At 54.5% G+C, this 60,948-nt stretch overlaps 1 protein-coding gene and 1 long non-coding RNA gene across 4 annotated transcripts; one reads left to right on the top strand and one right to left on the bottom strand.

The window, feature by feature from the left end:
- The first annotated feature begins 17,527 nt into the window (after positions 1-17,527).
- Positions 17,528-45,473, top strand: CYTH4 (cytohesin 4). 3 transcript variants are annotated; one of them, XM_060188918.1, is made up of 14 exons: positions 17,528-17,831; positions 25,443-25,615; positions 26,100-26,164; positions 27,309-27,375; positions 28,645-28,763; positions 29,765-29,845; positions 32,429-32,541; positions 34,301-34,449; positions 39,237-39,348; positions 40,540-40,616; positions 40,965-41,036; positions 41,415-41,569; positions 43,813-43,908; positions 44,330-45,473. In XM_060188918.1, the coding sequence occupies exons 1-13, from the start codon at positions 17,714-17,716 to the stop codon at positions 43,883-43,885; spliced, it is 1,374 nt and encodes a 457-aa protein (XP_060044901.1). In that variant the 5' UTR covers positions 17,528-17,713; the 3' UTR covers positions 43,886-43,908; positions 44,330-45,473. The 3 variants fall into 3 exon arrangements, with proteins under 3 accessions (XP_060044901.1, XP_007519407.2, XP_060044903.1); XM_007519345.3 differs by having other exon boundaries at positions 17,531-17,831; positions 25,443-25,525; XM_060188920.1 differs by lacking the exons at positions 17,528-17,831; positions 25,443-25,615; positions 26,100-26,164; positions 27,309-27,375 and adding an exon at positions 27,591-27,609.
- A 14,002-nt stretch (positions 45,474-59,475) lies between these two features.
- Positions 59,476-60,214, bottom strand: LOC132538258 (uncharacterized). The gene is made up of 2 exons (XR_009549660.1): positions 60,060-60,214; positions 59,476-59,701 (listed from the first exon to the last, which is right to left on the bottom strand). It is a non-coding gene; the product is annotated as an uncharacterized LOC132538258 (long non-coding RNA).
- Between the last annotated feature and the right edge of the window lie 734 nt (positions 60,215-60,948).

A 60,948-nucleotide genomic window follows, 5' to 3' on the forward strand; every position in this document is an offset into this window, starting at 1 on the left:
TCTTCTTCTTCTTCTTTCTCTCTCTCTCTTCTCTCTCTCTCTCTCTCTCTCCCTATCTCTGCCTCTCACCATCTAGCAAAAATAAAACAAAAATAAATATTAGAAGAAGCTTTAAAAATACAGTTGGTGATTTCTGAAAGAAAACCAGATAGCTATTTAATGCACGGGATTCCTCTCTCTCTAAATTATTGTTCAGCTGGAAAACCAAAAGCTGTGTCACTGGGAATCTTAAGTTAAAACTGAGCCTGAACACACACACACACACACACACACACACACACTCACGCACGCCTCTGTGTAAAACCCATATCAGGAGCACAGTGTCTCTGTGTCCATGGAAACCTGCCAGCAAAGTTAAAGGAGGGGTCCTGGCAACCCAGCGTGGAGGAAGCCATTGTAGTCTCCTTCGAGGTTAACAGCCCAACATAAGACAGAAACAAACAAACAAACAAACAAAATTTAGCAAGGCTATTTACCATGCAGATTATCTCTTTATTATTCTCTCCCATCTGCAAGCTTGATAAAGAGAATATTTGGGGCTGGCAAAATAGCTCACTTGGATAGTATGCTGAGCGGTCATGTGTACAACCGGGATTGACTCTGGCCTCCACTGCACTGAGGAAGCTTCAGTGCTGTGATTTCTCTCTCCCCACCTCCACCCACCCCACCCCACCCCTGTCTCTTTCTACCTGAGTCAGTCCAGAAACGACAAAAAACTGAAAGGCAAATATAATATTGTACTACAAATAAAAACTTTATTTTTCACTAGTCTTGAGTGTTTGCCATTAATGAGTATGGAGACGCGTACCGTTATTCAAACGGCATGCCCTTGGATGTCCTCAAATGACTTCTTCTACAGGGAGGATCTTCAAAACTTAAGCATCAGTTCCGATCTGATAGAAGAGAAGGTTTGAGTCTGAGAAACAGTATTGCATCTGCACTGTCTGGTGGTCTGCAGGAAGCACACAGGAGAGGCATTTTCACTCGCCTCTCATCTGAGCGGCTGTACGAGAAGTGCTAGGCCTCCTTTGCCTAACACCTGACTAGAGAGGATGTTTGAAACTTGTATTTCTGAAGCCAGCACTCCTCAAAGGCTTCTTGTGCAGTTAATGTTTGACAGTCTCCTTTTGGTTTTTTTGTTTGTTTTGTATCATTCTGGCCCAAGGAGAAATGTTGGCCTCAGCATCTGATTTTTTCTGGGTGTTTCCGCTGACCAGCAGCATGAAGCCTGCCCATGTGTCCTGCAGGGGGTGACAGTTCCCCCTCAGGCACCTTCCCACCTTGGTGCTTCAGGGCTCCAGAGTTTGTTCCTCTGATATTGCTTCTGGTCTTTATTCCTTGTGGTTCGCAGCCTATGACACAGAGTCAGCCTGTGTCCCCAGGGAAGCAGAAATGTCTCAGAGTCAGCACTGGGAGTCAGGCTGACAGCTTTCCAGAAATTACATGAGACCCCAGACTGGGGAGACAGCATAATGGTTCTGCAAAAAAAAACTTTCATGCCTGAGGCTCTGAGGTCCCATGTTCTAGCCCTAGTAGCACCATCAGACAGAGTTGGGCAGTGTTCTGGTTATTATCTATCTATCTTTCCATCTCTCTCTTTTACTGAAATAAAAAACAAATTGAAAGGAAACTGAGATTCTGGTGCCCCTCTGATGAGGCTTCCACTGTCTGGCTGCCCCCTTAGTCCACTCCTCTGCCCCTATCAGCTCCCACCTCACCCTGGGGTGCTGCACGTGCCATGCCTGGACCTGAGTCACCCACCTTTCTCTGCACCCACCTCCCTTTGCTGCCTTGCCAGACCCTACTTCTCACCTCCAAGAACTAGCAGTGGAGCCCTCACTGAGTGGCTAGCAGTCCCATCCCTTCTTAGCCCGTCTGATCATGGGAAGAAGGGAAAGCAAGTTCCCCCAACCCAGGCTGCCTGGCAGCGTACAGACCACACGCAGCTGGACAAGGTGCGGCTGTGCCTCCTCTGGGTGGGCGGAGACTAGCGGGCAGGGCAGCTTTCAGGCCCACCCTGTGTCCAGCCATCACTCCCAAAAGGCAGTTCTGGGATTGGGATCCATCCCCCACCAGCTCCACCACTAAACCCCTCTACTTCTGCCTCTCTCCTGGGCCTAAGCTGGGTATCGGTTCCTCTGCTTTGTGGGATTCTAGTGGGATGGGATGGGCATCTCTTCTGATGCTGAGCAGAGGGGGAAGGCACATGGGGGTGTGGCACCCTGCCAGCAAGTCCCCTTTGCAATGTCATGTATCAAGCACCAATCAATACTGGATTGCACGTATGTATAGGTGAGGCCAGCCTTTGAAATAATAAAAAAAAAGATTAATAGATTTGATGAGAAGTCAAAACTCCCACATTCTGCACCCCAATAATTTTGATCCATACCCCCAATAGGGGAGAAATGACAGGGAGAAGATGACCAGAGGGTCTGAACTCCAATTCCATCAGGAACTAGAGAAGAGGGAAAAGGGAGGGACGTTTGGATATAGTACCAGTTTATGTGTGACTTGGAGAGAAAGAGCAGACGGAAGCTTTAAAAAGGGGGGACAAGGGAGTCGGGCAGTAGTGCAGCAGTTTAAGCACAGACAACGACTGCCACCTCTCCAGATTCAAAGGAGGTCTCGAAACTTTACACCAGGCTCAACCTGACGCTGTTGACTGGCTATGGAAGAAGGGCAAACACTAGAAGAAGAAGGAGGAGGAGGAGGAGGAGGAGGAGGAGGAGGAGGAGGAGGAGGAGGAGGAGGAGGAGGAGGAGGAGGAGGAGAAGAAGAAGAAGAAGAAGAAGAAGAAGAAGAAGAAGAAGAAGAAGAAGAAGAAGAAGCAGAAGCAGCACAGGCAGCACGAAGCGCAAGGACTGACTCAAGGATCCCGGTTCGAGCCCCGTCCCCTCACCTGCAGGGGAGTCGCTTCGAAAGCAGTGAAGCAGGTCTGCAGGTGTCTATATTTCTCTCCCCCTCTCTGTCTTCCCCTCCTGTCTCTATTTATCTCCATCCTAACTAACAACAATAACATCAGTAACAACAATAATAACTACAACAACAATAAACATACAACAAGGGCAATAAAAGGGAAAATAAAAAAAATTAAAAATTAAAAAAAGAAGAAAAGGGGGGAGAAATCTATACAAATATAGACAGATAGGTGTAGAAATAATAGTTAACCCATATATGTGACCTTGGGAGAACTGCTGTAGCCTCCAATGGCGGGTCTGGGGATCCAGAACTCTGGTGGTGGGAATGGTATAGCATGTATCCCTGTTATCTTGCAATTTTGTAAATCAATATTAAATCACTAGAGAGAAAGAAAGAAAGAAAGAAGGAAAGAAAGAAAGAAAGACTCATGTTACAATGCGCAAGGACCCAGGTTCAATCCCCTGGTTTCTACCTGCAGGGGGAAAGCTTCACAAGTGGTGAAGCAGGGCTGCAGGTGTCTCTCTGTCTCCCTCCCTCCCTATCATCCCCTTACCTCTCGATTTCTACTTGTCTCTATCCAATAAATAAATAAAGATAATTTTAAAAAGTAAAAATAAAAAAGAAAGGAAGGAATGGAGAAAGAAAGAAAGAGAAAGAGAGGAAGGAAGAAAGAAAAAAGAAAGAAAGAAAGAAAGAAAGAAAGAAAGAAAGAAAGAAAGAGGAAAGAGTCCAGAGTACCTTTCACTCTGGCCACAAGCAGTATGGGGGATTGAACCTAGAGCCTGAGACTTACAAAACATGCACTTTAGTCACTAAGCTGCCCCACTCCCACTCCCACCAGCACAGATTTAGCAAGTGCTCTGAATGCAAAGCCCCAGAGAAATGGCAGAGGACAGAACAAAGCCCCGCCCCAACCCAGGGAGCCAAATCCGGGTGCGGACACAAATAACTGGCAAAGAAATAAATGTCAGGACAATACAGATGGTAAGCAGGCAAAGGGTAGAGAGACTTAACTCTAAGCCCCATGAAGAAGAGGCGCTGCAGGCCTACACAGCGCCCTCTGGTGGCCGCAATGGGGCAAGTGAAAAGCAGAGGAGATGGGGGTGATAGAGGTTTGGGCATTTGGACCTGGGAGGTGACCAAAGGGGCCTGAGAAGCGGCCATATCCATTTTGAGGAGTCTACAGGATTTGCTGATGGAGTCAAGGATGGTGCTGGTTCCAGTCTGAGCGACCAGGCAGATGGAGGCGCTAGTGAGCCAGCTGTGGAGGGTTTGCAGGGTCAGGATTCTGAGCTTCCCCTGGGCACTTCGGCTGAGAAGCCTGGGGGACACGGGGATGGCAGGTGTGTGGTAAGGTGATGACAAAGCAGCATCTAATTCAACAGGAACCTCCCTTTATGCCCCCAAACTCATGTCCCTTTTCAGCCAGGCTGCCTCCTCCCGGAAGCTCCTTCCTTTTGCCAGCATCTCCATAGCAGTCCTGAGAGGACAAGAGACAGGATCTCTCCTCTCTATGCCAGAGACAAATGCATCATAATACCAGGGCTTCCTCCGGCACTGTGGCAGTCTCACGTGGTGTGCATGGCATGGGGGATGTCCCACCCAGTGAACTACCTCCACCCCAGTAATTTTAAAACGTTAAACTACATCAAAAGGAATGTGTGGAAGGGAGGAGGCACTTACTTGCTTTAGGCATGGAATCTAAGGGGAAACCAAAATTCACTCATCCAGGAATCTTCATTCAAATATATATAGCAAATATCAGACATCTGCATCAAGAGCAAATCTGATCTAGCACTCAGCCTCCCAGAACCTCACCACCCACCGTCACCCCTAGTCCACCACCCCAACCCCAGCAGCCACAAAGAGCCAGGGCGGGATGGGTGAAGAAGAGAGGGAAGACAGACAGAGAGGGCTGCCATGCTCTTCTAGGAGCCAGACCTCTGCTACAGTCCCCCAGGCCCCTGGAAGTTGGGGAGAAGGACCTGAAAGGGAACCTCAGATTATAGCTCTCCAAGTGGCATTCACATGGCCACCACAAGGGGGAGCCAGTGAGCCCTCATTGATCTCAGGAGACGGAAGAGGAGGGAGAGAAAGAGGGAGTCAGACCCACCTTGCTTGGAGCCCATAGACCCAGACCCAGGCCTCCCACTGGTGGGAGGGGTCTGAGCCCCTCTGGTGGCCTTACCTGGATTCCTTCACTAGCCCCTCACCCTTTACCTGTAGGGGACGCCATCACTACCCCTAGGTCACAGGAAACAGGCTCAGAGAGGGAAGTGTCTGTTGGTGGCTTACTGATGGTGGGCCTGTAAGACAGCCGACCCACCTCCTCCTCTCGAGCCAGCTAACACTTCAGCTGCACCCTGACACCCTCCCACAATGTGCTGACCTCTACCATCCTGGAGAGCTGGATGGGTTTGTCAGAGAAACTGATGAGCACACAGCCTCACTTGGCAGGGCTGGACTCCCAGGTCCACCAACTCACCTGGAAGGACTGAGCCAGTGGCTGGAGCTGGTTCTGCTGAGTGCCTCTTCGGTGCCCCCAGGTGCCCTCAGCCCAGCCCTGTGGCAGGCACCCCTGGCCCACACACTCAGACAGGGAAATTAGAGCAAGTATGAGTCAGGAGTCCTTTGTCCTTCCCCCTGCTTGGAGTCACGTCTTCCTCTACATCAGCACAGTCTCAGGCCCCTGGGAACTGAGGATGGGAGAAGCCATGGGGCTGAGGAGACAGCTTGGTGGCCTTGCAAAAGGCTTTCATACACAAGGCTCTGAGGTCCCAGGTTCAGTTCCCGGCACCACCGTATTCCAGAGCTGACCAATCTGCTCTGCAAGGAGAGTAAGAGACACTGCTGAGCCTAGTTTGCCAGCACACAGCCCAGGTTCAAGCTCAGTCTGCAGATGAGGACCAGGGGCTTCAACCTGCGTCCTTGCGCATTGTAGCATGTGCAGTTAGTTGAGTGCACTACCACCTGGCCCCCAGATTTATGTATTTGTTTTTCTAAGAAAGAGAGACCAGAGCACTGCTCAGCTCTGGCTTATGATGGTACAGGGGATTGACCCCGGGGCCTCTGACATGCAAGTTCCATGCTGTAACACTGAGATGTTTCCTCAGACCCACCATCCTGTGTGTGTGTGTGTGTGTGTGTGTGTGTGTGTGTGTGTCTTTCTCTTTTTGTCACTAGGGTTTCACTGCTCTAGGCTGACATTTTTTTTCAAACAGATAAAAAAAATAGAGGGGTTGGGCAGTAGCGCAGTAGGTTAAGCGCACATGGCCAAAGCGCAAGAACCGGTGTAAGGATCCCAGTTGAAGCCCCCAGCTCCCCACCTGCAGGGGGGTCGCTTCACAGGCGGTGAAGCAGGTCTGCAGGTGTCTGTCTTTCTCTCCCTCTCTCTGTCTTCCCTTCCTCTCTCAGTTTTTCTCTGTCCTATCAAACAACAATGACATCAATAACAATAACAATAATAACAACAATGACGATAAAACAACAAGGACAACAAAAGGGAAAATAAATAAATATTTTAAAAAACAGAGACAGAGGAAAAGAAGACGCCACAGCAGCAAAGCTTCCTCCAGTGCAGTGGGGCCGGGCTCAAACTTTTTCAGTCCCACATAAGCCACAGGCTGCCCAGCTGGCCCTGGATGCTCCACACAGAGTTTATAGCCCAGGGACAAATGCAAGTGCTGAGCTGCACATTACTGGAGGGGGCCTGGGGACCCAGAGGCAGTCAGCCTGGGAAAACACAGAAGGAGCCAAGACAGACAGATACCCAGCTTAGGGTTGCCCGGAGGAGGTGAGGACTGTCTGGCAGGCAGATGGAAGGAACTGTGTGTGCAAAGTGTGCAAAGAGCCTGGGTCCTGGGAGAAGGAGGGTGCTGGGCAGGTGGCCAACCAAATGGGAGCTAGGAGACCCCATAGGGGCCCTGAGGCTGCGGGGGGGGGGCAGGGCAGAGTGTGCTCAGATTCATGCCTGAGAAAGTGCGCTGTGGACCCCGTGAGGGGAAAAAGCTGGAGCAGGGCAGGGCCAACTGACAAACACCAAAGCTGACAACCCGTGGCTGTCATTAGACGAATCTGATGAGGTCCGAGGGGGCGTGGCCATGAGGTGCCGAGCTTGGCATGGCTCCTACAAATGCTGGGAACATCGGAATCTTGGAGACAATGATGGGGGGCAGGGGGTGGGCAGGATCGTGCCTCATCTGGCCAGGTGTTGGATGCTAAGCTGAAAGGTGGAGGAGGGGAGATGGTGGTGGGTGGGGGCTGCAGGGGTGACATAGTCTGGGCTGACAGAGCTGAGTGTCTCTGGGACTCTGAGCTGTGGCTCAGAAAGGAACTTGGAAATGAGGACAGGAAGCAGAGGGGAGCAGTGGGCAAAGGGCAAGGATTTGGGGGTGTCAGGCAGTGATGAGGGGCTTGAGTGGTAAAGAGGTTGTGTAACAGGCCCTGAGGGACCCTGACATCCCACACTCATCATCAGGTCTGTGTCCCCAGGGCCTGGCAGTTTGGTTGATATGAAGTAGAGTGACAGGTGGCATTTCCCAAGGTGGTGGCAACAGATCTCCTTTTATTTTATTATTTTTAATCACATATCTCTCTTTCTTGATGTGTATTTATTTATTATTGGATAGAGACAGAGAGAAACTGAGATGGGAGGGGAAGATAGAGAGGGAAAGAGGCAGAGAGACACCCGCAGCCCTACTTCACCATTCATGAAGCTTCCCCCTACCAGTGGGGACCAGGCGCCTGAATCTGGTCCCTGTATCATGTGTGCAATTAACCAGGTGCGCCACTGTGTGACCTCACACCAGATCTTCTTACCACTTGACCCTGCAAGACTTCCAAGGTCGAGCATGGAAAGCAACAGTGTCCATTTGTGTCCCCAGCCCACCCCCAACATCCAGGGCTGCTGGCTACCCCCAGATGCCATGCTAGAGGAGCCAGGTGGAGAGTCCTTGGATCCCCATAGAGAGATAGCTGGGGAGCTGCAGCTGCCGTGGGCCCCAGTTTAAAGTCCAGTCACTAAGCCAATGAGAGAGCCAGTCTCTGGCTAGTCTAGGCCCAGCCTTGAGGCATCCCAGCTACCAAGAGTGAAAGAGAGGACTCAGTGTCCACCGAGCCCAGCCCAGACAGAGCCAAGTATGTGTGGGTAAGGCCTACCAAGGACTTCCTGTGGTTGATTACACAGTAGGATGGGCAGGCACGTCATAAACAGATATTGTGTGGCTAAAGAGAGGGACATATCAGGACAGACAAAAAAGGGGAGCCTGCAGCCTGGAAGTAACTGCTCAGGAGGTGGGAGGGGATCAGAGAGTGTGAGTAAGTGGCCCCAGGGGGCACAGCAGGCTGGGGCCAAAGCTGTTAGTCTTAATGTCCAGGGTACACTGTGTACATTTAGCTGGGATTATTTAGTCTTTCTCCCTCCTTTCCACCTCCTTCCTTCCCTTTCTTCTTTTCTTACATATTGAGAATCCTGGATGGCCCAAACCCTCAGCTAGGAATCTGAAAGTAGCGAATTCAGACCAAGGAGGAAAGAAGGAGGCAAATTCTCACAGCATGATGGGCTGGGACAGCTGGGCTTCCATTTGCCTGAGTCTCCTAGCAGCTGAGGGAAAAGGGAGCAGGGCAAGTTAGCCAGTTCTCTTTACTGGAAAAGAGGAAGCACGGGGTTCAGAGTGAGCTGGCTTTTCCTAGTGCCGCACTAAGTGAGGGGTGTCACTGATGCCATGACTTCAAAAGCGGACACAGAGCTGGATTCCCCCTTTCTTACAACCACCCCTTCTGGGTGGCACCCCAGATTCCACCTTGACATCCCTGTGGAGATGGGGGCCAGAGGTGGGGGCCAGGCGGTGGCACACCCGGTTCAATGCATATATTTCCGAGCACCCCTGTTCCCCACTTGTAAGGGTCCATTTCATGAGCTGTGAAACACATCTTCAGGTGTTTCTATCTTTCTCTCTCTATCTCTATCCTTATCCTCCCTCAATTTCTCTCTGTCCTGTCTAATAAAAGTCAGAAAGAAAGAAAAAAAATGGAAAACATGGCCACTGGGAGCAGTTGTCTCCGTGTCAGGAACAAGCCCCAGTAATAGCCTTGATGGCAATAAGAAAGGGGGGAGGGGAAGAGGCCCTTCTGTTGAAACCACAGCTATGGAAGAAATGAAAAAGCAGTGGTTCTAGACTCCATCAGGGCTGCACTCTGAGGCTGGCATCCTCTGAGCAGAGTCCCCAGGTACTGCAGGTGCCAGTGTGGACCCCCTGCCTAAGACCATCTTTCCAGATCTTGGGGAATCAAACAATAAAGCCTGGAGCCCGGGAGCTCTTTGAAAGCCAGATAGAGGAGTGTCTGCCAAGGGGTAGGTGGCCACACCTGCCCCCCTCCAGCCACTCCCTTGCCAACATCACAAGCCGGAGAGGTGGCCTGCAGCACCCCCATTCTACAGGGGAGAATGCCAAGCCAGGGGGGCACAGCTTGAGAGAGACCCCTTCAGAACCACTGAAACAGGCCAGCCCAGGGGAGGATGTGGTGGGGGCTCCAGCAGTCATGCACCAACTCTTCACACACTCCCAGAGGAGAGGAAGCAGGTGACGTCACTCCGTTTATGTATGGAGCACCTGCTGGTGCCTGGCGTGTGGGCTGCAGCCTGGAGCCATAGCTGCCTGGCAAGGGCCCTCCCTCTGGCTGTGCGTAGCTCCATTTTCTCAGTTTCCGGACCTGCAGTTCCCAGAAGCTGGGGCCTTACTGCTGGCGGGGAGGGGGGGGGAGTGGAGGGGGGCACTGCCCCTCCTAGGCTGAGCAGATGCCCACAGATGATTTGCCTTGCTCCGCGCCTGCCACACTCGAACCCACCAGTCCAGGTCCTCACCCACACTGGGCCTCTGTAAATCTGTGAGTCACGAGATCTAGTCCCTGAAGGTCACTCCCAGTCAACACACTGGGTAGCCAGAAACCCTGAGGCCCAACTGCTCAGCTGCTGCCTGAGCCTGGTCTGCCCTCCCTGAAAATCAGCGTGGGGCTGGGAGACAGAGTGCCTGGCCGAGCTCAAGTCCCATCACGGGAGCAGTGGGGGAGCTTCAGTGCTCAGCGTCTTCCCGACCTCTAGCTAGCCAGCTAGAAAGGGGCTTTAATTGCCGCCAGAGTTATCACTGGAGCTCAGAACCTGCACCCAAATGCATCATTCCCAGGGGTCTTTTTTCTTCTTCATTTTTTTTCCCCTTTATTTGACAGGACAGAAAGAGTTTGAGAGGGAAGGGGAAGACAGTGAGATAGAGAGAGACATCTGCAGCACTGCTTCCCCCTCATGAAGCTTCCTTTTCCCTCAGATCCCCCGCAGGTGGGGACCCGTGTCCCAAACCCTGGTTCTTCCACTTATTAGCATGTACACTCAACCAGGTGCACCACTACCCAGCCACCAATTTTGTTTTGCCTCCACGGCTATCACTGGGACTAAGTGCCTGCACTACAAAACCCACTGCTCCTGGAGGTCACTTTCCCCATTTTGTTGCCCTTGTTGTCATTATTGTTATTGTTGCCATTGATGTTGTTGTTGGATAGGACAGAGAGGAACCAAGAAAGGAAGGGAAACAGAGAAGGGTAGAGAAAGATACACACTTACACCTACAGTCCCCCCTTCAGGTGGGGAGCCAGGGGCTCAAACTGGGATCCTTACTCCAGTCCTTGCGCTTTGTGCAACGTGCACTTAATCCACTGTGCTACCGCCTGACTCCTCCCCCAAAAAATACTTTTAAAAGAATGAAAGCATTGGCCTGGGAGTGCAGAAGTCATTCATGCCTGAAGGTCCCTCAAAAGAAAGAAAGAAGTAAAGAAAGAAAGAAAGAGAGCATGCCCCAGGGCCAGGAGGCGGCTCACTGGGCAGAGGGAACACTGTATTACGTGTGAGGAGCCAGGTTTGACCCCTCACTCTGGCCACCCAGGGAGCATCATGCAAAGAAAAACAGTGCTGAGCTGCCTCTCCTCTCTCTGTTTCTCTCTCCCTCTATCTCGCACTTTCTATCTGAAAAAATAATTAATAAGGGCGATACATAGAGTCTATTGGAAGCAATGGAATCACATAAGCATGAAGCCCCAGAGAGAGAAGCACAGTGCAGTCTCTCATCCAAGCTCTTCCCTCTCTCCTCTCTGCCTCTTGACTGTCCCTGAGCCTCCCCGAGTCACTCTGCGGAGCCATCCTGCCCTGTGACCTCCTCTTGGGCTGTGACTGGACCTCACTGCTCTCGGGGGACATGGACAATGGGAGTCGAGATACCCAGCACAGAAGCATTCTCCATGAGATGCACCAGACTTGACCTTGGGTCTTAAGCCCCTGACAGGGCAGGCGCATTCCCAGGTGAGCTAGGTGCCTAAGTAACCTTTGAAACCCCCCCAGCCCTGGGCCCAGGGAGTTGACTCAGCAGTAGAGGGCCCCTGATCTCAATAAGAGCAACAGGGAGATAGCTCTGTGGATGAGGGAGCAGTGCTTGTTCTCACAGGCCTCTCAATAGCTCTCTCTCTCTCTCTCTCTCTCTAAAACAGAGAAAAATAGGGAAAAGCCCAGGGCCAAGAGGTCTCTCAGTGGTCACACACATGCATGAGAACCTGGATTCAACCTCGGACATCACATTAAAAAAAAGTAATAATAATGAATGAATAAAGTACTAGCCCTGCTCTTACCACCCACAGACATAGTTCCACTGAAAAAGCACTAAGGACAGACTGTGGGGCAAAGAGGAGGCGCCCCAGTCACCTCGCCCGCACTGTTGAAGAATGAAGAAATAAGATGGGCTGGGCTGCCTGGGGCGGGAGGTGTGTGAGGGGGCAGGGAGGGCTTATGATGATATGGAGCTCAGGAAGGTGACTCAGCCCCAACCACATCACAACTGGCCTAGGCTAGAACCCTAACTGGTTGGTAGAAGCTGTCAGTGCCCTGGGGTAACCCCTGAGCTCCTGCTTCCTGACCTGAGGAAGGGGCTGGGTAGGCAGCAAGCTCCTCTGGCTTCATCCTATTGGTTTGCCCCTCCACTCTGGGTCCTCCTCTCCTGTCCTAGGTGATCACAAAGGCCCTGGGGCTTTCCCAGCTTGATCTGTACAAACCTCCTCCCCTCCACCACCAATTCATCCCCAAGGAGGATGCCTCTGCCCGCTACCCCCCCACCCACTGCCCCACTTCCTCACTTTCCTACCCACTTTCAGCTCACCACCTACCAGCACAGCTGTGCCCACCCTGCTGGGGCCACTGAAGGCCCTCCAGCCCCACCCCCTTACCCCCGTACCAGGGACCTCCTGCTCTAGGCTGACTGTTCCAGATAGAAAGAGAGAGAGAGAGAAGAGGAAAGAAACCACAGCACCACAAACTCCCCAGTGCAGGACTCGAACACAGAAGCAGACGCTCTCCCAGGTGCCCTATCCTGCGGCCCTGCTCTCTGGGTCTCAAGTGTGTCTGGGTCCCCACCTATCTCCCTGGCTGCTTCCTCCCAATGCCCATGGTGCCATGTCCCCCAGCACCGCCCCCTCATTCCCAAGGGCAGCCCCTCTCCTTGCCACCTCCTGCTTGGGCAGAGTGTCCCAGGAGGGTCCCTTGCATGAGGTGTGAGCTGGCAGCTGTCTGCAGTGTAGGAAGGGGGATCTGTCTCCCAGACACCAGGGAGTGGGGTCCAGGAAGCCACTGCCTCTGCCAGGCCCAGGCCTCAGCCCCGTCCCACCCACCACATGGCCACTGCCTGCACCCACTGGGGACCGACCTGCTTCCTCCTAGCACCTGGTCTGAGGGCCTGGGAGGGGCTGTCAGCTCCTCTGTACGTGAACTCCTGCTCGGAGACACTGGACCTGGGCTGGACATGGGAAGCAAGATCTGGGGAGCCCCTGGTAGAGTGTGCAACCCCAGAAAGGGAGTGGCAGGGCGAGGGGAGAGAGAGCAGACAGAAAGGAAACCACAGAACTGATTCCTCCCTCTCCCCATCCTCAGCCTTCCACCCTTTGTTCCAGCTGATCCTTCTATCTGGGACTGCCTCTCCCTCCACCTTCTCTGAAGCTGAAAGCCCTGCTTGGCTTCCAATCTATTCTTATTTTTCTCTTTCTTCTCCTTTTTTCTTTTAGTAATTTGTTTATTGTTGCATTATCCATCACAGCCAAAGAGTAGAAGCAGCCTAAATATCCATCAACAGATGACTAGTTAAAGAAGTTATGGAAGGGGCTGGGTGGTGGCACACCCGGTTGAATGCACATGTTACAGTGCACAAAGACCTGGGTTCGAGCCCCCGGCACCCACCTGCAGGGGGAAAGCTTCACAAGTGGTGGAGAAGGCTGCTGCAGGTGTCTCTGTCTCTCTCCCTCTCTATCACCCCCTCCCTCTTGATTTCTGGCTGTCTCTATCCAAAGAAAGAAAGGAAGGAAGGAAGGAAGGAAGGAAGGAAGGAAGGAAGGGAAAGAAAGAAGAAAAAAGAGAGAAAGAAAGAAAGAGGGAGAAAGAGAGAGAGAGAGAGAAGGAAAAGAAGTTATGGAATATATACTCCATGAAATACTATTCTGTGGTTAAAAAAGAAAAGTCATATTAAGTCCATTGGGACAAAGTGGGTAGAACTGGAGGTGACTATGCTGAGTGAAATAAGTAGAGAGATGAAAGACAACTGCCAGGTGATTTCATTCATATGTGAGATCTGCAGAACTAGAATACATGAGCCTGGGGAAAATGTTGGTGGCAGGTGTGGTATGAGACGATAACCAGTAAGCTACAACCTCATAACTTACTATAAATCACAAAGATAAGTAAATAAATAAATAAATAATAAATCTTACCTATTCATTTAGTGCTTAGAAGCAGGAAAAATGAGGGAAGGGGGAAATAGAGAGAAAGAGAGACACCTGCAACAGTGCTTCACCACTCATGAAGCCTCCCCTCTGCAGGTAGGAACAGAAAGCTTGAACCCAGGTCCTTGCACACGGCGACATGTGCTTTCTACCAGCGTGTCACCGCCTGGCCTCCAGATTCACCTCCTTCATGTATTTTACGTATTCCCTGTGAGAGACAGCCTCACACGAGACTGAGAGAAGCCAGAGCCCCACTCCCGGGTGCAAGCGGTGCCAGGAATTGAACCTGGGGCCTTGGGCACCCGGGTCAGATACTCTTATGGTGGAGTGATTTTCCAGACTGCAGGACTCTTTCTTTCCCTGTGCAAACATCTGGGACTCCAGGCAGACGCTCCGCTCAGCACCATCAGTGCTCCATCCCCCAGGGATTGTCAGCACTGCTCAGTCCCCACCCCAGGCTGGGCAGTGTAGACTCAGGGCTGCCCCTCCCGGGAGCCCTGCCACCTGGGCCCATGCTAATCAGAGAGCAGCTGGGGCCCCAGAGCCGTCATATCTTCATGGTGGCAGCACTGGCTGGCACACAGGCCCAGCTCGGTGCTGTATTGATTGCTTCTTTTACTCTAATGAGATTAAACAGAGAGAGACCAGGCACTGCTCAGCCACTCATAATGTTCATCCCTCCCTTTTTTTCTTAAAAACTTAATTTTGGGCTGGAGGAATGGCTCGCAAGGTAGGGCACCTGCTTTGCCATAAACATGACCCAAGTTCAAGCCCCCCAGTTACACCACATGGAAGCACTGGGAGAGAGATCACTACTGTGCTGCCTCTCCCTCTGTCTCAGTCTGTCTACCTTAAAAAATAGGCCAGAGCAGCCAGACCCTCATAATTGGGAAGGAAGGAAGGAAGGAAGGAAGGAAGGAAGGAAGGAAGGAAGGAAGGAAGGTAGGAAGGAAGGAAAGAAGGTAGGAAGGGAGGGAGCTGGGGGGAATAGCAGCACAGTGTTTCATGCAACAGACTCCCATGTTTTTTTTGAAGAAGCATCTGCTCCTCACCCCATCCCTGCCTTTGACCCCCTCCACCACCACCACCCAACTTCATCTTCCTTATGTCCTCTGCACTCCCTGCTCCCCATGAGTCGGCAGCCAAGCCCAGGCAAAGAATGACAAATCCCAGAGAACTAGACACATTTGGAGAGTCCCTGGGTTTCTGAAGCCACACCCACAGCAAGGGCCTCCAGGGCAGCCTTGGGATACAGAGGCTGTCTGCAGTCCCAAGTCAGAAGGAAAAATGAAATCTCAGAGACAAGGAAGTGGAGTGACCTCAGAGATAATTCTTCTCCCCATCCCATCCCATCCCACCCCCCCACACACACACACACACACACTCTGCCCACCACTTAGCACAAGCCACCTAGCCCGGCTTATCCAGGCTCATCCTTTTAAGAAAATGTATCTTATGGTCCAGGAGGTGGCACAGTGGCTAGAGCATTGGACTCTCAAGCTTGAGGTCTTGAGTTCAGTCCCCGGCAGCACATGCACCAGAGTGATGTCTGGTTCTTTCTCTTTCCTTCTATCCTTCTCATTAATAAACAAGTAAATAAATAAATATATGTTTAAAAGATATCTCATTTTATTTATTTATTTAGGATAGAGACAGAGCGAAATTGAGAGTGAAGGGGGAGATAGAGAGAGAGAAAGAGAGAGATACCTGCAACACTGCTTCACTGCTCATGAACCTTCTCCCCCTGCAGGTGGGGACTGGGGGACTTGAACCCAGGTCTTTGAGCATGGTAACATGTGAGCTCAGCCAGGTGTGCCACCACCTGGCCCCCAATACATGCACTTTCAAGTCAAGGATACTTGAAAATCTGTGTCAATGTCAGCACATGCACACAGTAGACCTTCTAAACAACTGGATGGATGCATGGACAATGGATGGATGGATGGATGGATGGATGGATGGATGGATGGATGGATGGATGGATGGATGGAACATTCTGTCTCCAATGTACAAAATTCCAGGATCCCAAAAACAATTCAAGTGTTCAACAGAAAAACCAGTGATCGCACCGATTACTCACTTTTATCAGGTGATGAAGTTTCCAGATGCCAGCAGAAGGCCAAAGTACAAGCAAGCCTTTCAAAGGACAGTCTCAGTCCTGCTACTTTGGCACTTTTCCAGTAAGAGAGAGTTATACCTTTCTTCTCATTTCTATTTTTGAAGTCTTCCAAGAATTGGTTCTTTTGTTCCTTAGGCCCTTGTTCCAGGTTATTGAGCAAGATCTAGCTTACTATGGAGATCATGGCAACAGATTTCCTAGAAAATAACTTGGAGTTGTGCAAGAAAGGGGGATAGACTAGGGTAGAGGTTCCAGGAGTTTCACATGCACAAGACAGAGTAAACAGGCCTGGCTTCTAGTCCAGAACTGACCCCTAACTCAAGTCCCAGCTCAGACATGTCCTAGCAACCTTCTTTTCAAGGAATGAAAACAGTGAGGTTCATTTTTACCTGTGAACTCTAGCCACACTACCGAGGAAGGTGACTTAACACACGAAGCATTCCCTATCTCCCACCATTCTGTGGGGCAGAGATTTGGGTTGGGCTCAGCTTAGTGGTTCTTCTGTGGTTGCCCAGACTTCCATATGAGGCAGCAGTGGGATGACAGCCAGGACAGCTGGGCCTTTCCTTTTCTGTGCAGTCCCCTACACTCCAGTCAGCTGACCCAAGGTGGGTCTCTTGGCAAGGGCCCAGGGACAGAAGAGACTGCTACAAGGTTGTAACCCCATTTATACCCTATTCAAGTAGTCAAAGAATTATATGAGTCCACCCCAGATTTAGGGGGGAAAAACAGATCCCATCCCTGATGGAGAGGCAGCATCACACTGCAAAGGAGCATGGGTATAGAGAGAGTGGAATTGTAACCAACTAACCAAGTTTTGCACCAACTGTATTGCATTTCCCAGGTCTCATTCATTCATTCATTCATTTCATAGTGAGTAACCAGAATTTACCAGATTTAGGGATACAGAAGTGATCTTATCCTCATGACATCACCACAACCCACCCCTGTGGAGTGGGGGGTAGGGAAGCCGACGAATAAAGCGATATGGGCCACACAGTGATAGCTATGTTTTCACACCACACTCTTTCCCATACATTATTTGAAGTAACCTGCCGGAGGAGGCACACAAAATAAAAGCATGTTTTGTTTTTTTAACCAAAGAGGAATGTTGAAAACAAAAGGGGGAAAAAAGATGGTGTTTACTGAGCACACCCAAAGCCCCAGGTATGTCATCTCCATTTTTCTGATGTGTGGTATTTTTATTCCTCTCTTATCAGTAAGCAAACTGATGTTCACTGCAGCTAATGGACTCAACCTAGCTCATACAAGATCCTGAGTGGCACAGCTGAGCATCACCTGGCTAAGTTTGACCTCAAGGTCCAAACACTATAATGTAACAATTATAGAGGGGCTTCAGACTTGGCTGACTTCCCCAGCAGCCTGGGGGAAAAGGGAAACTCAACCTACTACTCAATTGGTCATTGCTGGGGGGAAAGACTTTTCTTTGAAGGGAGGCAAAGTCCTTCCTAGCACTGAATTATATTTTCTTTTCTCAGGAGAGAGCTGAAGAGCTCATGGGGTGGTTTACTTAGGGGTCCAGTTTGGTCTGCCCAAGATGGGTGACTCTTCACAGTTTCAGTGAGGAGGTTTCTGAGTAAATGTCACTGTACCCTGGAGGAAGTTCTCTCCCTGGGTGACCCTCTTCCTCTTTATGTGTTTCTGTTTCACTCTCTCGTTTGATCCTACCCCTCTACCTTCTCTGTGGTCCTCTCTCTTACCCTAACCTGCGTTGCGCTCACACCCAGAATGTAGAGTCCCAGGACTTCAAACAATGCTGGTTATTAGGAAGCCCTGTGTCAGAAGCCTGAACACCAGCCCTGGCAGGACAGGACTTCCTCCCTGCAGGGGGCAGGGCGGGGCGGGACCATAGAGATGACACAGCCCAGTCTGGTGGACAGGAGCTGCAGCTGGGTCTACAGACAGCAGACAGCGGACAGCGGGAACACCAACCACCCTGCCCAGGGTGTCAGCATGGACTTGTGTCACCCAGGTAAGCACCAGGGCCAGTCTCTCTGGATCTCAGCCTTCTGTTCTGTAGAATGGTGTTAGTTGTTGGGTGGCTACCTCAGGGGCTTCTGGGAAGGACAAGTGTGTGTGGGGGGGCGGGGGGACAGCAGGGCTGATCCTGAGCTCTGCAGGTGTTACCTGTTTTCAGGCTGCTGGAAGGAGTACCCAGGGGCCTACTCTGTCCCTGCCCCACAGGCACACAGGCTACAGGAGACACTCACAGAGAATAAATGCCAGGTGCCAGGTGGGAACAGCAGAGCCAAGACAAGGAAGGTGGGAGGGCTTGGTCAGGAAGCCCCCCAGAGGAGATAACACTTGGGTAGAGACTGGAAGGAGGAGGACAACTCCTATGGGGCCTGGGCAAAGAATATTCCAGGCCTTTTGCAAAGGGTGGGACTGTGAAGGGTCACTTGCATTAAAGGTGTTGATGTCAGTGACAGTGAGACCCAACTGGGTGGTACCAGGGCGCTGAAACTCCTATGTAGTTGCGGACGGGACTGTGGATGAAGATGGCTGTGGAGGAGGGGAGGTCTGTGGACACCAGCAAGGAGGAGGGATAGGCAGGTAGCAAAAGACCCTGACTGGGACACAGGACATTGGATCTGGAGAGAAGAGAGGTGGCACCCTGTTCCCCTGAGGGAGAAAAACAGGGCCAAGTGTATGCCCCACACCTCAGAATGTTCTGGAATTAAGGGAAGCAAGAGCTTCCAGGAAGAGCCCAATTCCTGGGGTCCAGGAACAACATCTCTGTTAACAACAAGATGTCTGTCTTCAAGCTAAAGCCCACACAAAGCAATCTAGCCCCACCTACTAGGCTACCTGGCACCCCACAGGCTCTGGAGAGCCCAGTTGGAGAACTATCTGCAGCCTTTGCTTATAAGCAGGACCCAGAAGGCTAAGCGAGGGGAGCTGGCTTGCTGAGGTGGGAATATCCTCTCTCCTCTTGACTCCCTGCCTGCCCAATGCTCAAGCCCTTAACTCCTGTTGCTGCTGTGGGATTTGGAAGGCAGGGGGGTTCACAGAATGTTCTGGCTCAGCAAAGGTCTTCAGAGGGCATCCAGAAGGCAGAGGAGACCCTGTGAGGGGCAATGCCCAGTGGAGGATGTCTTAGCAGATGCAAGAGTTAAAGGAATAAATACACATGCACACACACATGCACACGCACACTGTCTTCCCTGAACCATCACTCTGCTCTTTGGGGTCTTCACACAGCAGGACCCTTATTGAAGGCTCTCAGGGGTGAGCTGCAGAAGACCCTGCCAAGGTCAGGCAGCAGAAGTGGCAGGGGGGAGGGGAGGGGCTGGGAGGTGCAGCATGCCCGCAGCCTGGGAGGCTGGACAAAGAGGAAACTGAATAGGGGTCAGGTAGGCAGCTCCCCAGAGGCTGCGGCTCGCTGCTGAGCACCCATTTGTTCTCTCCTCATTTCTCTGGTGTGCAGGCTTTATGCTATGGCCTGGCCTGACCTGGTGGGTAGCATGCAGGCTTCTTGGCCAGAGTCTATGTCCAGGGGACTTGGGATGAGGAAGAGGCAGACAGGCAAGTGGGCACAGACCTACTGAGCACAGAAGGAAATGACTTCCTACTCAGGCAAGGAAGACTTCCTGGAGGAGGTGGAATGAAGAGGGGAAGAGAAGGCCATTCCTCTGTTACCCAGACTGAGTCTCAGTCAAGCTTCTCCATAGCTTTAGGGCCTTCTCCTTCTCCTCCACCTGTGTTTTCCCTCCTGTGCTGTGGACAGGGTGGTGTCAAAGGCTCCCCAAGGCTTTCCCCCCCTCCAGTTGTGAGGATGCCTCCTCCGGAAGCAGGTCAGGGCCTAGATGACTAGTGATCCAACCAGCAGCACATGCCCAGTATGACCAGAGCCTTCAGGGGCTGTCGCTGAGGGAGGGGGAGTGTTAAAAATAGAGGCGCCTGTGGGCAGGGAGGAAGCCACAAGATGCTCCTGCAAGCCTGGGGGCCAGACCCAGTGGGGAGCAGCGCCAGTAACACCCCCCAGTCCCTATGCTCCCTGCTCTTCTCTGGGAGCCCTATTGCCCTGGGAGGGGGCACAGCACCCGCTTCCTGCTGTGGAAAAGGGAAGCCAGGCCAGCTGTCCCAAAAGCAGGCTACAGGCATAAAGATTTCTAAAAATACAGTGGGAAAGAGGAAGGACAAAGGGGAAGTGGAGAGGAACAGGGACATGGGTGGGCGGGCACCAGGCCCAGAGGCCTAGGTACAGAGAGCAGACCTGGGCAGGGGTGGGGTCAGCCATCAGGGGGCCTTTGGTGTAAAAGGAACAGAGCTGAGAGAAGTGTCAACAGCACTTAGGGTGCTTCCTTCTTCTCCCTCTCCCTCTCGTTCTCCTTCTCATTCTCCTCCTCCTCCTCTTCCTCCTTCATTGTCATCATCATGAAAAATTCATGACCTGGGAGTTGGGCGGTAGTGCAGTGGGCTATGGCACAAAGTGCAAGGACTGACGTAAGGATTCCAGTTCGAGCCCCCAGCTCCCCACCTGCAGGGGAGTCGCTTCACAGGTGGTGAAGCAGGTCTGCAGGTGTCTGTCTTTCTCTTCCCCTCTCTGTCTTCCCCTCCTCTCTCCATTTCTCTCTGTCCTATCCAACAATGATGACATTAATAACAATAATAACTACAACAATAAAACAAGGGCAACAAAAGGGAATAAATAAATAAAATAATAATTAAAAAATCATGACCCACAAGCCTGTATCAGAGGCAAAAAGCTCTCATCAATAGGTTTAGAATCAGGGGCCAGACAGTGGCACAACTAATTAAGCACACACATTACAATGTATTAGAACCCAGGTTCAAGTCCCTGATCCCCACCTGCAAGGGGAAAGCTTCACAAGCAGTGAAGCTGTGCTGCAGTGGTCTCTCACTCTCTTTTCCTTTCTATCTTTCTCTTTCCTCTCAATTTCTCCCTCTCTTTAGCCAAAATAGACAAATAATTTTTTTTTTTAATAAAGAGGCTTAGAATCAGAAGGCTGGCCTGGGGCTGTCACGACCACACTCTGAACCACAGTGTCCTCAACTCTGAAGTTGGGAGGAATCTTCATTTTTAAGATGGCGGCTAAGGACTGAGGAAAGAACTCATCTTTGTGACCCTGGCTCAAGCCCAGGCCCCACTGTACTGAAGGATGTTTTGGTAGTGTGGTTTCCTTTGCTTTCTCTCTGTCTTTGCCTCTATCTGAAAAGGAAGGAAGGAAGAAGGAAGGGAATAAAATAAAAACAACAGCTAAGGGATGGGGAGACAGCATAGTGGTTATGAAAATGACTTTCTCTGCTGAGGGTCCAAGGTCCCAGCACCACCAGAAGCCAAAACTAAGCAGCGCTCTGGTTTCTCTGTATATACTGCTCTTCTCGTTAAAATAAAGCATTAAAAAATGGATTAAATGGAGCCAGCAAAACAGCTCACATGGAGGTGCACTGCTTTTTCCTGGCGCTGTGCAGGTTGAAGCCCAGCCTGCCCTGCACTGGAAGGGGCTTCTTTGCTGTGAGTCCCCTTCTCTTGCCATCTCTCTGTCTTGGAAAAAGTCGGCCCAGAATGGTGAAGCTCCATCAGCAAAACAAACAGTAACAATTGTGTGTGTGCGTGCGTGCGTGCGTGCGTGCGTGCGTGCGTGTGTGTGTGTGTGTGTGTGTGTGTGTGTGTTGAAGAACTTCTTTCACTGCAGCCACCATGAGGGATACAAGGGCTCAGAGACCATTACCACTGGCTTGTGGACTCAGGTGCACTTGGCCATGTGCCACCTGTTGGGGACAGGGCACCAGCAAAAGGGGACAGTGGACAGAGAAGACACATGAATACACCCAAAAGGAGATGTATAGAGAAAAAGTGCAAGTGGCAGTGGTCCCCTGGGTGGCCCCCACATGATCTACTCTCCTGGGGAAGCAGCCCCCCCCCTTGCCTTAGTTTCCCAGCTCTGTGTTGACTTCACTGTATCTCTAACCCCAGCAGGCTGGGCATCGAGCCTCAGGCACAGCTCTGCACCTGCTGCTTTCTCACACATGTGGCCGTGGTGGGTGCTCCCTGCCTGGATACCCGTGGGGCAGCACCTGATGGTGGGTGTGAGGTGTGTGCTGATCTGTGCGGCTCGGAAGGCGGAGGTCAGACTTGTAGTGTGAGGGCCCCAGGTGGGCCTCCGTGTCCATCCCAGCCCTGCCACCTCCCCGCTCCACCACCATGAGCAGCTTACTTGGCCTTTCTGAGCCTTAGATGTTTCATCTCACAAGAAATAAGAGCCGCCTTCCTTCTAGAGCTGCCGGATGGGTCCTGAGGGATGGTGGATGGGGAGCACTCAGGGCCCAGCACATAGTCAGTGCTCAGCCAGTGGCATGGCTTGTGTACTGGGCCACCCAGACCCCAGAACTGCAGGGAGCAGGCGGCAGGAGGAGAGACAGTGTCCAGATGAGCATCGGGCTGCTGGAAGGCCACCAGGAGGGTGATGGGGGCATCCCAGCCTTGGGGAGCACTGCATGAGAAACAGGAAGCACTTCAGGGCACCTGGGGGTAGGGGATGCCTAGGTGTGGAGGTGGCAGGCTGGGACACAGCATGGGGCAGGCTGGTGGCAGAGCAGCAGGAATGGTGGTCCCAGCAAGGCTCGGGGTCTGTTCTCCTAGGTGCCTGGCTCCATGGAGCCAGGGAGCAAAGTGGAGGTGGGGAGATATGGGGTGGCCCCACTTCATTGAGAGAGAGGGGTCCTTGGCCTGGGTGAGGGTGGGGACAGTGGAGACAAGAGAAGGCACACAGCGCTGGATGATGGAGCCTTGGGAGAAGCGGGCAGCAGCCTCCAGGAGTTCACACCAGAGCCCCAGGAGCCGTGCGCAGAGCTGGGAGCTCATGGAGAGGGTTGAGGCAAGAGTGTCTTCTATCTAATGACAACGACAAGCAGGGTGCCAGCCAGGACACAGGGATCAGAGGGTCTGGAGCTCACAGAAGGGTCTGGTGTGAGGCTGTGCTGTGACATCTTTATTCAAGAGAAAAAAGGGAACCAAGAGCTAAATACACCCTGAGAGAGAGGAGCTTCCACACACGACTGGCCTCAGGCACCCTGTCACTCTGTGTGGTCACTGTACCTGCCCAGACGTGACACTGTGCAGCAGAGTTCCCTGCTGGTGGGACAAGTATTCTGGGGGCCCTGGGTGGCAGTGCTGGCCTGGTCGGTGTGCCTGGCTGGAGGTGCTGGCCCAGGTGAGAGGCTGCCCAGCATCTGTAGAGCAGCAGGCACAGTGTCATTTGTCACCAAGCTGCTGTGTGACAGTCACAGGAAACGAGGACCCGAGTGGGCCTGCTGCTGGCAGGCAGGCACCAGAGGTGTCCCTCACTGAGTGCCTGTGTGACCGCACACCTGCACAGAGTGCCTGTGGCCACAGGTCACCTCAGCCCTGCACCCTGGTGCCAGTCTTGCCCACCAGAGCCCGATGCTGTCAGCAGGCAGAGAGAGCCCTGTCCTCTGGGGCTGGGGCTGGCCATCTGTGCAGTCTATTAACTAAGGTCCTCATGGCCAAGCCTGGTACCCCAGAGGCTCCCACTTTCACCTCACCAGACCCTCCAGTCCCTGGTTTCCGGCCTCCTCCAGCCAAGAAAGCACACAGTCCTCTTCACACGGGTGCTTGTGATCTCTCTTCACACCCCATCTCTCTCCAGGAGCCAGGCTCCAGTGTGCTGCCCTCTGGGGAGACCTCCCATTTCTCTGTCCAGAATGCTCTGCACAGGGTTGTTGTCCAGTCAAGGTCTAGCACTTGCACCTGAGTGCCCAGTCAGTTGACCCTAGAGCCCAGCTCAGATGCCCGTGTCATCATGTGAGCTGGCACCTGGCACAGTGGCAGGGGTCACACGGCAGCCGCGCACCAAGCGAGCAGAAGGCCTCCATTTGGGATGGTCACTTGCAGCCTGGAGCTGCCAGGCTCACCTATCTCCGTGATTCCGTGGGTGGGAGACCATCTCGGCTGCTTGTGGGGGCACCTTGTTCCCATTCTGAGGTGCTTCTTTCTGGGGGCTCTGTCTCTCCTACCATCTGTGAGCCCTAGGTCTGAGAAAAGGCCCAGTCAGAAAACAAGGGCTCCGGGCACCAAGGGGCAGGTCCTGGCAGCAGGCAGCTGCCTTTGTTAAGCACCCGCCCGCCCGGCATGGAGCTCGGGCCCTTCTCAGCCATGGCAGGGGGGGCCTCAGCACTAGGGAGGAGCACTGGGCAGCACAGCTCTGGCCTGTCAGGCTCCTGAGATGACAGTGATCTGTCAAATACCTGCTAGAGGTTGCTAGCACCCTCAAAGGAAGGGTCACGGTGCATATCCCCCATAGAAGTGCACTGTGTTCAGCATGGCTGCTGTATGCAGGGACGGGGGTGATGGGGACCGTGGTGATGCAGTCACTGGACAGCCTGGCTGGAAGCGGGGGAGTGGGTGCTGGGCACAGGAGAGCCGAGTGCTACCTTGCCTCCTCTCCTCTTTCACATCTCCTGAACTGTGGGCATCCTGAGCCCTCACCTCACCTCTCTGAGCTTCCATGTCTGGGGCCAGAGCTGTGAATTGCACCCCCAAAGTCTGCTCCCTGCCCCCCACACACTAAGGTTATCAGGGCCACCCCACTGGAGTCTCAATTTCCAGCCTCCCTCACAGCTTGCTGTGGCCACAGGACTCAAGTGTGTGAGGTAAAAAGTGTGTGAGGCAAAAGTGACGGGCCACTTCCTGGTGGTGAGAATCAGCAAGCGAGGGGATGGGAGGTGGCCCAGCGTCAAGGGCCCTGGACTTTAAAATTCAGTGCCTGGTATCCCATGTTCCAGAATGATGATCCAGTTTTCTCTCTCACTCTCTCTCTCTCTCTCTCTCTCTCTCCCTCTCTTTCTCTCTTCCCCCATTCAGTGTTAATGAATACATAAAATCTTTGTTAATCAACAAATGAATAGGTGTCAGATAGATGCATGAGCAGGTGGAAGAGTCGATCAAAGGGGCCAGTGAAATAGCTCACTGGCCAGTGTGAGGCTTTGCCAGACCCCAGCCCAGCCCCCACTGCGGAAGGAAGTGCTTTTCTTTTCTCTGTTCTCTATCTATGTCTATCTCTCCGTCTCTCCCGCCAGCCCCTCTCTATCTTAAAAAAGGAAGAAAGAAAGGAAGAGAGGGGGGAGAGAGGGAGGAAGGAAGGGAGGAAGAAAGAAGGAAAGAAAGAAAGAAAGAAAGAGAGAGAGAGAGAAAAGTCGAGTTGCAGGAGAGAACGTGGGCCTCCACAGTGCCTCGCTGTGCTCTCACCATGTCTCAGATGCTCTCTAAAGACAGAAGACACAGCAGTGAGTGCAGCAGTGGACAGACCTATTTGGTGCAGCCAAGAGTGTGTGGAGCAGAACAGGAAAGACGAGAATAAACAAGATGATCTCAGAGGGGTCCGTGCCCAGAAGGCAGAAGGAACACAGAGCCCGGGGAAGTGACTGCTTTCAACTCGGTGGTGGTCTGGGCAGACTGCTTGGAGGAAGCCACACCTGAGTGAGGCCTGAGTTGAGAGAGCCAGCCAGCCACAGGTTTCCGGAGGTGAGGGGACGGGACGGGCAGGCCCTGGACAGGGGGAGGGCAGGGAGGGCTGTGAGCACCGTGTTCTCTCTGCAGACCCGGTGGGGCTGAGCAGCGTGGAGACGGAGGAGCTGCAGAAGATCAGATGGCACCGACAGCAGCTCCTGGAGGACATCCAGGTGTGTGCACAGCCCCGAACGCACGTTCTCATGCCCGCACACGCCGGCGCGCTTCCCACCCACTGCTTCCCCAGAGCAGGGCACAGCCAGGTGGGAGTCAACTGAAGGAAGGGCCAGGGAAGCCAGAGGAGGGCCGGGCCTCAGCCACAGGGCAGGGAATTGGGCCTCCCAAATGAGAGGCAGTAAGGAGCCATGGAAGATGCTTGAGCAGGGGAAGGGCAGGCACCAAGCTGTGCTCCAGAAAGACAGCAACTGAGTAGAACAAGTGCTTGTCTGGTGGACCAGTCCAGAACTTCCCAGCTGAGAGATGCGAAGGTGGGAAACAGGAGAGGGAGGTGAGGGGAGAACTTGCAGGATGCCCCATTCCAAGATAGAGGCAGCTAGAGAAGTGGCCACAGACAGAGTCCAGGGGCCTGGTTAGGGGTTCTGAGACTGAGAGACATATGGGGAGGGGGCCTCTCAGGAGGGCTCAGGGTGCAGAGATATGAGAGTCTCCCCTGTGGTGGGCAGTTAAGCAGGAGAGTCACAAGGCCCTTCTGTCCTGACGCTCACCTCTGTCCCCCACACCCTACAGAAACTAAAGGAAGAGATCGCAGATGTGTTTGCACAAATCGACTGCTTTGAGACGGCGGAGGAGAGGTGAAGGGCCAGCCAGGGACAAGGGGAAAGCGCGTAGGGTCTCCCCAAGGTTGTCACAGCCAAGAAGGGGCAGACCATGCCTTCAGGGACCACCAGGGGCCCCAGACCCTGTCCCTATGGTAGGATCTGGCTCTGACCTGGTGGCAGCCTCCCTTCCAATCTGCCCAGGCCCAGTTCCAGGCCACACTAGCCAGGAGCATCCTGGGTAGGGCCCCAAAGCCCAGAAGAAAGGGGAGGACGGTGAAGCTTAGGGCCTCACAGGGAGAGGGGACAGGCCCATGACTGGGCCAAAGCTGATCCAAGCTTTCCCACTCACATGATATCATCCATGCCTCTCCTCTCTCTCTTTCTCTCTCCCCTGAGCCCCTCTCTGTTTCCCCACTCGACCTCTTCTATGGGAAGATTGCTATTGATTCTATGGCCTGAGGCTGGTTCCTTCCCTTCTCTGGGCCTCAGTTTCCTTATTCCTGAAAAGAGGTCAGTCCTTACTCCATGCTGCAGGGCACTGACTCCTACATAGAATACCTCAGGGCACACCTCACCACCCCTGCCACCCCCAACTGCTTTGAGGCTTCAGGTCATCTCATTAGCTCCCCACTAAAGGCACACAGTGTGGGGACAGCACAGACACAGTCACATGCAGTGACACATGGTGACAGAAACAATATACGCACAGAAAACACACACACACACACACACACACACACACACACATGGCTCTGTGCTTCCAGGTTCCTTGTCCCAGCCTATAACAGCTTTCACAGGGCACCGAGCACCAGCTGCCCTAGTCTCTTACCTTTCACTGCCCCCATGTCACAGAGGACACAGAGATCCCCAGAGATGACATGACTCAGCCCCAAGTGGCTCCACATCAGGTAGGGGCAGGCTTTGCCCAGCCCTGTGTTCACCCCGGCCTCCTCGGGGTCTCCCTCCAAGCACTGAGGCTCTTCAATGCCTTCCCCCTGGCACCCCCAGGCCTGCAAATGTTAACCCCTGGAGGGCCAAGATCCCCACTTCTCAGGCTTTTCAGTGTGGGGTCCCACCTGAGGACCCCAGGGAAGGTTGATCCTAGTTGAGGGAAGGTCCCTGAGGGCTGGGGTGGTGGCCTGGGTTCTGGGCAGCCGGGTGATATCCTTTCCCACAGTCGCCTGGCCCAGAAGGAGAAGGAGCTATGCACTGGACGCAAGAAGTTCAACATGGACCCCGTGAAGGTGAGCAGTTAGGCTGGTGGCCTGGGTGTGCGGAGGGCAGGGAGAATGGGCTGGGACCCCTGATGCCCAGGGACTTGGCAGTGCCCTGGCCCTGGGCCTCTCTCCTCATTCTATTGGGCCCTTGGGTTCTAGGGTTCTGTTTCCAGAAGTATCTCCCAGCCAATCCCCTGAGGAAGGCCATCCTGGGGTGCCCACTCAGGACACTGAGGACTCTGGGCTCAGCTGCACTCTCAGGCAAGCACTGAGGACACGATGCAGATACACACCATGCAGGTCCACAGCATAACACGCACACACATACACACACACACACACACACACACACACACACCATGCAATGCACACATAGCATATAGTACACATGCATGCACACTCATGCCAGTACTGTACACATCCCACACCACACAGGCACACACCCACACTACTGGGCTCCTGGGAGGGGCCGAGTGTCACCAAGTGTTCTCCAGCCCCGTGAACCACTCAGCTCCCCCACCTGCCCCAAGAGGACCAGGGACACCAAGGCCCTCCTCTTCCTAAAGACACACAGAGGCGCTCCTCTTCCTAAAGTCAGTGTGACAGGCTCCACCTGTCTGGCGTTGGGGGCTGAGGTGTCTGTGGCAGTTTCTCTGTACGATGATGAGCATTCTCCCCAGGAAAGCAAAGGGGAGCAGTGGCCACAATGGCGCCTCCGCTGCTGCTGCTGCCGCCACCACTGCTGCCTCCCCTCCAAGTGGCAGGACTGAAGGAGGCGCTTTCCTCCCCTCTCATTCAGCTGCTTTGTTTAGGTTTTTGGTTAGTTTTTTTTTTTCTTTCTTTCTAACATTTACACAATGGTCATAGATTACAGGCAAGACAAAATAAAACGCTCTTTTAAAAGGCATAATAAGTTTCAAGGGGACCAAAGGACTGGCTGGAACCTTGAGTCTTGAAATTAGACACTCATAATATCACTGAGGCACGTTGGCAGCGGGTCAGCATGAAGGGAGTCTGGGGGAATAGGGGTTGCCTGAGCCAGCTCACTGCAGGAGCCCCACCTGGCCTTGCATACTTCCAGGGACAGGGGCCTCACCACCTCCCAAGGGCAGTTTCTATGAAGGAGGGGGCACAATCTCCCAGGACAGGCTTACAGGTGCTAGGAAGCTGCACTCCTGCCCTGCCATGCCCTGCCCTGCGCCCACGTGGTCCCTCCTGATCTGCACCCCCCTCCGGCTGGCTGGCCACTATGGGACCAGGGGCCTGATGGGTGCTGTGTTGTTCCCCTGCCTCCAGGGCATCCAGTACCTCATTGAGCACAAGCTTCTGGGCCCTGACGTCCAGCACATTGCACAGTTCCTATACAAGGGTGAGGGCCTCAACAAGACGGCTATTGGCATCTACCTGGGGGAAAGGTGAGGCTGGGACCCAGGAAGGCTGGGTGAGGACACACAGGTGAGCTCAGGTGCCAACCCCCACACTGGGCAGGGTGGGGGGAGCCTTGCCCCAGATCACCATTGCAGCTGCCCTCAGCCGTGGGTCTGCACCTGTCCACGAGACAGACAGAACTCCTGCCCACAGGGAGGCCACTTTGGGGGGGTAGTAGGGACAAGTCCCCAGTATATAAACTCTGCTGAGAAAGTCTTCAAGGCTGATGGAGCACAGATGAAACAGGGCAGGAAGGTGAGCACCAGGTGGGCCACAAGTTGGGGCTTTCCATAGTATGGGGACAGGAAGGTCCCAAGGAGAAGGCTGTGCCTGACTCACACCTGCAGGAGGTGAGCAGTGTAGTTATCTGGGGAAGAGCACATCAGGCAGAAGGATGCAGATGCAAAGGCCCTGGGGCAGAAGCAGGTGCCAGGAAAGAAAGGCTAGTGAGACCAGTGTGAGCCGGGGAAGGAAGAAGTTGCAGCTCACAAGGGAGGTGCCCCTCTAGCTGCCTCATGGGCAGGGGGACCACAGGGGACAAGGAGGTGCTGGGCCACCCAGTGACCCTTCTCGTGGGAGAACACTGTGTGCAGCTGTCAAGAAGGGCAGTATCCCCCAGTTTAGGGCTGCGAATAAGGGGCCCCCAGGGTAGGCATGGTTCTCCACTTGAGGACATTGGGGTTTGGGGAGGCCATGTGGCCTGAGAGGAGTCCCCCAGGCCAGCAGTCTCAGAGGAGGGAGCCACTGTGTGTATGGGGGGGCATCTCCAAAGCTGGGGCTGCCCTCCTGGTGGGCAGCATGGGGTTCTGGGTCTGCTGCTGTGCAAGAGGACATGAGGGTGCCTCCTGGGGTCATGGGGGTCAGTGTGCGTGTGGGCAGCCCATACAATGTCTGGATCCCGAAGGGCAGATGGACAGTCCCTTGTCTCCCTCTGGGAGAAGCAGGCACCAGCGAGTGCCCAAGTGTGCCCTGCCCCACCCATCCCCAGGGAACCCGTGAACCTGCAGGTCCTCCAGGCCTTCGTGGACCACCACGAGTTCGCCAACCTCAACCTCGTCCAGGCCCTCAGGTGAGTGGCCCTAGGGGGGCTGGCCCACCTGAGTCAAAGGTGGAAGTGGAGCAGGACACCCACACCCCATGCTCTAAAGTGCTTCTTAGGATGTTTATGAAAGTGCAGGAGGCGTACAGCACTCACAGGCCTCATGCTGCCACCCTCTTTGCTGCTTTCATGCAATGCCAAGAATTGAACCCAGGGCCTTGTGCATGCAAGGCCAGCCCTCCATAGACAAGCTGCCTCCACCCCCGAGTCCACAACTCAATGGCATGAACCAAAGCACCAGAGCCACAGAGCAGGAAGTGGGGACCAGAAATAACCGGGTGGTAGCAATGGCCTCGCTGAGCCAAGGTTGAATGAACTCAGAGGCAGGGCCTGCCCAGAGGAGCCCCCTCTTGCTGACTGACTCTCTCTCTCTCTCTCTCTCTCTCTCTCTCTCTGCCTCCAGAGTTATTGCTGGGCCTCAGTGCTGACACTACAAATCCACTGTTTCTGATGGCTATTTTTTCTTTTATTTTCTTTCTTTTTTTTGTTTGTTTGTTTGTTTGTTTATTTCATTGGATGGGACAGAAAGAAACTGAGAGAGGATGGAGAGATAGGGAGAGAGAAAAATAGACAGCTGCAGGTCTGCTCTGTTTCTTGTAAAGCTTCCTCCCTGCAGGTGGGGAGCTGGGGGCTAGAAGCTGGATCTTTGCCTGGGTCCTTGGGCTTAGTACTTTGTGTGCTTAACCAGGTGCTCCACCGCCCAGCCCTCCTGACTCCTCTATGACCATCCTTCACGGCATTTCTAGATTCCTCTTTCATTGCTGTAATCATTCTCACTGCCATAGCCTGCAGCCCCAGGCTTGGGGGATGTGTGTGATTCTATTTGTTGTATGAACCCAGCTGAGCATTATTGAATTGCTCGTTCTGCATTATTTTCTGATTAGCCTGTTATGGCCGCTCTCATAGGAGAACAACTAAAGGCAGCACCACAGCCTGTGAATTCAGAGCCCAAATTCGGAAGATGAAAGTGCTCAGTCTGTAGGAAGCCCAGCCACTCACCATCCCCCACCACCCCCACCCTACCCGCATGTGACCTTGAGCAAGTTATAAAAGGTCCCTGTGTTTCTGAGTCCTCATTTTCAAACAGGACTGATAATAATAGTGCCACCTCCTAGGGTTGTAAGTGCTAAATGAGGAAGAAGTAGCTTGGACTAAGGGCTTGGTCAGTCTTGCTGCCAGTTGTTAAGCCTGGAAGATGGGCCCCTGAAAGGGGTTATTTAATCTAGGTTTGAAAGGCAAAGAAAGAAGAAGTCACTGATAGCCAAGCAGTTTGTTGACCCCCACCCCCACCCCCACACAAGTCACCTGTATTTTAAAGGAGAGAGGTTGGTGGCTAGAAGAACCACTATTTATCTCTTCATTCACTCACTCGGGTGTTTGTTCGTCCATGTAACCACCTCCACTGGGCAGTGCCTAGGCCTGAGCTGTAGGAGGGTCTGGGCAGGTGGCGGTGGGGGTTTGAGCAGAGAAAGCAGTCCTCACCCTCAGGGAGCTCAGCTTGAAGCTGCAGAAAAGACCCCTCTGTCAGAGCTGGGGGCAGCTTGGTTTCCAGGAGGGAGACCCCTCCAAGGAAGGTGTCACCTACAGTTAGTCCCAGGGCTCCAGTCAACCTGACGCTGTTGACTGGCTATGGAAGAAGAGCAAACGCTAGAAGAAGAAGGCAGGCAGAAGTCCCTGTGAGGAAGGCCAGAGGGGCCAGAAATGCTTGTAGGACTCAGATGGTCAGGGCTGTGGTGGGGTTCAACTCCGTACCCCAAGAGATAAGACTTTTTCAGACCCCTCCAAGCTAAGGGATCACAGGCACAATCCTATGTACTCTGCCCCAGGAGCCTAAATATCAGGACAGAGTCCCCACCGACAGAATAAAGAGACGCAACCACAGCCCAAGAGATAGTGTAGTAGGTGAGGCATTGGACTCTGCAGCTCAAGGTCCCAGGTTCAGTCGACAGCATCCCATGTGCCACTGTGACGCCAATTCTCTCCCCCCCATCACTAAATAAATATTTTTTTAAAGAGAGAAGTTCAACTGGGAGGGACAGAACAGCTTGTCAGGTGTTGTTTTCGCCGGGCTGGCTTCACGGGCGGGTAACAGACGACCAGGGACTCATGGCTGGGTTGTACGCAGTTATCTCTTTATTCATGCAGGACGCAGCGCGATCTATACCAAGCTAAGCTAAACTAAACTAAACTAAAACGAACAATGTTGTCTTTATATATACTTCCCAAGTAGGGTGTGAACAGGATGTGACATAGAGAGGGTGGAGAGAAAAGTGACTGGTGGAAGATCAGGGTGTGACAAGGAGAGGATCAGGGTGTGACAAGAAGAGGGGGCGGAGCAGGCAAGAATTTTACCACTAAACCACTAATGCCCTGGAGGGAGGGTGATGCTTGTTAACAACGGTTATGTAAATAGACTGAAGTGGTTATGTAAATAGAATAGTGTTAAGCAGGGGGGATTAAACTAATGAAACAGAAGGGGTTTTTAGAAGCATACCAACAGTCAGGGGCCCCAGAGCCCCCCCACCCCCATCAGCTGCCCTGTGCCCCTCCCAGGCAGTTCCTCTGGAGCTTCCGGCTGCCCGGGGAGGCCCAGAAGATCGACCGGATGATGGAGGCCTTTGCCACACGATACTGCTTCTGCAACCCGGGCGTCTTCCAGTCCACAGGTGAGGGTGGGCTAAGGCTGGGGCTCCAGTACTCCTGAGTGCTGCCAGGCACAGGGCTGCCCATAAGGGCACTGGGCCACCCTGCTCCCTCCAGCCATCCCCAAGCATCCATCCCCACCCTGCATGGTCCCTCACCAGAGTGAATACTGGACAGACAGAGCTTCCTCAGGCACTGGGGGGAGGGGGGGGTTTAGGGGGTGGGAAATGAAGGCGCAGAAAAGTGAGAGGCCACAAACTCAGGCAGACTTCCCATACACGGTGGGGTCCAGGGGAAGGTTGTAAGCATAAATAGGGAGTCTCCAGGACAAGAGGAAAAAGGTCTCTGGGGAGGAGTTCTCATCTGAGCAGAGTCTCAGGAGCATGACACAGCCTGGGCAGCACAGAGGGTCCATAGCATCACAGAAGGTGAGCAAGAAGGGACAGTCCTCCACCACAGCCCACAGGAAGGTGGCCCAGAGGCCACTGGGCAGGCTGACCCTGGGCCCGTCTCTGGATCTGCAGTCCCAGTAGCACAACAGCATGACAGTTGCATCTACTAAGCACACCCCTGTGCTAAGTGCCTGACCTGAGTGCTCCCACCGCACAGGCTCAGAGAGGTGGGGCAGCTTACCCAGAAGCACAGCACACAAGCCCACAGAACACTGCCCTGCCTGATAGTTGCATACAAGTTTGGGGTCTGCTCCGCAGTCATCTGTCTGTCAACTTCACAAACCAAACTGTTCAACAAGGGAGGGAACCATAGAAAGTTAATTCATGGGAGTCGTGCGGTAGCACAGCGGTTAAGCACACGTGGTGCAAAGTGCAAGGACTGCATAAGGATCCCGGTTCCAGCTCCCAACTCCCCACCTACAGGGGCATCGCTTCACAGGCAGTGAAGCTGTTCTGCAGGTGTCTATCTTTCTCTCCCCTCCTCTGTCTTCCCCTCCTCTCTCCATTTCTCTCTATCCTATCTAATAATGACAACATCAATAATAACTACAACAATAAAAAACAAGGGCAAAAAAAGGGAATAAATAAATAATTATTTTTAAAATTTCTTTAAAAAGAAAGTAAATTCACCAATGAGCCTCCAGCCTGTGGTACTTAAGAGGAACCCAGGAAATATCTGTTGGAAGGATTTTTAAAGCAGCACATTCAAATCACAATTCAACCATCACACCTGCCTCGCAGGGTGGCAGTGGGGGTTGGCAGAGAGCCAGGTGTCCACACATTAGGTGTCAATGCTATCAGGGGCACAATGAGAACGTTCAAGGTTTGGCAGACCCCTCATGTCACCTGCAAGGCGGGTGTGGCTCAAGGAACCCAGGTACTTTCCAAGGTCACCTAGAGAGCTGGGGACACAGCGAGCTTTCATAGCTCTGGATCCAGAGCCAAGAAACTCCATGAAAGATGCAAAGGAGCTTCCACCCCCCTGGCCCCAGCTGCACTCTGAGGCACGTGGAAGCGAGAACAATGGCAGAGGAGCTGGGGCCCCAGGCACCCCACAATGCCAGCACATGACTAAACCCTGCACAGGGCTGCCAACAATATGTGTTCTCCTGGCTCCAGGCAGGCAGAGAACAGAGTGGGCAGGGGGGCCGGACAGGATCAGCAGGAAGGGGGGTGGGAGCAGAGCTGAGGGAACATGGGGGTGGAATGGGTGGGGAGGCTGTGCCACTTGGAGGGGAGGTGAAGCCAGGAGGGAAGGTAGTCTTTCAGGACCCTGGGAGGGACAGGGTTGGAGCGGGGCCAGGACTATGACAGCTGTGCACCCCGACAGACACCTGCTACGTCCTTTCCTTCTCCGTCATCATGCTCAACACCAGCCTCCACAACCCCAATGTCAGAGACAAGCCCCCCTTCGAGCGCTTCGTGTCCATGAACCGTGGCATCAATGAGGGCAGCGACCTGCCTGAGGAGCAGCTGCGGGTGAGCGGAGCTGGACATGGGGTAGACACAGCAGCTGGACGCAAAGAACAGTGATGGGAGCCAGACACAGGGACGAGCCAGCCTGAGTGCCCGAGTGGCTGCTACCTTGGAGTTAGTCCCCAGGGGTCTTCCCAAGGGGCCCCGTTAAAGCAGGTTGTCTAGAGACAGGCCACCCAGGAGGTCCCCCCAAGCATCAACACTTGGGGTATGTCTTCCAAAAAAGACAGCCTCATCCAGCTCAGGCTCATTTCAGGGAACCCCAATTGTTTAGTCAGTTGGAATTGAAAATGCCCAGATTGGGATGAGCCCACCAAAAGCCAAACCAAGTTCCAGGTGTGGTGGTGAGATGACTGACATGGGAATTGCAGCCCCTGTGCTAATATTGGGGACATAGTATAGAGGCAGAGAGGACACGGCTGTAACTCTCCTGGGGACAGAGAAGAGGGTGCCATCCTGGAAGACTTCACAGAGGCGGTGACTTTAACCAGGCCGTGAAGGGTGTATGGGAGTTTTCCCAGAGGAGAAGCAGGGAAAGGACACAAAGGAACCAGTTAGAAGCCAGGCCTGGCCTGACTGGGAAAGCAAGAAGCACCCAGGGGGGCCAGGTAGGGTATGGCCCTATATAGACAGTGGCCCCAGAGCACCTGGGGCATCTAGCGACAGCTTGGCAGTGAGCCTGTCCCCTGAGCCAGGAGCAGCTTTGCCACAGCAGAGAGAGAGAGACTCGGGACCAGGCTTAGAGCAGACTAGCAGTTCATCTCTTGGACTAGAGACATCACTGTCCAGGGCCAAACAGGAGCATAAGGGATTGCGGGGAGAGGCAACTTCACTCCACGCCCCATTCATAGACAACCCCACAGAACCCCTCTGTTCCCTGGACAGGGAGGAGACGGGCTGGAATGATTCTGATGCACTCCTGTGTTTGAAAAGGCCACACTACTCACCCATCACCTCCCTTGGTCCCTAGAGAAAAAGTTTCCCACTTAGAGAGAGGCCTAGAGTAAGGGCTTAAGAGGTGGTCAGATCTCCAGTTAAGGCCCCCAACCCTCACCCTGACTCACCCTGGAGGTCACCACCCCTCCCCCCAGGAGTCCTGCTGATGGGGCCCAAGGCAGAGAGTTGCTGTGAGGAGCTGTTTTAAAAAACATAAAGGGCACAGGCCATGGCAGGTGTGTCCAGATGGTGCCTCACTCAGGTCACTCCAGAGACTCACAAATAATCGAATAAAAGGCCCAGTGAGCACTTCACAGAACGCTCACCATTGCACAGGCCTTTTGGGCTGGGGACATCTCAGGACTGGTGGCGGGCATCCTGGCACCTGGCCTGGCAGGTCAGGAGTTAACTGGCTGCCAGCTTGGCCCTCTGCCCACTCTGGGTACCACACTGCTGTGCAGCCCCTGGCAGCTCCCTCTGTGGGCACTGTTCCCAGCCCCAGCCTTGAGTTCCTGACAATGCCTGCGTTTATATAGAGCTCGTAACTTGGTCTATTATCTCGATTTAGCTTCAAAGCCAGCCTGGGAGGCCTGCAAAGGGTTTATTATCCTTCTTGGCAGCCAAAAGAAGCAAGCACTTGTGAGAGGGGGCCAGGGAGCAGAGTGCTGGGGTCACAGCCATGTCCCTGGCTTGGCACCTTTACTTCCTGACTGTATGATTTGGGGGAAGCAACTTAGCCCCTGTGAGCTCCTTGCTCCAAGGATTAGTACAGAAGTCAGGTGTTTAGCAAAGGGGCTGACGTTCCTGGAATGGCTCATTAATCAAAATAAGTCCTGGTCTCTGTGGCTACAGGCTCTCCTTGGGGAACGGCTACAGACTGAGGGTTCTTCTCACCTTTTTTGTGGGCCTCATCTTCTTTCCCCAATGTAGCACCTAGGATGTTCTAAGTCTGCCTCTTTGTGGAGGAATGCTCATGAAGTTGATCCTTGATAGGGCCACATAAAGCTTTTAAACAGCCTGATTTAAAGAATTTAAATGGCACAGACCTAGATCAAGGTTTTCCTCATGCTCCCTCACCACCACCACCACCAGGGCGTGAAGTGAGGACAGGCTTCAGAGATATGCACTCCAGCAGTGGGGGACAGCCAAGCAGTGTCCCCTTTCCCCTAACCATCCTGATGGGGTTAAGCAGGACTGCCTGGGAGACACAGGGGAAAGAGCCCGAGTGTGGACTCCCAGCACAGACAGAAAAGCTTCTCTACCCTGGTCTCACAGGTGGGGAAACTGAGGCCCAGGCAAAGAAGCTGCCTCCCAGCTCATCTCTGCCATAGGCAACGATGATAACCAAGCATCTCCAGTAGAATCAACATTCCTAGGCCCAATCCCAGGCACTAGTAGTGCTCTCTCCGTTCCCCCTCGCACAGACAGACAGCTGTCCAGCTCCAGACCCACATCGGGCTGACCCCAACACACTTCCCTCTGCATAGTTTGGGTTCTGGAGATCTGGCTTGTTTTCCCATCTGTCAGACGTTCCCTGGCTAGAGGAGCTCCAACTTCTGGAGCAGAAGAGATCTAGGATGGAGTTGGCCTAACAGAGTCACTGTCAGGTGCAGTGACATCCAGGTGTTCAGTGAAACCAGAACTCCATCTGCTCTCTCCCTCTCCATGTTGGTTGCCCTCTCAAACAAGTAACCCCCCCCCGGGCATGCACCATGCACCCAGAATGGCAGAGATGGCCCTGGGCAGCTCCAGACTTGGCTTCTATTAGTCCTGACTCTCCCCGTGTCTCTCCCAGGGTCCCTGACTGTGATCAAGGCAACACACTCTGGTTAGGCAGGTGTGAGTCAGTCCCTCCCTTCTGGGGGTTGAGGGGAGGGTCAGTGGACAACAACCTCCATGAGCAAGATGGACAGAAAGTCGGGGTGTGCTAGTCCCCAAAAGACAGCTTGGCCTGGAGTGGGGTGGGGGGAAGTGTCAGCAAAAACAGCTGTGTGTTTCTTTCTGAGCTGCCCATCCCCTCTGCAGGAAGGCAGCCTGGCCAAGTGGTTTGGTGGCGGTGGGAGCAGGGGGCTGGTGCTTCAAGGTGCAGGAAGTGCGGGCGGGCTGGGCTGCTATCTGTGGGGTAGGATACACAGGCTGCCGGCACCCACAGAGGCTGCTGGGGGCCCCTGCGGGTGTTTATTGCCAAGGCCTGAGCTGCCCATTTGCAAGTACGGCCTAAGTTGATGGGGTGTTCCAGGCAGTGCCTCAGGGAGTCCCCAGCACTAGCGGGGGCCTGGGCAGGAAACCAGGGGGGCTGATCAACAGTTGTCAGGGTGCAGGGGCTCCAGAGAGAAAGGATGCTCCCTGTTCATCTCCTCACCCAGCCCCCACATCAGCACAGGGACTCTGTTGTCATCTGTGGTCTCAAGACTTTCCATCAAGCTCAGGAGCACCTGCTTCAAGCCTGCCCCCCCCCCCCACTCTGGGCCCCTGGCTGCTCAGGGCTACACCCACCTTTCAGCAAGCCCTATTCTAGAAGCTTGGAGGCATCAGACAGTACTTAGGAAAAATGTCACTTAAAACCCCAAGGACAGCATCTGAGCAGCACAAAGACGTAGTGAGAGGAAATGATTAGATTGTCCTAACCCCAGGGCCCCGGCATGGTGTCAGGCACTGTGCAGCCTGACTCTGAATCCAGAGCTCCACACCAGGGGCACAAAACACACAGGCTATCACCAGGAGCCGCAACTCAGTCACAGGGAGGTCCCAGCCCAGAACATCCCCCTCCCTGGCAACCCCTGCCACTGCACCCAGGCAGAGGGCAGGTCCCAGAGGGATTGTCCAAGGAGCCCTGAGCCACTATGTGCTTCTAGTGTGTGTGTGTGTGTGTGTGTGTGTGTGTGTGTGTGTGTGTGCCTGCACACGGGTGAACATGAGGGCTTCCAGCCCAATGCCCTTCTCTCTGTCATGCTCAGACACAGAGGGTAAGGTCCCCAGCTCAGTCACCTGACTCACCTGGGTGTCAGGGTAGAGGGGAGGAAGCACCCCTCCCTCCTCACCACCTGTCTTTTGGGTGGGGCCAGAGCCTGGGTTCAGGTGTTCTCTCCATTTTTGAATTATGTGTGCTTGACCTGGTGCGCCACCGCCAGCCCCTTCTCTCCATTTAAAAAAATATACGTATTTATTTAGTATTTATTTATTGAGTAGAGACAGAGAAATTGAGAAAGGAGAGAATGAGGGAGAAACTTCTACAGTCTTGCTTCTCTGCTGCTGAAGCTCCCCCTCCCCCACTCCCCTTGCAGGTGTGGACCTGGGATTTGAGTCCAGGTCCTTGAGCAATGTAATATGTGTTCTCAACCAGCCGCATCAGCACCTAGCCTGGGTCTCTCCATTCGTTCAGATGAGGAGCCCAGAGAGGTCGAGAATCTTGCTCAGGGTCACACAGCCATAAACTGATGCTCTGGGGGCTGCACCCAGCTTACTTGGCACCAAAGCTAGTGCTCTGGTCCTGTGTGTGTTTTCATGCCAGTTGCTGGAAACCCAGTGGGGGTACAAGCTGCTTTAGGAGGCCCTGGGAGGACCAGGGGAGGTGACACTCAAGTGTCCCTGGAGAAGGTCCCCTCTACCACCCAGCAAGCAAACTGCTATGGGGGAGCCTTTGGGTAAGGAGGGGCTCCCTGAGATACTGAGTCCAGTCATTTTGCTGGGGGGAGTGTAGTGTTAGGGGGAGCACAGTGTGTCTGGGGGTTCCCAAAAGTCTCACCAAGAAAGCCAGAGGCCACCAGACTAGAAAGAGTCCACCTAGAAGAGCCAGAGTCAGTGAGGTCCTGATGGCCAGTGGCCAGTCCCAGCCATTTATTACCCTCCCCCAGAACCTCTTTGACAGCATCAAGAGCGAGCCCTTCTCCATCCCTGAAGATGATGGCAATGACCTCACTCACACCTTCTTCAATCCCGACTGCGAAGGCTGGCTGCTCAAGCTGGGTGAGATGTGAGGTGTTGCCACACTGGCACACACTTAGACACATCACAGACACACTCGTCATGCCTGGGCACACAGAGAACACACTTAGGCACATCACTGACACACTTGGGTACACAGTGTCATACTCAGGCATGCTCTGAACACACTCTGTCACACATAGATGTGCTCTCTGGCACATGGCTGACACATGTGCAATCACTGACATACAGCTCCAGGGGGCAGAGTGGAACCCCAGTTACCCCCAGCCTGCGGAAGCCCCGTGCAGCACTCTGCCCACCCCAGCCCTCCATCTGTCCAACCTGGAGTGGAGGGATGGAGGGGAGTGACAGGGTTAAAGGCTCATGGGGCCACAGACAGCTTCCAGGAGCCAGGCAGTAGCATATTGGGTAATCACACGTAGTACAAAGCACAAGGACCGGAGCACAGATGCTGGTTTGAGTCCTCAGCTCCCCACCTGCAGGGGGGTGACTTTGCAAGTGGTGAAGCAAGTCTGCAGGAGTCTATCTTTCACCCTCTCTGTCTTCCACATTTCTCTCTGTCCTATCCAACCACATCAGCAACAACAATAACAGCAACAACAACAGCAATGGGAAAAGTGGCCACGTGGAGCGGTGGATTCATAGCGCAGGCACTGAGCCCCCAGAAATAACCCTGGGGACAAAAAAGTGACTCCCAAGGAAGCTCGGGTCCAGGGAGGTTAAGGTACCTGCCCAGAGCTGACAACCACAGATAACAGATTTGGGGGGCAGAGGCTGGGTGCCCCTGAGTCAGGGACTAGGGGAGGGTGGCAAGGTGTGGCTCCCATGAATTGGGGCAGGGGTGCTGCAGGCTAGTGCAGAAGAGCCTGGGGCAGAGGGAGAGCCACAGTGGCTGGGGCTGAAGCTGCTGTAGTTGCTACAGATTCCCATAGCAGAGCCCCAGCCAGGCCCTGTGCCTGCCAAGTCCTAGGCGGCCCAGCCAGGGACAGTGGCTTCCAAGGTGGGAGACGACAGGTGCCCCATGCAGGAGCCAAGACCTGGGGGCCCATCAAGCCCACCACCATGCACACTGTGCTGCTGCTCAGTGCTCAGTCCAGACAGCCCCAGGGGGCTGTGAAGGTCCTGGCCTCATGCGGGTATCATCATCTCTGGGAGGAACACACATGCAGGCCAGTAGAGGGAGGATGGACTGACTTCCTGCCCACCTTGCAGGGGGACGGGTGAAGACCTGGAAGAGACGCTGGTTCATCCTGACCGACAGCTGCCTCTACTACTTCGAGTTCACCACAGTGAGTGGGGCCCCCTGCCCCTCTGCCCCCTAGCCCCTCCAGGTCTCCTCTCCAGATAGCAGAGCTGAGGACCCCTCTGAGGGCACTGAGTGTCCCCATGTCCACAGATGGGGACCCCAAACAACAGTACAGTGAGGAGGCGGGTACTGAGCTTAGTCTGGGCCTTAAAGTTAGGTGCCCTACTTCCTATTCTTCTGAGGCTTCTCACATGCCATTCCCTCTCTCCAGGGCAAAACAGTCTGGAAAGATGGGAACAGGATCTCTGGGTTTGGGGACCCCTCCATGCACTCCCTACCTGAGTCTCAAAGCCCCCCTTCCTGACCCTCCCTCCTCCACCCCTCCCCACAGGACAAAGAGCCACGGGGGATCATACCCCTGGAAAATCTCTCTGTGCAAAAGGTGGACGACCCCAAGAAACCGGTAGGTGTTGGAGGGCACGACCTGGGGGTCCTAAGCTGGCCAGGAGGAGGGTCAACTGAGGTGAACTTCCCAGGAGATGTTGGTGGCCTCACCACAGAATCCGTCCATGGAGCACAGCTGGCCCCTCAGTGTCCATCCTAGACGTGGGGATCCTGGGACAGGGCAGTGACACTGGAGGGCATAACCTGGAGTCCTCCTAGCCTGCCCTGTGTCTTCAGCAGGTCCCTGCTCCCTCCCAAGCATCAGTTTCCCTTTCCGTGCATGGCAGGCTTTAGGAAAGATGGCAGGTTAGACAGATGGGGACACTGAGGCACTGGGTATGTCCCTGGCCCCATCCCCGTCCCAGCACCCCCACATACAGAGGCTCTCTCCCTGTAGTTCTGCCTGGAGCTTTACAACCCCGCCTGCCGTGGCCAAAAGATCAAGGCCTGCAAGACAGACGGGGACGGCAAGGTGGTGGAGGGCAAGCACGAGTCCTACCGCATCTCGGCCTCCAGTGCAGAGGAGCGCGACCAGTGGATCCAGGCCATAAGGTGAGCCTGGGAGTGGGGGCGGACCACCTGTCACCCCAGGAAGCTCCCTCACGAAGCCTCGTCCTCCTCCACAAAGGGGCTTCACTCCTATATCCCTCCTGTTTCGGTGTTCAGGACACGGGGAGGGAACCCCACTGTGTATGTGTGTGGGAGGGGGGGTGCAGAAGGCCCCACCCCCCAGGTGTGCGAGCCAGGCTCTTTCAACTTGACACATTTGTAGTGTTAGCTGAGAGCAGACAGACACACTTGGAACTGAATCTGTTAAAATAATCAGATGAGAGCAGCTCCCAGGACTGCTCCCCCACCCCATCTCACCCCATCCCCTCATGTGAGGTCCCACACCTTGCACAGGGGTGAGGGCACAGGGCACAGCAGGAACTTCACAGCACGGGAGCTGCTGGGCAATGTGTCCCCTGACCCGCGATGCCCCCTGGTCCCATCGGCTCAGTCCTCACAGGCTGGCTGCATGCCTGCAGACCTGCACAGTGGGCGGGCGAGTGGTGTGCCTCTGGCTATGACTGTGTCCTTGTTGCGTGGGCTGAGGCCTCACACAGAACCAAGCGGCTGTATCCTGACTTTGGCTCACACACGCAGAGCCTTCGTAAGTTTTCCCTACTGCCAGGGAATTAGCTCAGCAGTAACACACAGGACTTGCATCCACAAGGTCCCAGGTTCCATCCCCAGCACCACATATGCCAGACCTGAACGATGCTCAGGTGTCTCTACCTCATAAAAAATTAACTCGGGGGTGGAGGCGTGGTGGGCGGGCAGTGGCACACCTGGTTAAGCACACACATTACCGGGCACAAGGATCCCTGTTCAAGCCCCTGTTCCCTATCTGCATGGGACATGTTTCACAAGTGGTGAAGTGAAGCAAGTCTGCAGATGTCTCTCTCTCTTTCTCTCTCCCTCTTTATTTCCCCCTCTTCTCTCAACTTCTTTCTGTCTTATCTAATAAAATAGAAAGAAGAACTGAAGGAAAAAATGTCTACTGGGAGAGGTGGATTCTTAGTGCCAGCATTAAGTCCTAGTGGTAACCCTGCTAGGGCAGAGCTCAGCAGTGGCAGAGCATTTGACTGCAATAACCCTGGTGGCAATAAAAAAAAAAAAGTGAATGGGGTTGGGCTGTGATGCAGGTGGCTAACTGCACCTATTACCTGCACAAGGACCCAGCTTCAAGCCCCTCATCCCACCTGTAGGAGGAAGTTTGATGAGTGGCGAAGCATGTCTGCAGATGTGCCTCTATCTCCCTCTCTGCCTCCTCCCCTCTCAATTTCCTTTGTCCTATAAAATTAAATAAAGTTAAAAAATCTAAAAAAATTAACTCGTGTGCCCCCCCCCAAAAAAAAAGTGAGTTCATTTATCACTGAGAATGGCACTGGCACTGCTGTTGGTCTGGTGCCCAAAGTGGCCCTCGAAACAGTTAATGGAAGGGAGGACCAGCATGGGCAGAAAAGGAAGAACCCCCACCTTGGACGACACCACAAAGTTCCAGGGGCTGGAATTGGACACTGGGTGTCCTGGACTTGGGTGGTGCCAGGAGGCATGGGGCTGGCTATGCAGACAGGGTAGTGTGGGGGCTGGGCACACGGAGCTGAGGCCACAGCAAGGCCATAGTCACTATAGCAACAAGCCTGACTGCCTCCCAGGCACTGGGAGGCCACACGCCAGAAAGAGGGAAGGGGTGTGTCCAGGTGGGGAGGCCAGGGTGTTAGGGGATGGTTTTGAGGCACCGTGACCAGCTGTGGGAGGATGGGTGGAGGGCAGGAGTGGAGGGGCAGCCTGACAGCCTTGACCGGGAGTGGACAGTCAATGTGGGCTGGTCCCAGAGGCCAGCAGACAAGGACTGGTCATTGAGCCTGGGGTCGGGGGCTTGCAGGACTTTCTCCTCTGGCCTGTGGAAATGCTGGTGGACCCTGAGCAAACTCAGTTTAACAGATAAGACACCTGAGGCCTAAAGTGGGAGGGGCTTTCTGAGAGCTAAATGGTCAAGGGGGGACAGAGCCAGGTCCCCTCTCTTGTCTCACTTCTTTCCAGGAGTCTGGAGAGGGGTTCGGGACATATAGAGACAGAATCCCCAAGGCCCTGTCCCTGGGTGCCTGGGTAAAGTTGTACCTACTGGGGCTTTGTCCCCATTGGGGTCATCTAATCTTTTCCTTGAAGAGGCCCCCACACCCCATATCACCCACTAGGAGGCGCCCTCCCCACCACCCAGCCCCGAAGTGCTGCCCCTCTCGTTCCAGAGCCAGCATCACCCGCGTGCCCTACTACGACCTGGTGTCTGCAAGGAAGAAGAAGATTGCCGGCAAGCACTGAGTCTGCTGGGCGGCAGTGAGGCGGTAGGTGCCCTGGGACCCTCCTCCTTTCCCGCGTGCCCCTTCCTGGCCTGCAAACTCCTCCCTGTCTCCCCCACTACCAAGAGCTGATGGGGGTTGAACGCAGGGTGGTGGGTGGGCACCTCTTCAGGGCTCAGAGACAAGGAGGGTCCCCAGACCTGGGCACCCAGTGCCCCTCACTCCTATAAGCCCATGACAAGAAGGAAGGGAGGGAGGAAAAGAGAAAGGAGGGAGGGGAGGGCGAACGAAAAGGGAGGGAAAGGGGGACACGGGCCCCTTACCCTGGACCCGGCCTCCCTGGCCTTCAGTCTCCTCTTCTGTCTTCACTCTGGAAAGCGAGCTCTCCACATGCGTGAGAAGGGCCGGCCCTCAGTTGGGACCCCTGCCCCTCTGCTCAGGGGCTTCCTCTGCGCCCCCTCCCCAGGATGCTCACTACCTGAAGAACACGAACAGCTCAGACCTGTGGCCAGACCTTGAGGAAATGCCCAGAGCACTGGACTAGGAGCCCAGACTGCACCATCTCCACCACAGCTCCTCCTCCAAAGCCATGTACCCTCTGCCGAGCCATGTCGGCTCCTGGGAAGCCAGAGCATCTGGACAGAAATGCCTGGGCCCCTGGGCCAGTCCTGCAGGGTGTGAGCCACCCAGTGGGCCTTCCGGCACTGATTTCCCTCTCCCTGAGGAGCTTGCTGCTGGAGGTGGCTGTCTGGCTTGCTGAGCCCCAGGGGACTCTGGACTGAAGGCTGCTGGGTGCAAGAGCAGAGGACTCCACTGCAAAGCCACTTGGGGGAGGCGGCTGGGGCTCCTCTAGTACATGGCAGCGGCAGTGAGCACCCCAGAGAGAAGGGGCCTGAGAGCCAGAAGGAAGAGCTGTGTGAGCTGTGGACTCCTGGAGGGCTGCCTAGAGGAAGTGGCCAATACAAAAGGAATCACAGGAGTTCATAGCAGAGTCCCAGCCTTTGCTTCTTCACTAGACCAGTACTGGGAGGCTATGAGGGAGGCCCTGGCGGGGTCCCACCTCCTTGGAGCTGCACTAGCAATGGCGGAGCAGGTGGGCTGCTCTGTCTTCAGGGAGGCCCCCGCTGGGGCAGGGTGGAAATGGGGAGGATTTCACAGACTGGCTTCTCACAGGCACTGGCCCCACCCCACAGCACTGGGGAGGCCTAGCCCAGCAGGAAAGCAGGGTGCACAGCTGCCCTGGCTGCCTGAGAGAGGGAAGCGGGAGGGAGGTTGGGGGACGTGTCCTTCTCCCGACACACATACACAGGAGATGCACTCCATCTGCGGGGTCAGGGTGGAGTAGCTGCCTAGAGAGGTGGAGAGGCCCGTCTCTGCGGTGTCCTAGCACTTTCGAGAGGCTAGGGGGGGCACATCTACAGGAGGAAGCCTCAGAACCTCACACCCCTTGTCAGTCTGGGTGCTAGGCAGCACCCTGCTGCCTCATGTGGCCAGGAAAGTTGCCTAGTGATGAGGGCATGAGATTCCCAGCTGGAATCCAGCACTGCACAGGCATTGCAACAAGTGCTCTGACCTCTCTCTCTCTCTCTCTCTCTCTCTCTGTCTCTCTCTCTCTCTCTCAATAAAAAAAACTAATTCAATAAAAATGGGACTTGGGGCCTAATTTTTTTAACTGATGTAAGACTGATGTACAATATTATGCACTTGTAAGAGGGCAGCTTCATAAACAGAGCTCTGCCATCCAGTGGGACTCAAGCCGGTGGGGGGCACCTGCTGTGACCAACTGAGACAGCCCAGGACAGCGGGTGCTGGTGTGAGGCGGGGCAGGGGCGTGGGCGCTGAGCTCCGCGGCAACTCAGCCTCCCCAGTGGGGCTGCTCCTGAGCGTGGGCGGTCAGGCCGGCACCTGGACGCAGCCTGGAATGCGTGACTCACCTCCGCTCTGACTCTCTCCCTCTTCCTCTTCCTGTCTCCCTGCAGGCATGCTGCCCACTAGATGCCTTGCACATTGATACTCTGTACTCAGTAGTTAGACAAGTCACCTGAAAGGCCCTCTGCCTCTCAGCATCCTCTGGTGCAAGAATCTGAGGGTAGGGGTTTGCGAGAAGGGTGGGTGGAGGAGGAGGGCGCATCACAATCTCAGCCCTCCTTCCCCAATTCTGCAATTCCCTGATCTGGACGGCAGAGGGCGCCCAGCACATGTGGATGAGAGCTTCCCACTGCACAGCCATGTATGTGAGCCCCAGACCAACTGCCCCTTGCAGGGAGGGACCCTTGGCCCTAAGTCAAGTTTGGGAACGTGGAGGCGATGGGATGGGAACCTGGCTCCCTCAAGGACAGTCTCCAACTCTGCCTGATGGGAGGGGGTGGCGCACGCGCCCCAACTCTCTGGCTGTGGGACCCTAAACTAGTGGCACATCTCTCAGGGTTTCCCCAACACCGCCACCGCCACCGCCACCACCAAAGCCACCGCCATCACCATGGGTTTGGGCAGGTGAATTCCACGACCCAAGCCTTTAATGGGTACTTATTTGTGCAAGGGAGCCTCAGAGAGGGCTACATACAGGTCCTTGCCCTGGGTTGGACTGAGAGGAGGGGTGGTGACAGATGAGAAGGAATCCCAGAGAGAAGCCACAAGGGGCAGTGATGAGGGCCTGGGCTCAAGGGCTTTCCCCAGTGGGTGTGTGCTGCATGTATCCAAAGTCCCCTGCACAGTGGAAGCACATGCTTGGGATGTGCTCTTGCTAATATTATCCTCCTCATCATTACATGGTCAACGGTGGCCATCCTCTCCTGGACACAAACCGGCCGAGGCTCACTCGAGGAAGAAAATTATGCAAGTTGGGTGTTGATCTGGGAAGGCTTCTCAGAAGAAGTGTTAATGAAATATGGACTAAGTGGAAGCCTAGGCTTTCCAGGTAGTGAAACCAGAACATTGCAAGGCAGGGCATTTCTGGGGACTCCCTTACACCCCAACTGCACACCCGGGCAGGCAGGCCAAGAGAATGCAGATTTGAGGGCCTCTGGTGGGAGATGAACTGTATAAACAATAGCCCTACTGAAGTGAGGCCTAGTCCTCCCATACTGGCCCTGCAACCAATGCCCTGGGCCAGGAGCTGGGAAGCAGGCAGGCAGGCGGGCAGGAGCCAAGCAACAGGTGAGAGCAGGCTGGAAAACTGTTTTATTTTGGAGGGTGAAGGCAGCTAAGCCTGTTTGCTGGCTCTTCTACGACTCAGGCCTTCCCCGGGCCTACAAGTGTGGGCATCAAAGGCCCTTCCCCTGGTGCCCACAGAAAGCCACCTTTGGGGAGCCTGAGAGTCTGGCTCTGTGTACAGCTCAGCCTGGTAGGCTTTCTAACCAGGGTGATGGGAGAGAACACAGCCTCCAGACGAGTGTCCTCCTGGCCCAGTCTTCTGGCCTAGGCCCAGTGGCTGTGTGACCCCTGACAAGTGGCAGGTGCTCTCAGAACTGCATGTCCCAGGGGGCATGGGAGGAGCAGGGGCTCTGCCCCCTCCTCAGCAGCAGCATCCTCCAGTGTCATCAGACAGCCGTGGGCATCACCTCTTCTGCCCACAACCCACCAAGCTCCCTGTAAGAGGAAACCCACCTCCCACATGTCTCGGTGCAGGACATGCTCTTCCATTGCTGGTCCTAGGGGCAGGCTCCCAGACAGGCAGAGGAATCAGCTGCTGAGGCGAATATGCAGGGGCATGCAGGAAGAGGTGTCCTCCTCCTGGGACATAGTGCTGGGGGCTGCCGTGGGTGGATGGGAATGAGTTGTGTGGGGCCTGAGGGGAGGAGAGGAGAGTAACTGGGGTGGGGAGGAGGGTTGTTCCTGAAGGGCCAAGCTGAGTAGGCCCACATGGCCTTTGGCCATCTCTGTGGAGCTGCAGGACTTGGGGTTGAACTGAAGCAGAGCAGAAGAGCTGAGTCAAAGCAGGAAAGGCTCTGGGAAACTGGGGTGGGGGGGATGGGAGACTCTGGGCTGCCCCCTGCAGTTGGGGACAGATTTGGGAGACACACAGGGAGGCCAGACAAGCCAGTTCTTCTTCTAGCGTTTGCCCTTCTTCCGTAGCCAGTCAACAGCGTCAGGTTGAGCCTGATGTAAAGTTTCGAGACCTCCTTCGAATCTGGAGAGGTGGCAGTCGTTGACTATGTGGGTCATAGTCTGTCTGGAGCCGCAGCGGCAGTTCGGGTCATCTCTGGCTCCCCAGCGATGGAACATAGTGGCGCACCGGCCTGTTCGATAGCGATTGAGGAGGGCCCAATCATAACGTGCTAGGTCAAAGCTGGGTTGACGCTTGCAGGGGTCTGTGATGAGGTGTTTGTTCTTTACCTCAGCTGACTGCCAACTCTGTTTCCAAGAGTCTGGAACAGAGAAGTTCAGTGTAGGCATAGGGGACCAGATTGGGTGACGAGACGTCAAACGTTGGACAGGGTGGACTCGAAGAGCAGGACCAACAGCTTGAAAGCTGTCAGGAGCTTGTTGCTGGCTTTGAAAGTGACTGGGATCCATGTGGATTCAGTCGGCTAGGAAGGATCAGTTTCCCCAATGAATGGTTACTCACGGGATGCACCACGGGAAGGTTGATCCAATGCACCCCACAAGCCAGTAGGGACTGGACTGGACAAGAGAGGGTTGTGATGGGGAGGGCAGCCCCTGGACACCCAGTGAAGGTAGGAGAGTCAGGTACAGACTTGGAAGAGTGATGTAGGAAGGGTCTCACTGAGTCAGAGGGCCGCCAGGCCCTGCAGGAGACCTCTGCTCTGAAGTCAGCTGCAGGTGGCCCCCTCACCAGTCCCCTTCTGCACCCCCACATGTGTTCCTCTTCCCTCTCTCCCCTTTACCTTCCTTCCCCTCCCCACAGCCACCTTCCTAGGAGGAGGGCACACTGGCCAGCATGGGGTTCCCTGGACTCCCATGTGCTGGGTCTGATCCCAGCCTCCTAGTTGATGATTCTGGACCCCCCCACTGCCTCATTTTCCCAACATGCAGGGGGTCCCAACTCAGGACTCTTGTCCAGCAGTAAGGGCCCCAGCATCTTCAGGATGATTCAGTGAGACCCCAGCTCACTGATGGCACTAGGGTGTGTGGAGCGGGGGTGAGTGGGTGAGCTGCTCCTCCTGGAAGCCCTGGGCCTTGCCTAAGGCAGAAAGGAGCAACCCTGCAGAAGTCCTTGCCCCTCTGAGCCTCCCTGCTGCTCCTGGGCCTTTGTCACAGGTTCTTTGTCCGCAAGAGCACTATTTATAGAGCTCTCCCTTTAGACTCCCCTGTGGTGCCTCAGCCTCAGGAGAGCCTCAACATCGGTCCACAGAGGCCCTGGCTTTGCATCCAACCCTGCCCCCTGCCTGTCCAGGGCTGCCTCAGCCTGTCAAGGGGCATGTTCTTGGTCACCCAACACAGAGGACCCAGGAGGGAGGAGGAGGTGGAAGGTGCCAGCCTTTACTGAGTGAACCTCCTGGCCCAGCACTGCCCCACAAGGTAGGTGGACTTCCGACCATTTAACAGATGGGGGTGTGGAGGCTCACAATCGGTAAGTTTCCTAGAGTCACATGACCGGAAAGTGGCATCCCTGGACTTGTTGAGGATGAGAGAGGCCCCAGGAGCCAGCAGGAAGGCTCCCACAGAGGAGGATTAACTCTGTGACCTTTCAGTCTCTTTGATCCTTTAAAGCAGAAGCTTAGCTCTCAGCTCCTCCTTCCTCCTCTGAGGGCTTTTGCATTACATAAATCAGAGCCCAAAGAGGACCCAGCTTTGACTCAAAGAAATTATCTTTTAAAAATAAGATGTCTTTCTAAAAAAAATAATAACAATAATAAGACATACTCAATATGGAAAAAATGATGCTACAATGGTCTAGAAGAGGAAAATATATATATATTAGACCAAGAATTCTTCTGCCTGCTATCCTAGCCATGCCCAGGCATGTGCAGAATCCCTCAGCGCCCTGAATGGCATGGCTGCACTGTCACACACAGACAGTTCTGTGACCTGCTTTCCTCAACACCACAGGCAGATTTTCTGCACTTGTAACAGTCAGCACAGAGGAGGTTCAGCTGCAGTAACAAAGAGCTCCAAACCTCAGTGGCATCATTACACACAGTAGTGTGGGCTTGGCTGCAGGAAGTCCTCCTTGAAGGCAGGATGCTGGAGGGAAGGGGGTGGGTGAAAGGGGAGAACAGAGGCCTCTGATGCCACAGTGACTTGGGAATCCAGGCAGAGGAGGGAGATGCCCCCTTGACATTGGCTTCTGGGAACACGGTATGGGCATGGCACATCACTTCTGCCCACACCTCAGTGGACAAAGCACAATCCACACAGCCACCTAACTACAAGGGCACAAGACAGTGCCGCCTGCCCACTGAAAATGGAAGACAGAAATACTGGGTTTGCAGTAGGACCAGCTGTCCTCATTCTACCCATAGGTTTCCCGGGTTTGACAGTGAGGAAGTCCAGAGCCAGAGAGATAGCTTACTTGGTAGAGGTAAGCTTGAACCCTGGTACCACGGCACTGGGGGGAGACTCCAGTGATATATTGTCTTTCCTTCTCTGTCTCTGTCTGAATGGAAAAGTCTACCTATGAGTGATGAAATCACATATGTGCTAGATCCCACCTCCAGAAGAAAAAAGAAAGTGGGGGGAGGATAGACAGTGACTCACTGTACCAGGTCATGTATTCTCCCTGAGTTCCCCCTCCCTGCCCCCCCCAGGGGCCACATGCAGTCTATTAGGTGAGTCTCAGCTCACCTCCCCGACCCCCTACTGTTGGAGATTTGGGTTGTTTCCAGTTTCACACGTTTATAAATACCATGCCTGAAATAGCTTCAGCAACAGAGCCCCTGGCGGCGTGGTGGCTTCTCAGAGGGCAGCGGCTGACCACTTTGCAGCCTTCACATTTCAGAAGGTCTGGAGCAACACAGCTCTCCTTGTAGAACACGAGTCCGTGCCTGCTTGGACACACTCTGGGAGCCCCGAGAGTAGTGATGAAGGCTTAGTGCCAGAATCCTGCCCCCAGGCCTGGTCAGAGTGCAGACCACCAGGCCCTAGCCAGAGCACCCGGATCCAAAGGGCTGGGATCCAAGGGCTGGGATCATTTGCATTTTGAGCAAGTTCTTCGAGAGGCGGATGCCCTTGACCCTCCTGGCCTGGACACACACGTGGACATTCGCTGTCCTCCTCATGTTCACTGAACACCCCTGCACAACACCCCAACAGTGAGGTCCCACACAAGTGACCTCATACACCTCTCTTTGACTTTGTTTCACACTGTCCCTTTACTGGAAGGGGATATTTTTGGTGTGTTTTTTTTTTTTCTTTTCTTTTCTTTTCTTCTTCTTCTTCCCACTGTGGGGATCTGTGCAGCTCAGAGTCTGGAATTCTCTGGCTGGAAAGCATGTCATGAGAGTTCAGGTAAAGATAGCTACTCAGAGTCAATTAAACAGCTCCACGTTTTTAAAATATTTGTTCATTTGAACGGAACTACATTTATTAAAGTCTGCGTGCCTTTTGTGCCTCTGAGTAAGTATGTTTTTTCTTTCCCCCATGTGGTGCTTAAGCATTTATTTTCCCTTTTCAGTGTGAATCCTCTCCCAGCTTCTGCCTGACTACCTACTGCCTCCCCCTCCCTTCCCAACCCATTTGGGCTTGAGGGGGCAAAGATAACACCCCCATGTTTGCATCCAAAATCTTTCCAGGGCTGCTGCTCATCGTGCCACTGGGGTGAGTTTTCTGGCTTAGAGAGCAGTCAGATCCAGATCCACCTGCCTTTCCCATTTGTATTTCTGCTATCGCTTTGAAGGTGAGATTGTCTCCTTTCTCCAGAATGTGAAAAATAGAAAGAAATTGGATTTTGAACCATGGGATTTCATGCACTTTAACATGGGGCCAGGGGCTGGGGGCCAGAGGAATGGGGGGTCCTCTAGGCTCCCTCAAGCCTTCTAGTTATGATGGGGCAGACAGATAGTTAAGACAGAGATGGGGCAGAGTCAACAGCCAGCACCCCGAGCTCTGCCCCAACACCCATCTTGCCTGACTCCCACCTGCATGGGCCTCCAGCAAAGAAGCCACCAAACAGGCTGAGTGACTGGCCAGGGCCTGCTCAGATCATTCGGGTTTGCCAGTCCTAAGATTCTTTCTGTACCCAGGTCTCTGTCTCCTGGTCTGTGAAATGGGAGTACAAATGTCCACATCAGCTGAATGTTATCTGCTCTGGCCACAGTCACAGCCACAGCTTAATGGGGGGGGGGGGTCTGCCTCAATATACAGAGCTTCGGGGGGAGTGAATCCCATAGCCTTCCCTACCATTTGGAAGGCAAGTGACCAATGTCCCGTGCCCCGAGTCCCCAGATCTCTCTGGAAATGAGCTGCAGCCCTCAAGCCTGCAGGATTCCGGGCTTCTGAGCGTGACCCCACATGCTCAGTCTCAGCTCAGCTCATCAACCCCGAGCGGAAACAGCGCCCCCTGGCGCCTGCACCAGGCCAGGCCAGGCTCACCTCGGGAGCGCCGAGGTGGTGGTGGATGGTGGGGGGTGTGAGGTGCGGGTGGAGGGTGGGGAGCCAGGGTCGGGTGTAATTGGTACCCGCTCCCCAGCTCCCCACAGGTGGCGGTGCTAACCACTCAGAGCCTCCGCGGCAGATGCGGTGCGTCCCTCCCGCACCACCACCGCACTGCCTGGACCTGATTTCCATGAGAGTCAGCCTGGCAGCCAAAAAAAGGCCAGAGCCTCCGCCACCGCCCACCGGGGAAGCTCCCGCCGCCTGCCCACGGGAGTCTCCTTTTTGAAAGATTTCTTGAAACCGTGTGGGCGCGAAGCACCCGGGACACGGTTTTCAGCTTCAAAGGGGTGCGGGGAGGGGGGCGGGGAGGTAGAAATCCAGGCGCCAGTGTAGGCCAGACTCTGCTGTAGCAGGGGTGGGATCACCTTTTGCAAACCCACAGTGAACCTGCAGGTGCCCCACATTACAGTTAGGGAAACTGGGGCTCCAAGAGGTCTTGGGCATCAGCCCTGCTGGTTGATGGCTAGGCAGGAAAGCTACCCCAAAGGTCTCCTCCTCTGGATAGTCTACTGGGGAGGGAAGGGGGAATCAAGGGCAAGAGGCCAGGTCCCCCAAGAGAGCGAGGTCTGGGTTGAGAACAATCTGGAAAATCCTAGGCTTGCAGAAGGGAGCTGATTCCTCTAAGCTCAGCTGTGGCAATCAGAGGTGGGCAGACTCAGCGCCCCACCCATCCACTGTTTTGGTGTAACTGAAAGCTAAGCATGGGTTTTACATCCTTGACTATTAAGAAAAATATATTTCTATCAACAGAAGAATATCTCCTGACAAGTGAGCATTAGATGAGATTTGGGATTCAGTGCTCAGACACTCCGTTTGAGTAGAGTAAAGCCCACCCGTCCATCTCGGCGTGACGGCCGCTGCTCCTCTGCAGTCACAGAGCTCTGGCTCTGTGTTCTGGGCCCCCAGGCTGGAGACCTATCACTTCCCAGAAGAAGAGAGCTGTCTGTGCACTGATAAAGGGCAAGCTAGGCTATCTTGGACAAATGAGGGTGAAAAGACATGAGAGTGAAGTGCAAAGACCAGATGAGGGCTGGAGAGATAGCACAGTGATTGTACAAACAGACTTTCATGCTGGAGGTGCCCAAGATGGACTTGAAGCCAGAGTTGAGCAGGGCTTTGGTAAAATAAATAAATAAATAAATAACAAATAAAAATAAAAACAGGCAAGCACCTGCACGATTAATTTCCTCCACACACTGGAAATCTCTTTGGTTTCCTACTCACCCCCCAGCCACCCCTACCCCCCCCCATCACCACTACCCCACCCCCCGCCAACCACAGCACTTGAATCAAAGCACTTGGTGCATTTGAACTCAAAGTGTCCAACACTCAACCCTCTATCCTGCTTTCCCCACTCCATGCTCTCCCTCCTGCTGCCCCTCTGCACTGCCAGCCTCAGCCTGGAGGTGGTGTGGAGCCCCTGGTGCTTGTCCTGTTGTGCACCCAAGCTTTTCTGAACTCAAGCCTCAAGCTCAGTGGACCTGACATCTTACACACACACACACACACACACACACACACACACACACACACACACTCTTCAGGCTCTGCCTCTGAAGTCATCCCAGACCTCTCATCCACCTCTACTGCTCCAGTTTATGACTGGGTCCCAGCACCTATGGGAACCATTGTGAGCATGCGTGAGATGCTCAAGTCTGGAGCCTGAGCTGTGGCTACCATTTCTGTATCAGCCCAGCAATGAAGGAACATTCTTGATCTGTTACTCAAAGAACAAGGATGAAGGGAGGGAGGGAGGAGGTGAGAAGGCATCCACATAGGGTCTTGCCCCTCCCTTGCTCAGCAGCTCTCAGAAGCTCCCCAGGAGTCTAGGTCCTCAAGGCATTAAGCTCTGAGTGCAGTAACTCTGCTTCTCTCCCAGCCTCCTTACCTCCCCCAAGGCCATCCCTCTGCACCCTCCTCTCTCACCCCCACCTGTGCCAGGAGGGGGGGGGGGCTTCACCATCCCTGCAGGCCTCAGGCTTCAGGGACCCAGAGGCACAGTCCCTAAATGCCATAAGAATAGGCCATGAGGAGAGCGAGAAGGGAGGCTGGGCTGGAGTGGATCTGCCAGCACCTGACTAACACCTGCCGCAGGGGGGCTGCTGGGAGGCTGCAGGGCTGCTGCCTAAAGCTGCCAGCACACAGTAGACGCTCAGTAAAGGCTTCTATCAGTGTCCAGAGGGAATACTCAGAAATCCAGCTCCTTCCTCTCAATCAATCTCTCTCTCTCTCTCTCTCTCCTCACCCTGACAGTGCCTGCAGCCAGCAGCTGATGCAGTTGTGGACAGAATGACAATGAGGCCAGGACCTCTGAGAGCCCATCCAGGAGCCTGAGGCTGAGGCCCTGGCTCAGAATGAAGCCAGGACTGCACAGAGATGAGGGGAGCAGGGTGGGGCCAGGGGCAGAGAGGCCCAGTGGTTGAGGTAGGGATTCTGCACAGAAACAGGACAGGGGCTAGAAAGGAGAGGCCAGGGCTGCACTGGAACTAGGGAGGAGCAGGGCTGGACACAGGAGCCGTAGCAGTCAGGTTCTGGGGCAGAGTTGTCAGTGGAAGTAGGCAGGGCCGAGCACCTAGACAAGCCCCCTCCCCCAGGGCAAAGGCCTTCCTGGCCTGGGAAGACTGAGGAGCAGCTTGGATGGAGCCAGAACAAAGGAAGGAAGCCAAGAGGAGTGCATAAGCAGGGGCAAGAGGTTGGGCCATCATGCCAGGGTCCTGGGGACAGGCTCCCACCCAGCCAACCTCTTGGTGCTCCAATGAAAGGCATAGGGAGGGAGGTAAAAACCAGCCTATCTCCAGGCCCAGGGGAGAGGCAAGGGTGGGTTAAGACTTTGGAGACTAGAAAAATTCATGTTAAGTGAAATAAGTCAGAAACAGAAGGATGAATATGGGATGATCTCACTCTCAGGCAGAAGTTGAAAAACAAGATCAGAAGAGGAAACACAAGTAGAACCTCAACTGGAACTGGCGTATCGCACCAAAGTAAAAGACTCTGGGGGGCAAGGGGGAGAACACAGGTCCAAGAAGGATGACAGAGGACCTAGTGGGGTTGCATTATTATATGGAAAACTGAGAAATGTTATGCATGTACAAACTATTGTATTCACTGTTAAATGTAGAACATTAATTCCCCAATAAAGAAATTTAAAAAAAGACTTCAGAGACGAGCACCCCAAGATGCTGGCTGCCACCCTTGTCAGCATCACCACATCCAGGTGGGCTGAGGGTCTGGCCCCTCCCACCCACTTGCCTCCATCCAAGATGGTCCCCTCAGGGCACCAAGTCACCCCCAATCCCTACCCCTCCAGTCCTCAGACTCCCCAATCCTGACCTCCCTATACAGCAGCCAGCTCTCCCTCCAGCTCAAGGCTGGATGCCCCTGGATGACGTCTGGTGACCCTGGGGTGCAGCCTGAGCCACCTCCCCCCCACACACACACACACACAAGTGCTCAGTCATCTCAAGCATTAGGGGGCACTCCAGTGCCTGGGGGAACTCTGCCTCATAAATGTCACCCTCCCTACCCCCAGTCCCACGGGCAGCTAAGAACATCCACAGAACAGATACCCCTCGAGCTGAATGCCCTCCTGTCCGTGGGGCCCAGAGGCACCCTGGCACCCCCTGCCCCAGCCTCTCGCAGCCCCAGCCTCGAAGCCCCAGCCTGAGCCATCCAGCTTCAGAGGAAGGAAGGCCCATTGCTCATTCCCCTTGAGTCTCTGGCTCGGGCAATCAATGAGTCACCATGGCAACCAGATCTCCAATCAGAGGCAGGCGCTTCATGGCTGAGCCAGCTGCCACCACCCACCCACCCACTCAGGCCAGACTGAGTCTCTCACCTGGGGGGGGGGGGGGACAACAGGGAGGGGAGCTGGCATATTCTGCAGGCACCTGCCTGCCTGAATTCTCCAGACCCCCAAAGAGTACTTTCTTGAGGTGGGAGAGACCACTCCAGCATGGCCTCCTGGTTTCTGTGTTCCCACCTTCAGTACTCAGGATAGGCCTGGCGTGGGGAGTGACGAGCCCATTGGGCAATACAGGAAAACTGAGGCCCTCCTTCTTGGCTGGAGGAGGAGAAAGGGGAACAGGAAATGGGGTGAGGGCAGAGCAACTCTGGTTCCCATGCCAGCTTTACCTGCCCTGCCATTGAATCCAGGGCCCTTTAGCGCCAGGCCCCCTGTCACCACATGGGAGGTGCAGTGGCACTGGGGGAGGCTCCAGTGCTGCGGAGTCTCTCCCTTTATTTTTTTCCTTGTCTGAAAGAGAAAGTGACCCAGAGTGATGAAATGCCCCAAGCATGAGGCAGTGACTCTGGAAAACACACACGCCTATAAATCACAGCTGAGATATACAAAAAGTCAGTGATGCACTCCAGACACAGTGAGCAAGGGCAGGATTTGAACCCAGGTCTGTCAGATTCAGAGCTCACACTTCACAGTGCTCAGCAGTGATGCCACCAACAACACTCAGGGTTCCAGGAGGGAACTCAAAGGGGTTGTGGTGTACTGGAGGCTCCACCTGCTTCGGGCCATGGGGAGACTTCATGGAGGAAGGGGGAGGTGACTTTGGTCTTTAGGTGGGGCTCTCAGCAGCACACAGCGTCCCCTGCTGTCCCTTGCCTGGAAGTCCCCCATGACTGTGCCTTACCAGCTGGGACCCAGAGTGTCACCCAGAGCAGCCTGTAAAGTGGCTGGAAGGGAAGAAGCAGAACACCAGACTTACATGCAGAAGGCCCTGAGACACATCGCTGCTGCTACACAAGCCAGCAATGCTGTGTGTGTGTGTGTGTGTGTGTGTGTGTGTGTGTGTCTGCCTGCCTGCCTGCCTACTGGCATCCCCAGACCAGCCCAGTTCAGCAGGGTCGGTGGTCTCAGCCTCACCCAGCATGGCTCCAAGTTTTCTCTTCCCAGCCGGAATACCACCCCCTACCTAGCCTGTTACTTTACTAAGCACCTGCTAGTTACAAATGTCAGCCCTGCTGTCTCGCTGGGCTGGCCTTTCTCCCATTTAAGGATGAGGAGATGATGGCATGAAAGTGGATTTCTCAAGGTCACACAAGCAGAATCAAATAAATGAGAACTGTCAGAAGTAGAATTTGAACTCAGGAACTACGGCAAAGACTACCACATCCATGCAGTGTCCAAAGGAAGATGCAGCCCCTTCCAGGACTGTCTACCTCTCTCTGTTACCTGCCTCCAGGACATTGGGGGGCAGGATGGAGCAACTTGATTCCAATTAATATCATATTTCAACTTCCCTCTTCCCTCCTCCAGAAAACAAATTGATTCATCAAATTATACCTTTAATCCACTGTGGGGAAGGGGTGGAGTGAGCTCCCCCAGCCCCCCAGGAAGCAGACCTGATAATCAGCCCACCCTCCCATGTGCCTTCTTCTTGCTCTCGCCTCCCATGATTAAACACTAATTGCCGCCATGCTCTCCAATTGAGGACTTTAATTTCCCGAAACGAAAAGTACATTTCAATCAGTTCCTCTCCCCAGCCAGCCGCCCAGAGAAGGTCCAGACCAGAATAGTACTGCAGGAAGATAAGACCCCTTTCCTATTTCCCCGTTACCCCCCCCATCCTTCTCGGGTGTCCCCCCCACAGAGGGGAGGAGAGCCTGGGGGCACTTGGCATGTTGTGGAAGCACCCCAGACACTCCCATAATTGTGGGCTCAGAAAAATGAGACAAGACACCCCCTCCCATTAAAGACAGAGCCCAACACATACTAGGGTCAGGTCTCCCCAACACTAAGGTCAGGTGCAGGGACCTGAAGCCACAGGTAGGGCTTCAGTGGCCAATTTCTCTCTCTCTCTCTCTCACACACACACACACACACACACACACACACACACACACACACACACACACTGAACTGCCACCCCCATCCCACCCCCCCCACATCACAGTAGATCTCTGCATGAAAGGGGGTGGCTGCTCTGGGATCTGAGGGAGGAGGCTGTGCAGGAGAAGGGAAGCAGGCTTTCTGGGTGACAGGGTCCCCAAGAAGGTCCCCAGAAGGAAGGTGGGGAGGGGCTTCCCCCTTTGGTCCCCAGACACAGGTAAAGATGAGGATTGAATCACCCCAACTGGAGTCCAGTCCAAGAAGGGACTTTTTTAAGTTCTCCAAGTCACTCTGATACTCAACTGAACTTGAGGAGCTGCCAGGTTGTAACCACCAGGTTAATGCAGCCCCCTGAATTAGCAGATGGGAGTGAGGGCCCAGAGAAGGTGAGTATCCAGCTCAGGGTCTCACAGAAAGATAGAGGGCTAGGTCAGACATCAGTTAACAACAGCCCTTGGGGGTTAGGCATTTTGGAAAAGGTGGGGAAACAGAGTGTAAGACAGTGAGGGCTGTCTCGGGGTGCAGAGCTAAGAGCTCTTTCATGTCCTCTTGGGAACTCCACTCCTCCCTGCCCAGTGCTAGTGTAGACTAAGCAAGTTCACCTTCCAGCCCTCGGGAACTGGAGGTTCACTGGAGATGTCTACAGGGGTCACTTCCAGGCAGGGCAGTAGGAGACCTCAGCAGTAACACCAGCCTGGCCCAGGTTTCCTGAGTGTTAAGAGAACTTCTTAACACCCTCCCCGCCTGCCCTGCCTTGCAAAAATGCCAACCAAGTGCAGTCACTTGGGGGGGGGGGGGTCGTGGGAGGAAAGGACTGTTTAGCAGAGAAAAAAAAAACAGCTGGGGTTTGGCGGCGGGTATGGGGGGGGGCAGCGCTAGGAGCAGGCCGGCTGTGCCCCCAGACCCGCCGACTGCGCTCCAGCCTTAGCCTGTCAGAGCTCGGCAGGCGGCTTCATCACAGCTCTGCCACCGCAGGCCGCTCTGGGCACCAAGAGGGCAAGGAGGGTGGGGTCAACTGGCCTCCAAGATCAGGACCGCCCCTGCTCCAGGCTCCAGGTCGGGGGCACCATTGGGGGTCACGCCGCGGAGGTGTCCTGCAAAGCACACCCCAGAACATCCTAGCGTGCGAGGCTCGGTTACCTCGCCCCCTCGCTGCGCGCCCCTCTTCCCGTGCGCTAGACACACCGCCCCCATTTTGATGCCAAAGCCAGGGCTTCACAGCTCCAGGAGGACTTTTTTCAGACATGAGCTGGAGGGGCGGGAGGGGAGGAGGAGATAACACAGCCCTGGAGCATGCCATCGTGCGGTGGGGGCCCGGACTGGAACCTGGGGCGTATACGCGTGGCCAAGCAGGTGACTGTGCAGCTGAGCTGTCTCGCCTGCCGCTGGGCCCATTTCACAGATGCTCCCCGTTTCCAGACCTGCCTGGGAGGCAGAGGGCTGGGACAGTAAGGGAGGAGGTCGAGCATCCACCGCCCCCGTCCCTGTCCCCAGGAGAAGTGGAAGGGAGCGGAGGAGGACATCCGGGAAGGCGCCCCCGCCCCCAGCAGCCGGCACCGCCAACGCGGGGGCGGCGCCAGGAGACAGAGCGGCTCAGCTCCGCGCCAGGCAGCTCCCTGCCCGCACTCGCCTCCACCTCGCTCAGCGCCGCTGGCCCCTCCCCGGCTCGCGCCTCCGCTCCCCGTCCCTCCCGCGGGAAACCTCCCCTCCTCCTTCAGCCCTGCATTCCAGAAACTGATCCTCTGTGCCTTCTCCCCCACACCAGGCCCCCTCACTGGTCCCCTTAGTCACTGCTCACCTCTGCACGCCTGCTGCGCGGCCCTGGGCCAGAGTATTCCCCTCTCTGGGTCCCAGTGGGAACCCCCATCTGGAAGAAATTGGGGGGTTGGGGACCAAAGGAGCCGCCAAAGAAAGGGTTAAGGGCACCAGTTTGTTTGCTTCTTTCTCTGTGGTGTGTTTAGCTGTCTCTAGGCAGACAGGAATGAGGTCCTGGAAAATCCAGGGGAACTGGGGAGCCTGGTCACTTCTGGGGGGGGGGGGGAGATTAGAGGGGAGGACTGCACACACTGGCCTTTCAAACACTGAGACACAACTATGGCCCCGTGATACCAGGAAGCAGATGAAACCAAACACAAACATTCCACAAGCTGAAAGGCAGGAAGTCGGCTGGCAGCTGGAGGGACTGTGAAAACCACACTTGCACTACGTGGGGACAGAGGGACTTGCAGTGACCAAGCCCTTCTGTGATGGTTACTTGGGCTGACCAGTGCTAACCGTGTCTGCCCCCTCCCTCCTCCTTCCCTACACCCCTGCACAGCCTGTCTCCTTCCTAGGCCTCCTGTCAGACCCCAGGGTCCTTCTCACGGGGGATCACTCCTAGACCAGACCAAGTCCCCCCTATAACCTCAGATCTGTGGGTAAAGGGAGAATAGCTAAAAACAGGTGAGGATGGGTCCCAAGGATGCCCTTCTTCCTCTCATCACCCCTCTCCCAGACTGGAGCTCCAGTGTCCTCAGGCCACATGCAAGTCACAGCACTGCAAGTCTCACAGCACCCCGCTGGTCCCTGGCCTCCCTCTCCTCACTGACACCCCTTCCCAGTCTCTCCAGCCCTCCACTCCACCAGGTGAGTGAGCATGGGCCAAGAATGGCACCCAGTGATCCCAGAGCAGGAGATATGGAGGGCAG

The sequence above is a fragment of the Erinaceus europaeus genome, chromosome 4, assembly GCF_950295315.1.
Source record: "Erinaceus europaeus chromosome 4, mEriEur2.1, whole genome shotgun sequence".
Classification (NCBI taxonomy): Eukaryota; Metazoa; Chordata; class Mammalia; order Eulipotyphla; family Erinaceidae; genus Erinaceus; species Erinaceus europaeus.

Excerpts from the sequence above, each read along its gene's own strand:
- CYTH4 (XM_060188918.1), top strand. The coding sequence starts at position 17,714 with ATGACACAGCCCAGTCTGGTGGACAGGAGCTGCAGCTGGGTCTACAGA. Across the intron at positions 26,165-27,308 it reads TTTGAGACGGCGGAGGAGAG|TCGCCTGGCCCAGAAGGAGA; the intron begins GTGAAGGGCCAG and ends CCTTTCCCACAG. Across the intron at positions 27,376-28,644 it reads TCAACATGGACCCCGTGAAG|GGCATCCAGTACCTCATTGA; the intron begins GTGAGCAGTTAG and ends CCCTGCCTCCAG.